General features: G+C 37.8%; 1 protein-coding gene across 1 annotated transcript; it reads right to left on the bottom strand.

Annotated features, from left to right (window-relative positions):
• Positions 1 to 42,735: 42,735 nt before the first annotated feature.
• Positions 42,736 to 45,139, bottom strand: LOC131621410 (uncharacterized). Its single transcript, XM_058892453.1, has 4 exons — positions 44,410 to 45,139; positions 44,110 to 44,165; positions 43,655 to 43,734; positions 42,736 to 43,538 (listed from the first exon to the last, which is right to left on the bottom strand). The coding sequence occupies exons 1-4, from the start codon at positions 44,659 to 44,661 to the stop codon at positions 42,928 to 42,930; spliced, it is 999 nt and encodes a 332-aa protein (XP_058748436.1). The 5' UTR covers positions 44,662 to 45,139; the 3' UTR covers positions 42,736 to 42,927.
• Positions 45,140 to 72,089: the final 26,950 nt, after the last annotated feature.

The following is a 72,089-nucleotide window of genomic DNA, read 5'->3' as shown; positions in this document are numbered from 1 at the left end:
AACTGGGTGGAACCTAAAAGTCAACCATAGTCAAAGCATGTTCCAAACCTCTGATCTTTGGTCAAACATCAAGTATAGGAGTATATATCCATCATTTGATCAAAGTTTGATCATGATTTATCAATAGAAACTCAGAGATGAACAAATGCAAAAAGGTTCAAATTAGGGTTTCTTTAGGAGAAAGTCAACTCAACTTTGACTGGCCATAACTTTCACATGGAGCATCAAAAATTCCCTACTCAAAGCCTATTTGGAAGGAAATTGGATTCTCTACAACTTTGTCTCTCACAAGCCAAGGCTAGAAATGCTTCATTTAGGAGATATGATACAAAATATTACAGGTCCTTTTCAAGCATTCTTCAAAAGCAGTTTTTTGTCAAAGAGGAAATGATCGAGATAAAAGCTCCAAATGAAAAATATGTTCCAAATTGGCTTATAGAGGACATCTTGAGGTTTCCAAAAAGTCCTAGAACTCCTTCATAGCTTAAAAATTGAGTGAGATATGCTTGGTCAAAGTTGTGTGATTTTAGAGGACCAAATGTGAAATACAAGAGGTTTAAATTGGATTCCTTATAAATGGGCCTATATTTTATGATCTAAACTTGGTCCACAAGTTATTTAGGCTGCCCAAAACCATGTGCCACAAAATTAAGTATATTATTTGATTTTTTAGGATTTTTATTTCATTTTAAATGATTTAATTAAATGGAAAATCAAATATTTTGGTAAGAGATGCATTAGGATTGATTTCAATCAACATTTATGACCAAATATAATCTAATTTTCGTGCATAAGTGGATTGGAGGAGATTGATACAATGTTAGCCAAATATAGTAACTTATGAATCAAGAAATAAATCAAATTTGTGAAATTGGCAAGGGTGGATTTAATGATCATTGGGCCTCAAATTCTTGACCCAATGCAAGCCTATAAGTAGATGAAGAGGTGCACACAAATAGGGGTTGGGATTTCTGTCCAGAAGCATAGTTGCAAGAGCTCGAAAATACACCAAGGAATCCAAATTCAGTTTGCAAGAATTCAGAGGTTTTAACAAGATTCAAAGGTTGCAATAGCTTGCTCGTGGCATTCTGAAGCTACCTGGATCATCACTCTGCTTCAGCACCCCCAGAATATCCTCCATTTAACTCAAGTAAGTCGCTATGAAAACTTGGTCGATCTGAACGATATATGCACTCTCATTGAAATTTAATTGCATGTTTAGGTTTGTCTTAATGCCATGAACATTTCTGGATTATTTGTTTTGAGTTTGCGTGCCTTAATCTTGTTTTGCCATTAGAGGCCGGTTCAAGGTCTAGGGTTTTCAAATTGGGGCTTTTTATTAAGAGTAAAATTAGGGCATAATAATGACATGGTTGAGTTCGCATGGCTCAGACGAGTAGGATGGGGGGGTCGCGAAAAGTTTATGTGCAAGCATGGTTTGTTCGTTATTTTTTCAGGTCTATAGGCTACGAAGGGTTTCGTAGCAAATTCTTAGAGAATAGTTAAAGTTTTTGCAGGTCTGGGGTGGAAGATGACGGCGTGTCATCACCCGGTTGGGTGATTTGAAGTTTCGCGTGCGTTTTTTTATATGTTTGATAATTTTCTTATTTGTTTTATTCAACGCATTTCTTAAACACATCAGCGCCATAGCTGAGTTGGCGTGTGTGACCATTGAGTACCCCCAAGGGCATGGGTTCGATACCCAGCCCTTTCATATATTTTTTCTGGAATTTTCTCCCTAATACTATGCGCCCACTGCCATAGGTCCCACCATAAACCCTCAATATCTCACCCTTGATTCTCCACTCAACCTAATCCAATAGCCCAGAACTGATGCCCATAACATGAACCCTTTATCCAACCTCATTGAATCATAATCTCAATAAACTAAAAATTATTTTAATTAAATTATTTGTTTTAATTAACCTTTTTAATATATTTATTAATACAATAATAATAATTTTTTATAAATATACTTGATATATAATATTAATATTAAAAATCATAATTTGTTGTTCGTTCCGATTAAATCGATTAATCGCTATGGTCAATAATAATTTTAATTAAAATGTTATTTAATTAAAATGTAATTAATTTCTATTTGGTTAAATGGTTTCAACTATTTTATTAGTTGCGATGATTAACTTATTTATTTTCCATACCTCAATTCATTATTCTTTTTAATCGAATCAATCGATTACGAGGGGTAATGATGCAAATTAATTCATAAAAATTGTTAAAAAATACTATTATTCGTTATTAGTGACAATTAAATCAATTGATTAAAATTGGTAACGATACAACTACTATTCTGTTAACTATGGTAATTGAATCAATCGATTATTGCGGTTAATAGTACAAATTAAAATCAGGGTTGTACGCCCAAATCCTAAAACATTTCCAAAACAAACCTTTTCCAATTCCTAACTTATCATAGGCTATTTCAAAAGCCTTTGAAGCAACTTTCAACCATATCAGATCAAATTCAAATCCTAAGGCGTACAACCCTTCCCCGAACTACGTAGACTCTGATCCTCCATAAGGAGGTACGTAGGCACTTGGCAACAAGGCGAGTCCCCTCCCCCATAAATCTCTTTTTTTCCCGATTAAATTATAAACCCTAATTATGTAATTTTTCCACTTACCTTATAACTTTATGTCACCTTTCTTTATGCAACCCTATAATGTAAACCTTAGGAAAGGGTTGAGGGTGCCTAACACCTTCCCTTGACCTGAATATAGTATCTTACCCGAATCTCAATTGTGCGAGGTTTCCTATTCGCCTTGGTAGAATAGGTGGCGACTCTAAACATTAAATTTTTAGGCAGGTTGCTACAGCTGGCGACTCTGCTGGGGACAACTATAATGGTGAATACTATGCTCCTATAGTTTTAGGTTTTGGCAGGGTTTAGGTTTGGCAAAGTGTTAGGGTTTGGCTAATTTGCCATTTTTAGGGTTTGTGTTTGACTTTTTTTAATTGTTTGTTTTTCATTTTATTTGTTTAATTGTTTCTGCAAAAATATTCTATTTGCTTTGATATTTGTATTTAATTGCATAATTGTTATATTATATGCACTGCTGGGTATATATTATGTTGTGTTAAAACCTAAGTGTGGGAGTTATCCTTGAGATCAGGGGGGACTTGAATCGCCTACGAGTCTCATTGATAACTCCACTTGGAGTGGGTTGAATATTCAGAAATGTCCAAAATGAGGCTTGACTTTGTTGAGGGTAGGACTGGATAGTCAGCTGATATCTCCGAGAACCTACCCGAAAAATTCGAACCTCATTGGATAAAATGAGTTGTTCTAAAATCCAAAGAGACAAAAAGTCTCGGAGGCTACGAACGACCCCATGAGACTTGTGTCTAGGACATACCAATGGAAAGGGTAGGCTCCCTAAAGCCGCTACGTCGAACCTATGAACCTAGGGCTTTTGTGTTTATGTGATTAAATATGAAATATTATTTGTTATTATTATATTTGTTTTTGTTTTTGTTTTTTTGTTTTATTTGTGTGCATGCATCATTCATCATATGCATTTTATCATGACTTATCCACAGAAAAATAGTAAAGTAAAAAAATAAATATAAAAATGTATTCTATTTGGTGAATTTGTAGGAAGGATGAGTACAAAGAAGCACATTATCCATTTTGCTGTTTCCACCCCAGATATCAAGAAACTGAAAATAATAAAGGAAAAACTACCATCAAGTGCTTTGGATAGGTTTGTGGCCCGTTATGGAGATATTTTGGATTTGCTAAAGGTAAAATTCCAAGAGGAAGCTATCACTGCATTGGTCCAATTCTATGATCCTCCGCTTAGGTGCTTTACTTTTCAAGATTTTCAGTTGGCTCCAACTTTGGAAGAGATGGATGCTATGCTAGGATTTTCAAGAATAAAAAGGGAATTCTATACTGGTGTGGGTAAAGAAGTTGATTTCTCAGATTTGGCAAAAGCTTTGGGATTGTCCGCTACGGAGTTGAAATCTAATTATAAAATTGATGGAGATGTGCATGGGATCAAAAGATCTTACTTAGAAAATCAAGCTTTAATGTATGCTCAAAAGAAACAATGGGACATTTGTGGACATTTATTAGCTCTTTTGATTTTTGGTGTTGTCTTATTGCCAAAAAATATTGATTATATTGATCCCGCCGCCATTCATGCTTTCACCTCTTTTAGGATTTTTGATAAGGATCCAACTCCCACCATCCTTGCTGATATTTATTATGCCATCCATGCTCGGTGTATGAAGAAGAAAGGGATGCTATTTTGTTGTGTGCATTTACTATATTCTTGGTTGACTTCCCATCTCTACAAAGCTAGTTGTTTTATTAAAGAGTTGACTAGAAATGATTGGTCCCAAAAATTAAGGGCTCTCAAAGCAGATTCTATCCTTTGGTATGCAAAGAAATTAAATTCCGATAAGATTATTTATAAATGTGGAGATTTCAACAATGTGCCTTTGATGGGAACATTAGGATGCATTAATTATAATCCTATTCTAGCATTGCGCCAACTAGGCCATTCTATGGATTGTGAGCCTCCCAAACCACAATTGGAAGAATTACTTTTGCATGACAACGGAAAAGGGGAACCAAGAACTTTAAAGAAAATAATTCAAGCTTGGAGGCATGTGCAAGCAAAGAGTTTTGGGCCAAAGAATATCATTGCTAGAGAAACTTATACTAGTTGGGTTCATGAAAGAGTTGGAAAGATTTTGCTTCCTTTTGTTGTGGATCCCGCATACAAGCCTGATTCTCCTAATCCTGTTCCTCTATCCATCGAAGAGGTAGAAGGGATCAGGGCTGCCCTAGAGGCGTCCCGAAAGGAAAAAGAAAAATTAGAGCTTGATATACATCAACTTACCAACGAAAGGAGCCAACTACGCTTTGACCTTAAAGAGAAAAACCAAGAACTTCAAGCAATGAAGGAAGATAATGATAGGCAAAGAAGTAAAAGGAAACGTGCAACCGAAGGAGTCCTAAGTGCTAATTATAATCTAGAGGCATATAATGAGAAGTTGGAACAAGCAAATCTAGAAATTGCAAGGTGGAGAAGACGTTATGAAAAAGCTTCTCATGACAAAGCGGAATCCGAGAAAAATCTAGAAGCTGTGGTCTTTGAATTAACTGATAGAACTAAAGACCAAGAGGTGGAAATAAGGAATCTAAAGTTTGATCTTCAAGAAGCTCGCAATTCTGGACAAGAAGAGCGCGCAAGAAGATTAACTACGGAAGAAGCACTTTTACAGCGCACCAGTGAGTACGATAGAGCACTTCAAGCCATGGCATCACTTAGGCAAGTGTTCATAAGGCAAAGAGAGATATACGAGGCAGCCATGGACGAAAGAGATCATTGGAAAAGACTTTACACAATTGTTTCTACGGCGAATGAACATGTGAGCATGGTCCCTAAGAGGCTTGAAGACTATGAAAAATGTCGCGATAATTATGATAAGCTAGTCTTCTTGTGTAATGATTTAATACAAGACATTCCAAAGAGTTTGGCAAAGGCGGAATCATCTCCTATCATCCTTCCTAAAGAAGTCAAAGAGTTTATGGAGCTTTGTAGGGATATGGTGGACAAGTTCCGAGAAGACATCCAAAAGCGTTCTTAGTTTTATTTTATTTCCTTGTTGCTTTTATTTCAAGTATTTTAATTTCAGTTTCCCTTCTTATTTGTAAACCAACAATAAAGTGGTATTTCTTTTAATTAATAAAGTGTGTTTATTTTCGCATTTACTTATTGTTCCTATAATATTCACCAAATAATTATAAAAAAAAAAGAGGAAAGTATATGTAAAAAAAAAGAAAAAGAAGAATATAAAAAAAGAATACATATATATATATTTACTATAATAATGTGGATAAGACATGAACATAGCATAAGCATAACATTCATATCATGCATATCATATTTAATTTCAAGGCATTAAGAAAAAAAACTATCTTTATCTCCAGTCACACCATTGGAGAAGACAACCAAGCAACCATACCACCATACCAAACCCGCGCTCAGAAGAAGAAAGCCATGGAACAACTAGAGCAGAATCAAGGCGCCCTTCGCGAAGAAGTAACCCAGTTGAAAGGTACTGTGGATGAAATCAAGGGAGGAATGGCTCAAATGTTGAGTTTCATGAAGGACATTAGAGATGAACAAGAAAAGGCTAGGGAAGCTCGGAGTCAGTATGAGGCAATACCGAATGATGGCGACCCGCTGTTAGGATTTATTCGAGGCTTTGACCCTCACAAGTCAAATGCCCACTCCTCTAAGAGAGTTACCAAAACCCATGAAGAGGGAGAAGCTTCCCATGAAGGATTCATTCCCACCACTCAGAAAGAGGGGGCACCTCGCACTGTTCGCATCCCTGCTAACAATCCGCCTAAGGATGAGGACTACGTGGATTTGCAATATGGGGAGGCGGATGAAACAAATCAGGAACCCCAACATAAGCAAACCCAATCTGATTTTGTTGAAAGTGCTAGAAATAGTGGACAAATCAAGGCGCTAGAAGAAAGGCTGAAAGCAGTAGAAGGATATGACGTCTTTGATGTGGATACCTATGAAATGAGCTTAGTGCCGGATTTGACTATTCCTCATAAGTTCAAGATACCCAAATTTGAAAAATACAAAGGACTTACATGCCCAAGAAGTCATTTACGCATGTATGTCAGGAAGATGGCTGCTTATGCCAATGACCAAAAGCTAATGATGCATTTCTTCCGAGACAGTCTAAGTGGGGCATCTGTCGACTGGTACATGCAATTGGAAAAGACACATATCCGAAGCTGGAACGACCTTGCTAATACGTTCCTAAAGCAATACAAGTACAACCTAGACATGGCACCCAATCGGATGCAATTACAAAATTTGTCTCAGAAGAAGGAAGAATTGTTCAAGGAATACGCCCAGAGATGGCGAGAAATGGCGTCTCGAGTCCAACCTCCGTTATTGGAAAAGGAGCTGGTTGACATGTTTATGAGAACTTTACAAGGACCATACTACGATAAGATGATTGGAAGTGTATCTTCAGGATTCTCAGATCTGGTGGTCATCGGAGAAAGGATTGAGGACGGAATCAAAATTGGGAAAATACAAGGAGCACCATCTAACTCTTATCACTCCAAGAGGCCCACCTCAACCTTCGCTAAAAAGAAGGAAGGGGAGACCAATGCAGTAGTGCATCAAGAGGCTAGACCTCCTATGACATACCCACCTCAACAAAATAGGTTCCAAGCGCCGCAAAGGGGATTCGATCCTTTGCCCACTTCTAAAAGCGAAATACTAAAGTACTTGGTAAATGAGTCATTAGAAGAACTCAGACCTACGCCACCCCCGATCCCCGGAAAAGCTACGCCCAACTACAGAGCTAATGAAAGGTGTGAATTTCACGCCAATTCTCCTGGGCACACATTAGAAAAATGTTGGGCTTTCAGACACAAGGTTCAAGACCTAATAGAGTCAGGGGCAATTGCTTTTGACAAACCTAATGTGAAGACAAATCCCATGCCTCGTCATGATGGCACAGTCAATGCGATCGTGGTCGTCACAGAGCAAGAGTTAGTTCAACAACGGAGTTCCCCCATAGATGCCCTTAAGAGGTATCTACTCGCAAAGGGGTTCATCCTAGAACATAACGAGGCTTTTAAGGACACCCTGCAGAGACTCGTGGACCAAGGAGTAATTCAGTTGAAAGAACATCTCGAGGAGGAGTATGTGGCCATGCTAGAGAGGAATGAGCCATTGATAATACCTAGTCAAGGGGCAAGTTAGCCATTAATTATTCCTTGTTCCAAAGCACCATTACTGATACCCACACAAGGGCATACTAGGATTATCCCGGCCAGAGCTCCATACCCTATGGACAAAATGAAAGCAGTCCCTTGGGAATATAATTCTGGCGCTAATACTACGGTAACAAACATTGTTGGGCCTGGGGGTATGACTCGTAGTGGTCGCATATTCAAGACTGCACAACCTAATGAAAATCTAGCACAAGCCAGCAGTCAGACCGCTGCGATCCCAATTGAAGAGGGCATGTCCAAGGAAAAAGAGATCACTAATAAGGATGCTGAAGAGTTCTTGGCATTGATCAAGAAAAGTGATTATGGAGTGGTGGACCAATTACACCAAACTCCATCTAAAATATCGCTCCTCTCATTGTTAGTGCACTCAGAGAAACACCGAGACGCCTTAATGAAAATCCTGAATGCCGCCCACGTAACTAAGGACATCACTGTAAACCAATTCGATGGAATGATGGCTAATCTCACTGCTGGGGCATGCCTAAGTTTCAATGATCATGAGCTACCCCCGCAAGGGAAGGAACATAACAAAGCCTTGCATATCTCCATACAATGTGGTAAAGCTCATCTATCTAGAGTTCTGATTGACACAGGGTCATCATTAAATGTGATGCCTAAAGCTACTCTTGATAAAATAACTTTGGAAGGTCTGGTAGTTAGACCAAGTCGTCTGGTGGTCAAAGCCTTCGATGGATCACAAAGTCCGGTGTTTGGAGAGGTAGACCTCCCTGTCGTGGTCGGTCCTCATACCTTTTGCATCAATTTCCAGGTGATGGAGATTGAACCAGCTTACACTTGCTTATTGGGACGTCCTTGGATTCATGCCGCTGGGGCAGTTACCTCCACACTCCATCAAAAAGTAAAATTTGTGGACGGAAACTCTAAAGTAACCGTCAATGGGGAGGAGGACATATTTGTTAGTAACCTGGATTCGTACTGATACATCGAGGCTGGAGAAGGGGCATTAGAAACCTCATTCCAAGCGCTAGAGATCGCGACTGCCGTCACACTACCGGTAGAGAAGATACGAAGGGCGGTAACATCCTAGAGAGACCTGCAAGACATGAAAATGGAAGGCAGGGGAAAGATTCCAGAAGTGCAAGAGAAGAAGGATCGTCTGGGGTTAGGATATCAACCAACAAGGAAGGCTACAAAGGAAGAGCAATGATTCCCTCCGATCGCGCAAACTTTTGTCATAGGCGGACACAAACATGTATCCATGATATCTAGCATGGAGGGTACATCCAACTTCATCCGAATGATCAGACCAGGAGAACAACTTCAAAATTGGACAAGCCTGGAGATACCAGAGATAGTTTCTATTTCAAAGTAATTTGTTTTTGTCGTGTGTTTTATTTCCCTTTTCAGTCAATCATTAAAGAAAAAACAATGTCGCTCATGCCTCGCCCGAAGCATAGAGTTGGTTTGTAAGGGCCCCATTTACTTTCAAAGTTGAGTTTATTAATAAAATTGTCATTTGCATTTGGTATTGAAAACATTGTCTCGTTCTTGCATTTACTTTCTCAAAATGACAAATAACTTTCTTGCATAAAACAAAAGCACAAACACAACTGCATACTAAAAACAAAACATAAAACATGTGCAGATCTCTTCTTAACACTGCCGATAATAATACTGCTGAAACTCAATATAAACTCGAGGCTCTCGCTAATCAATCTGAGGAAGGGGATGAGGAAGACGACGAACTTCCGAAGAATTGTCGAGGCTAATGGACAGAGAATCCAAAAGCATGCTCCCTCCTCAAGAAGCAATTGAAATCATAAACTTGGGCACAGACAAAGAACCTAAGGAAATCAAGATTGGGGCAGCACTGAACAAGGATATAAAAGCAACATTGATCAAGCATCTCCACGACTATGTAGAGATATTCGCCTGGTCGTACCGTGACATGCCTGGATTGGATGCAAACATAGTCATGCATAGGTTACTGCTCAAAGAGGGTTGTACACCTGTCAGACAAAGGCGGAGAAAAGTTCGACCCGACATGGACAATAAAATCCGAGAAGAGGTACTCAAGCAGTTCGACGCGGGGTTCCTCTCCGTAGTTGAATATCCACCGTGGATCGCCAATATAGTGCCAGTCCCTAAAAAGGGTGGGAAAGTGCACATGTGCGTAGATTACAGGGATCTGAATAAGGCGAGCCCAAAAGAAGACTTTCCATTGCCACACATAGACATACTAGTGGACAATACAGCGCAAGCTTCGGTGTTCTCATTCATGGATGGGTTCTCCGGGTATAATCAGATCAAAATGGCTCCCGAAGACATGGAGAAAACCACCTTCATGACGTCTTGGGGCACGTTCTGTTACAAGATAATGCCTTTTGGATTACGAAACGCTGGGGCAACGTATCAACGAGCCATGGTCACGCTGTTCTATGACATGATCCACAAGGAAGTTGAGGTATATGTGGATGACATGATCGCCAAGTCCTGTACTGAAGAGGAACATATTACACACTTACAAAAGTTGTTCCAACGCTTAAAGAAGTTCAAGCTAAGGTTGAACCCGAACAAGTGTACATTTGGCGTGAGGTCAGGAAAGCCGTTGGGATTCATCGTAAGCCAATGAGGCATAGAGGTAGATCCCGACAAAGTAAAAGCTATACAAGAAATGCCTGTTCCAAAAACAGAAAAAGAGGTTCGTGGTTTCTTAGGTCGTTTGAACTACATCTCAAGGTTCATCTCGCATTTAACTGCTACATGTGAACCCATATTCAAATTACTAAGGAAAGACCAACCGATCAAGTGGAACGATGGTTGTCAGGTGGCTTTCGAAACCATAAAAAGTTACTTGCAAGAACCACTGATACTCGTACCACCCGTGTCAGGAAGACCATTGATCATGTACCTCACAGTCCTCGAAAGGTCCATGGGATGCGTATTGGGGCAGCAAGACGAAACAGGCAGAAAAGAGCACGCTATTTACTATCTTAGTAAGAAATTCACGGATTGCGAATCTCGATACTCACCGTTGGAAAAGACATGTTGCGCCCTAGCATGGGCCTCCAAACGTCTAAGGCAATATATGCTGAACCATTCCACATGGTTAATATCGAGAATGGATCCCTTGAAATATATGTTCGAAAAACAGGCTATCACCGGAAGAATCGCTAGATGGCAAATGTTGTTGTCAGAATACGACATCCAATACGTCACTCAAAAGGCGATAAAAGGAAGTGTACTTGCAGAACATCAAGCTCATCAGCCCATCGAAGAATATCAGTCTATGAAGTTCGACTTCCCTGATGAGGACATTATGCTAGTAAGAGACTATGAAATACCTGACCCAATGAAGGACCTGAACCAGGTTTGGTATGGACGCTTATGTTCGATGGAGCCTCAAACGCAATGGGACATGGCATAGGGGCAGTACTGACATCTCCTGACAATCGACACATACCCTTCACTACGAGATTATGTTTCGACTGTACCAACAATATTGCAAAATACGAAGCGTGCATATTGGGGTTAGAAGCTGCGATCGATCTAAGGATTAAGTTACTTGAGGTATATGGGGATTCGGCGTTGGTAATCCACCAAGTCAATAAAGAATGGGATACTCGAGATGCGAAGCTAATCCCGTATCGAGACCTCATACTAGAGTTAATGGCCGAGTTTGAGACCATCACTTTTAATCATATCCCGAGGGAGGAAAATCAAATGGCCGATGCGTTGGCAACACTTTCCTCTATGTTTAAAGTAACATGGCCAAATCACGAACCTCGAATAACGGTCAGACACTTTGACGAACCGGCCTATTGCCTTGCGATCGAGGAACAACCTGATGACAAACCCTGGTACCATGATATTAAGAAATACTTGGAGAAACAAGAATATCCAGAGAACGCCTCCGCGATTGACAAAAAGACGCTAAGGAGGTTGGCATCTAGGTTCTTCCTAAACGGTAATGTCCTATACAAGCGAAACTATGATTCGGTATTACTAAGATGTGTGGACAAGGATGAGGCCAAGGAGATTATTAAGGAAGTCCATGAAGGAACCTCTGGAACTCACGCAAATGGACATTCAATGGCAAGAAAAATATTAAGAGCAGGGTACTACTGGTTAACAATGGAGGCTGATTGTTTCCAATACGCAAGGACATGTCACAAATGCCAAATATATGCTGACTAAGTACACGTACCGCCAAATCCACTGAATGTACTAAGCTCACCATGGCCGTTTGCAATGTGGGGGATTGATATGATAGGAATGATCGAACCCAAAGCCTCTAATGGACACCGATTCATATTGGTCGCCATCGACTATTTCACCAAGTGGGTCGAAGCTGCTTCCTACACTAATGTAACAAGACAAGTGGTTACCCGGTTCATCAAACATAACCTCATATGCCGATACGGGATTCCAAATAGAATCATCACTGACAATGGGTCGAACCTGAACAATAACATGATGAAGGAGCTGTGCGAAGAGTTCAAAATTGAACACCTTAATTCTTCACCATATAGGCCTAAAATGAATGGCGCCGTCGAAGCTGCAAATAAGAACATCAAAAAGATAATACAAAAGATGGTGAAGACGTACAAGGACTGGCATGAAATGCTTCCCTTTGCCTTACACGGTTACAGAACTTCAGTGCGCACATCCACAGGGGCAACCCCTTTCTCTTTGGTTTATGGCATGGAAGCAGTTCTTCCCATCGAAGTGGAGATCCCCTCTTTAAGAGTCCTAGCTGACACAAAGTTAGAAGAATCGGAATGGGTAAAAACCCGTTTTGAATAGCTTAATCTCATTGAAGAGAAGCGACTGACAGCTTTGTGTCACAGACAACTCTATTAGAAAAGAATGAAAAAGGCGTTCGATAAAAAGGTCCGCCCTGGAACTTACAAAGAAAGAGATCTCGTCCTCAAGAAGATCTTACTACCCCAACTCGATGCCCGAGGAAAATGGACACCTAACTACGAAGGTCCATATGTCGTAAAAACAGTATTCTCAGGAGGAGCACTTGTCCTCACCACCATGGATGGGGATGAACTGCCGCATCCAATCAATTCAGATGCTGTCAAGAAGTACTACGCCTAGCAAAGGCAAGATTCCGAGTCATGAATCCAAGACAATTCTTAAAGGATAAGAAGTCGTGCAATCATCAACTTCCGAAGTCAAAGGATTACTGGGGCCCTCGATGGCAAAAGAGCAATAGCAGTATTAATATCATTTCTATTTGTCATTTCCTTTCTTTCATACTTTTTGTACATTCGCCAATTCAAGGCAATATCAATAAAAGTTTTTCCCATTCATACTGTGTCTTTTCATCATTTCAATACCAAGTGCAAAGAATAATTTATTTCTCATAAACTTTAAACTTTGAACTTAAAACAAGAAACTTACAAATCCTTAGACAAAATAAAGGGAATGAGACCACGACATCTTCGGCAGTCAATATACGCCTTGTGATACGATCATCCCGAAACACCACAATATCCCAATAAACTAACCTCGGACGATCTGAGCTAAGACTCGCAAAACTGCTCAAAAGGGTTTAAACAAATCCAATAGGTGACAAAGATATAAAACATCAAAGTCATCATACATACATATTCACGTGCATAAACACTCACACACACGACACCTGCATAAACATTCATGCGCTTACAACAAATCATAAACATGCGCATCTACAAAGCAATATTCTACAGGTAAAGTTATCCGAAGGATGCGAAGATTCCACCAGCTTGATAGAATGATAGCAAATGGCCCTCTGGGAATTCAAGCGAACTCGACAACAGGGAGGTGGTCCTTACCACAAAACTTGTTTCCCAACTCCTATTTTCCAAATCCTATTTCAAATCCTATTTCAAATCCTATTCCAAATCCTATTTCAAATCCTATTTCAAATCCTATTTCAAATCCTATTTCAAATCCTATTTCAAATCCTATTCCAATTCCTATTTCAAATCCTATTCCAATTCCTATTTCAAATCTTATTTCAAATCCTATTCCAATTCCTATTCAAACTATAACTTATTGTGTTAGTCCCTGAGCAGCAATAAGTTATGTCTTATCACGTTAGTCCCTTGGCAGTGATATGACGCTGAGTCTCTTTGGTATGTTAGTCCCTTGGCAGTAACCGAGACTCAATCCTATTTCAAATCCTATTCCAATTCAAATCATGACTTATTGCGTTAGTCTCTGAGCAGCAATAAGTTATGTCTTATCACGTTAGTCCCTCGGCAGTGATTTTCTTCAAAAATCCCATCAACCACAGACAAGTTCGCCACATCATGCATGCATCAGGACAAGGTGTAAAATACAGGTTGCCCTGTAGGGCTGTACTATAACCAAATACAGTGGACCCTTCCAGTAAAGCATCTACTCCACATTCTACAACGCCAGCAAATTTTAGGGCATTTTTGGTGTTCAATAATCTTCCACCTTCAGATCGCGACAAGCAAACATGCCTATCTGATTCTTCAGGTTTAAGAAGATTGAACAGGGGCAGCTGTCATACCCCAAAATTTGCCTCCTTCATTTCATCTATAATGACTCAAAGATTAGGGTTCTATCCAAACAACACTCCCTTAGTCAAGAGCCTCCTGAAGCTAGGGTTTGAGGTTCTCTTGAGGAAATCAACAGGGTAAGATTCTTAATCAAGCCCTCCATGGTCCATGATGATCTAAGACAACTCCATGGCAAAAGTCAAGACCCAATGCAAAAAGCTACCTACTCAAGCAACTCAAAGATTCCCAGTCAACTGGGTTGAACCTAAAAGTCAACCATAGTCAAAGCATGTTCCAAACCTCTGATCTTTGGTCAAACATCAAGTATAGGAGTATATATCCATCATTTGATCAAATTTTGATCATGATTTATCAATAGAAACTCAGAGATGAACAAATGCAAAAAGGTTCAAATTAGGGTTTCTTTAGGAGAAAGTCAACTCAACTTTGACTGGCCATAACTTTCACATGGAGCATCAAAAACTCCCCACTCAAAGCCTGTTTGGAAGGAAATTGGATTCTCTACAACTTTGTCTCTCACAAGCCAAGGCTAGAAATGCTTCATTTAAGAGATATGATACAAAAGATTACAGGTCCTTTTCAAGCATTCTTCAAAAGCAGTTTTTTGTCAAAGAGGATATGATCAAGGTAAAAGCTCCAAATGAAAAATATGTTCCAAAGTGGCTTATAGAGGACATCTTGAGGTTTCCAAAAAGTCCTAGAACTCCTTCATAGCTTAAAAATTGAGTGAGATATGCTTGGTCAAAGTTGTGTGATTTTAGAGGACCAAATGTGAAATACAAGAGGTTTAAATTGGATTCCTTATAAATGGGCCTATATTTTATGATCTAAACTTGGTCCACAAGTTATTTAGGCTGCCCAAAACCACGTGCCACGAAATTAAGTATATTATTTGATTTTTTAGGATTTTTATTTCATTTTAAATGATTTAATTAAATGGAAAATCAAATATTTTGGTAAGAGATGCATTAGGATTGATTTCAATCAACATTTATGACCAAATATAATCTAATTTTCGTGCATAAGTGGATTAGAGGAGATTGATACAATATTAGCCAAATATAGTAACTTATGAATCAAGAAATAAATCAAATTTATGAAATTGGCAAGGGTGGATTTAATGATCATTGGGCCTCAAATTCTTGACCTAATGCAAGCCTATAAGTAGATGAAGAGGTGCACACGAATAGGGGTTGGGATTTTTGTCCAGAAGCATAGTTGCAATAGCTCGAAAATACACCAAGGAATCCAAATTCAGTTTGCAAGAATTCAGAGGTTTTAACAAGATTACAAGGTTGCAATAGCTTGCTCGTGGCATTCTGAAGCTACATGGATCATCACTCTGCTTCAACACCCCCAGAATATCCTACATTTAACTCAAGTAAGTCGCTCTGAAAAATTGGTCGATCTGAACGATATATGCACTCTCATTGAAATTTAATTGCATGTTTAGGTTTGTCTTAATGCCATGAACGTTTCTGGATTATTTGTTTTGAGTTTGCGTGCCTTAATCTTGTTTTGCCATTAGAGGCCGGTTCAAGGTCTAGGGTTTTCAAATTGGGGCTTTTTATTAAGAGTAAAATTAGGGCATAATAATGACATGGTTGAGTTCGCATGGCTCAGACGAGTAGGATGGGGGGGTCGCGAAAAGTTTATGTGCAAGCATGGTCTGTTCGCTATTTTTTCAGGTCTATAGGCTACGAAGGGTTTCGTAGCAAATTCGTAGCAAATAGTTAAAGTTTTTGCAGGTCTGGGGTGGAAGATGATGGCGTGTCATCACCCGGTTGGGTGATTTGAAGTTTCGCGTGCGTTTTTTTATATGTTTGATAATTTTCTTATTTGTTTTATTCAACGCATTTCTTAAACACATCAGCGCCATAGCTGAGTTGGCGTGTGTGACCATTGAGTACCCCCAAGGGCATGGGTTCGATACCCAGCCCTTTCATATATTTTTTCTGGAATTTTCTCCCTAATTCTATGCGCCCACTGCCATAGGTCCCACCATAAACCCTCAATATCTCACCCTTGATTCTCCACTCAACCTAATCCAATAGCCCAGAACTGATGCCCATAACATGAACCCTTTATCCAACCTCATTGAATCATAATCTCAATAAACTAAAAATTATTTTAATTAAATTATTTGTTTTAATTAACCTTTTTAATATATTTATTAATACAATAATAATTATTTTTTATAAATAAACTTAATATATAATATTAATATTAAAAATCATAATTTGTTGTTCGTTCCGATTAAATCGATTAATCGCTATGGTCAATAATAATTTTAATTAAAATGTTATTTAATTAAAATGTAATTAATTTCTATTTGGTTAAATGGTTTCAACTATTTTATTAGTTGCGATGATTAACTTATTTATTTTCCATACCTCAATTCATTATTCTTTTTAATCGAATCAATCGATTACGAGGGGTAATGATGCAAATTAATTCATAAAAATTGTTAAAAATACTATTATTCGTTATTAGTGACAATTAAATCAATTGATTAAAATTGGTAACGATACAACTACTAATCTGTTAACTATGGTAATTGAATCAATCGATTATTGCGATTAATAGTACAAATTAAAATCAGGGTTGTACGCCCAAAGCCTAAAACGTTTCCAAAACAAACCTTTTCTAATTCCTAACTTATCATAGGCTATTTCAAAAGCCTTTGAAGCAACTTTCAACCATATCAGATCAAATTCAAATCCTAAGGCGTACAACCCTTCCCCGAACTACGTAGACTCTGATCCTCCATAAGGAGGTACGTAGGCACTTGGCAACAAGGCGAGTCCCCTCCCCCATAAATCTCATTTTTCCCGATTAAATTATAAACCCTAATTATGTAATTTTGCCACTTACCTTATAACTTTATGTCACCTTTCTTTATGCAACCCTATAATGTAAACCTTAGGAAAGGGTTGAGGGTGCCTAACACCTTCCCTCGACCTAAATATAGTATCTTACCCGAATCTCAATTGCGCGAGGTTTCTTATTCGCCTTGGTAGAATAGGTGGCGACTCTAAACATTAAATTTTTAGGCAGGTTGCTACACGTATGAGGGACAATCCCCAGGGGATATACGCGTATGATACGCAGCTGCCCTGTCCCAAATACTATGTACTGGTGATTTGCATATGAGGAGCATATGAGGATGCTCATACGCGTATGGGAAATTTTGAAGGGGAAATTGGTCCTGGTGATACGCGTATGGAAAGGATGATACGCGTATGAGATGGTTTTTAGGCCATTTTGGATTCTGGTGATACGCGTATGGTACGCGTATGGGCAAAGGGTGATACGCATATGAGATTGGTGATACGCGTATGGCTTCTGTATGTGAAAATTCTGTTTTGTGATTTTTTTGGAAAGTTCAATGATGCGTAACTTTCGATCTGTAAGCCTATTTTGTGTGCTGTTTGAGAATGAGTAAACCTTGTGATGTAATTTTGTGGTTTACTGATGATTTTATTTTATTGAATGATGTTAATGTATATATGAACTTGCTTAATAATGATGATGATGATGATGATGATGATGATGATGATGATGATGAAATGAGTATAGATGATGCTACTCATAGAATGGTAATGATGAAAGTATGTTATATATATGTTTGCATGCATTCATAAACATTGATGAGGGCTGAATCCTAGATGATGAGAGGATTCAGTGAAGGGCAGAATTCCCATTGTGTGGAATTTGTGCTGGCAGGGCCGTATCTGGATGATGATAGATCGGTCGGTGGATGATTTCCACTAGTGATGTTTGGTACCACATGCATAGAGTCAGTTGCATTCATATGCATGAATTTGATAACATGATTGAATGTATTTCTCTTGTATTGTTTCTGGTGGTATGTGTTTATATGATGATGGACGATCTGGATATAGATGAGTTGGGTGAATAATATAACTGTTGATGTATTGTTATTTATATTGCAATAATATTTGTTAAATGCGAATGAGACTCACCCTTACACTATATTTTTCAGATTGAGGATAGCGGCTTCGACTCGGTGAGGATTAGCTCATGAGTCTACGTGTCAATTAGCGTCGGGTCATGCTCTGATAGGTGTAACACTGGGGGAACGTTGTTTTTAATTTATGGCATTATCTCTGTTTTGTTTACTTTATTTTGAAGATTAAAAGCATTAATGATGTAATGCTAGTTGGTGATTTATTCCGCTGTGTAAACATGAGTTATTGATTTATGAGTTATGTTAAGATGTTTTCTTCAGTAAATGCATGAAGTACGACTGATGATGTTTATTTTAATTATTATGAATTGTGACGCCCTTGTGCATGTTACTCTGATCTTAAATTGTTTAATTGCCGCGGGTTATTAGAGGGGTGTTACACGAGGTAGTTGACAAAAGAGTGAAACATTAAATGCAGTAGTGTATTATTCACGTAAAGCATTAAATGCTACTCAACGGTCACTTTTCTCACTGCCTATATAAGTGAAGCTCTGGATGCTGAAGAACTATAGATGACACATGCTAAGTAACCTTATGCTGCCAAATTGATTCTCAACGTTATCACACAAACAGCAAAAACCTTCATCTTCAACCTCACAAATATTGTAATATCTTAGTGAGTGTTAGAAGTTAATCTTGAGAGAAAATCACTTGGTGATTATAGCTTATTAAGAAGTAAGTTAAACTCTTGTAATATTATTTACTATTTTGTAAAAGGAATTCCTATAGTGATCAAGTTGTGATCAGCATACTCTAGAAGACTTAGAAGTTGTCTAAGTGGAAAACCATTGTAATAAAGATTGATTAGTGGATTAAATCCTTGGTGGAGGTAAATCACTCTGTCAGGGGTGGACTGGAGTAGTTTGATTAGCAACGAACCATGATAAAAATAACTGTGTGATTATTTTTTATCTGCCATTTTTAGAAACAACCCTTATTCAAATCCCCCCTTTCTAATTGTTTTTCACTCCTTCAATTGGCATCAGAGCGCCGATTCTAGGTGCAAACGCTTAACAGTGTTAGAAAAAAGATTCAGGAGAAAAACACGAAAATGGTAGATCCAGTACCACCTCCTACTGATCAGAACAACAATGGTAACAATGGAAGTAACAGTTTCAATGGATATAATAGACCACCAGTCTTTGATGGTGAGAACTTTGAATACTAGAAAGATAGGCTTGAAAGTTATTTTCTATGTCAAGATGGTGATCTATGGGATTTAGTGTTGGATGGTTACACACGTCCTATAACTACTCGAGGAGTCAAGATTACTAGACAAGCTATGAGTGATGATCAAAAGAAAGAGTTCAAAAATCATCACAAAGCAAGAACTATATTGTTAAATGCCATTTCACATGTTGAGTATGAGAAGATCACAAACAGAGAAACTTCTCATGACATTTTTGAATCTCTAAAGATGACTCATGAAGGAAATGCACAAGCCAAGGAGACAAAAGCTCTGGCTCTCATCCAGAAGTATGAAGCCTTCAGAATGGAAGATGGTGAAAATATTGAAGCAATGTTTTTCAGATTCCAGACTCTGACTGCTGGACTGAGAGTTCTTGACAAGGGATACACAAAAGCTGATCACGTTAAGAAGATAATCAGAAGTTTACACAGCATTCAAGATTGCAAAGAATTTGAATGAAGTATCTCTTGAGGATTGAGCTTGATGCAAATGAGCCTCAGAAGAAAGGTAATTCTATTGCTTTAAAATCTAAAAATAAACATTGTGCTAACGCTTTTCAGGAAGAAGAAGGATCTGACGAATCAGAGTCAGAAGAAGAAGATGAATTGTCTCTCATATCCAGAAAGGTGAATCAACCTTAGAAAAGCAAGCAGAGAAGATTCAAGAACTTCAAGAAATCTAAAAAGGGAGAATCTTCTGAACATAGAAGGTCTGGCAAGAAAAAGGTAGTGTGCTATGAATGTAAAGAACCTGGACACTACAAGAATGAATGTCCTAAGCTTCAGAGGGAAAAGCCCAGAAAGAATTTTGAAAAGAAGAAAGGCATGATGGCTACATGGGATGACCCTGATTCATCTGATCAAGAGTCAGGCTCTGAAGATGAGCAAGCCAACATAGCACTCATGGCAACAGTTGATGCTGAAGAAGAATCTACTTTTGATTCAGACTCTGAAGAGGTATTTTCTGAACTCACTAGAGAAGAGTTAGTTTCTAGTTTATCAGAACTTCTGGAAGTCAAGAGTCAACTTAGTCTTAAATACAAAAAGCTCAAAAAGATTTTTGCATCTGAAACTAAGAAACTTGAAATAGAAAACTCTGAACTAAAAGAAAAGGTTTTAAAATTAACTAAAGATGTTGCATCTTTGGAAACATCTTCAAGTTCAAACATGTCTATTCTAAGCACTAACAATATTCTGAAAGAATATGACTTGAGCTTTAGAAAGTTCTTATCTAGAGGCATAGGCAGAAGTCAGTTAGCCTCTATGATTTATGGTGTTAGTGGAAACAAAAGGGTAGGTATAGGTTTTGTGGGAGAAATCCCATATAAACTAGAACCTGTTGATAAAATGATCATTGAATATAAACCTTTGTATGAATAGTTTAAGTATGGTCATTCTCATGATATCAAACACACATCACACTCTAATAGTTTCCATCTCACACACACAAAGAAACATGCTGTTGCACATTCTAGAAAAATTTATGTAAAATCTCAGTTCAATCAGAACGTGAGAAGGACTAACCCCAAAGGACCCAAAAGAATGCGGGTACCTAAGGAAAAGATAATTCCTATTGCATATCTCTTTCAAAGCACAAAAGACAAACATGTCATGGTACCTGGACTCTGGGTGCTCACGTCACATGACGGGAAGAAGGTCTATGTTCCAAAGTCTGGAACTTAAATCTGCTGGAGAAGTGAAGTTTGGAGGAAACCAGAAGGGCAAAATCATAGGCTCTGGAACCATATGTATTCGTAATTCTCCCTCTATAACTAATGTTCTTTTAGTAGATGGATTAGCTCATAATTTATTGTCTATAAGTCAATTAAGTGACAATGGTTATGACATAATCTTTAATCAAAAGTCTTGTAGAGCTGTTAGTCAAAAGGATGGCTCAATCCTATTTACAGGCAAAAGAAAGAACAACATTTATAAGATTGATCTTTCAGATCTTAAGAACCAACAAGTTACTTGCCTTCTGTCTGTTAACGAAGAGTAGTGGGTCTGGCACAGAAGATTGGGTCAAGTTAGTATGAGAAATATTTCTCAGATTAACCAACTCAATCTGGTCAGAGGACTCCCTAATCTGAAATATAAATCAGATGCTCTTTGTGAAGCATGTCAGAAAGGGAAGTTTTCAAAACCTGCGTTTAAATCTAAAAATGTTGTTTCTTCTTCTAGGCCTTTAGAACTTCTGCACATTGATCTGTTTGGCCCAGTCAAAACAGCATCAATTAGAGGCAAGAAATATGGATTGGTCATTGTAGATGACTACAACAGATGGACATGGGTAAAGTTCTTAAAACACAAGGATGAGTCACATTCTGTGTTCGTTGACTTCTGTAATCAAATTCAATCTGAAAAGGAATGTAAAATCATAAAAGTCAGAAGTGATCATAGTGGTGAATTTGAGAACAGATTCTTTAAAATTTACTTCAAAGAAAATGGTATTGCTCATGATTTCTCTTGTCCTAGAACTCCACAACAAAATGGGGTTGTAGAACGAAAGAATAGGACTCTCCAAGAAATGGCCAGAACCATGACCAATGAGACTAATATGGCTAAGCATTTCTAGGCAGAAGCAATTAACACATCATGTTATATTCAGAATAGAATCTCAATTAAGCCTATTCTAAGTAAGACTCTTTATGAATTATGGAAGAACAAAAAACCCAACATTTCTTATTTCCATCCATTTGGATGTGTTTGTTATATTATGAATACTAAGGATCATCTAAACAAGTTTGATTTCAAAGCTCAGAAGTGTTTCCTTTTTGGATATTCTGAACGCTCTAAGGGCTACAGAGTATACAATACTGAAACTTTGATAGTTGAGGAATCAATCAATATCAGATTTGATGATAAGCTTGGCATTGAAAAGCAAAGCAGAATGAGAATTTTGCAGATATAGATATTTCTGATCCAGATCTTGAAGAATCCAGAGGAAAGAAAGATTCAAAAGATCAAGTTGCTGCTTCCTTAGAAAATCTCAGAATATCTGAAGCGCCAACAATCAGAAGATCTTCAAGAATCAACTCTGTCCATTTAGAAGATGTTATAATTGGAAAGAAAGATGATCCCATCAGAACAAGATCATTTCTAAAGAACAATGCAGAATGTCAATTTGGTTTAGTATCTTTAATTGAGCCAACTTCTAATGATAAAGCTCTGGAAGATGCTGACTGGATTATTGCTATGCAAGAAGAGTTAAATCAATTTACAAGGAATGATGTTTGGGATCTGGTTCCAAGACCAAGAGGATTCAATATTATTGGAACAAAATGGGTATTTAGAAACAAGCTAAATGAACAAGGTGAAGTTATCAGAAACAAAGCCAGACTGGTTGCTCAGGGCTATAGTCAACAAGAAGGTATTGACTACACTGAAACCTTTGCACCAGTGGCCAGGTTAGAATCTATTAGATTGTTAATTTCCTTTTCCACTCAGAATAACATCACTCTTTATCAGATGGATGTTAAGAGTGCCTTTTTAAATGGTTATATAGATGAAGAAGTTTATGTTCACCAACCTCCTGGTTTTGAAGACTCTAAGTCTCCAGAACATGTTTTTAAACTAAAGAAATCATTATACGGTTTGAAGCAAGCTCCCAGAGCTTGGTATGAAAGATTAAGTTCTTTCCTTCTGGATAATGGTTTCACAAGAGGAAAAGTAGACACAACTCTCTTCTATAAAACTTATAAAAAGGATATGCTAATTTGTCAAATTTATGTAGATGATATTATTTTTGGAACATCTAATGCTACACTTGGAAAGGAGTTTGCTAAGTCTATGCAGGAAGAGTTTGAGATGAGTATGACGTGAGAACTCAAATATTTCCTAGGCATTCAGATTAATCAAACCTCTGAAGGAACCTATGTTCATCAGACTAAGTATGTCAAAGAACTTCTGAAGAAGTTCAGACTATCTGAAAGCAAAGAAGCAAAAACTCCAATTATCCAACTTGCATTTTAGGTAAGGTTGAGGTAAGCAAGAAGGTAGATCAGAAGATCTACAGAGGTATGATAGGATATCTTCTTTATCTAACTGCTTCTAGACCTGATATTTTATTCAGTGTATGCTTGTGTGCTAGATTCTAATCAGATCCTAGAGAATCTCACTTAACTGCTGTTAAGAGAATTCTTAGGTATCTGAAAGGTACTACTAATGTTGGTTTAGTCTACAGAAGATCTGAAGAATACAACTTAGTAGGATATTGTGATGCTGATTACGCTGGAGATAGAGTAGAAAGAAAAAGTACTTCTGGAAGTTGTCAGTTTCTGGGAAGTAACCTGATCTCCTGGTACAACAAGAAGCAAGCAACAATTGCACTCTCAACAACAGAAGCATAATATGTAGCTGCTGTTGGATGTAGTACACAGATGCTCTGGATGAAAAGTCAACTAGAAGACTATCAGATATATTAGAGTAACATTCCTATATTCTGTGATAATACCTCTATTATTTGTTTATCTAAAAATCCTATTTTACATTCTAAGGCTAAACATATAGAGATTAAACATCACTTTATTAGGGACTATGTTCAGGAGGGTGTTCTTTCTTTAAACTTTGTTTATACAGGCCATCAATGGGCTGATATCTTTACAAAACCCCTTGCTGAAGATAGGTTTAAGTTCATTCTGAAGAACATCAGAATGGATTGATGCCCAGAATGAAGTTATGAGATGGTCTTGTTAGAACAAGATTTGTTCTGATCAATATTCTTAGTTTTGATGATAACAATGTATATGAATTTTGCTTGAGACAATGTGGTACTCTAATCCTATGCAATTTCCATTTCAGGAAATATATAAAGAGTATACACAAATTCAGCGCAAGAAGCACTGACTCGGAAGGTTCAAGTATGCAACATCAGAACATGCTCTCGCAAGACATCAGAAGATGGTCAAGCAGAATCAGAACATGGTATATTGAAGCATCAGAAGAACTTGAGATCAGAAGCAGAAGCACTGAAGTTCTCATGGTATCACGCTAGAAGCACTTCAAGGTCAGAAGACAAGAAGATGCTCTGCACCAAGCTGTTAGACTCTGATGATATTCAAACGTTGTTTACACAAACATCAGATCAGAAGCAAGTACAAGTTGGCAGGCTACGCTGACTGACAAAAGGAACGTTAGAAGCTATTAAAGGCAACGTCAGTAGACACAGCAAAAGCAAGGCTCGAGGTAGTTGACAAAAGAGTGAAACATTAAATGCAATGTTGTACGGATCACGCAACGCATTAAATGCTCCCAACGGTCATCTTCTCAAACGCCTATAAATAGAAGTTCTGATTAGAAGCTGAATATAACACTTTGCGCAAACATACAGAAACGCTGTCAAATTCTAAAAGCTCTCAAACTTCATCTTCAACCTCACTTCATTACTGTTGTAATATCTTAGTGAGATTAAGCTTAAACTTAAGAGAAAAATCACAGTTGTGATAATAGCTTATTAAGAAGCATTGTAACTCTTATAAGAATTTGGTTACATTAATTTGTAAGAACTAGAGGAGATCAAGTTGTGATCGGATTCTCTAGAAAGTCTTAGAGGGTATCTAAGCATTGTGTTCCTAGAGTGATCAGGTTGTGATCAGAATACTTTAGAAGACTTAGAGGTTATCTAAGTGGAAAACCATTCTAATCTTGTGTGATTAGTGGATTAAATCCTCAGGTGAGGTAAATCACTCCAAGGGGGTGGACTGGAGTAGTTTAGTTAACAACGAACCAGGATAAAAATCATTGTGCAAATTGTTTTTATCTTAAGAGTTTTAAAACTACACTTATTCAACCCCCCCCCCCTTTCTAAGTGTTTTTCTATCCTTCAATTGGCATCAGAGCGCCGGTTCTAAGGTGCAAGCACTTAACCGTGTTTAGAAAAGATTCAGGAAGAGAAAAACGCTTAAGTCAAGATGGCTGGTGAAGATCCAACACCTACATCTACATCTGGCTCTACTGAGCAATACAATGGAAATGGTTACAATGGTTACACTAGACCACCAGTATTCGATGGTGAAAACTTTGAATATTGGAAAGATAGACTTGAAAGTTACTTTCTTGGTCTAGATGGTGACTTATGGGATCTTCTGGTGGATGGTTACAAACATCCAGTGAAAGCTAGAGGAGTAAAGCTGACAAGACAAGAAATGAGTGATGATCAAAAGAAAGAATTCAAAAATCATCACAAGTGTAGGACTATTCTGCTGAATGCTATTTCTCATGCTGAATATGAGAAGATATCAAACAAAGAAACTGCCTATGACATATATGAATCATTGAAAATGACTCATGAAGGAAATGCCCAAGTCAAGGAGACCAAAGCTCTTGCCTTGATCCAGAAATATGAAGCCTTCAAGATGGAGGATGATGAAAACATTGAGAAAATGTTTTCAAGATTTCAAATGCTAACTGCTGGATTAAGAGTTCTTGACAAGGGATACACCAAGGCTGATCATGTCAAGAAGATCATCAGAAGCTTGCCAAGAAGATGGGGTCCTATGGTGACCGCTTTCAAAATTGCCAAGAATCTGAATGAGGTTTCTCTTGAAGAATTGATCAGTGCTCTAAGGAGTCATGAAATTAAGCTGGATGCTAATGAACCTCAGAAGAAAGGTAAGTCTATTGCATTAAAATCTAACTATAAAAAATGCACTAACGCTTTTCAGGCTGAAGAAGAAGATTATGAAGAATCAGAATCAGAAGAAGAAGATGAACTGTCCATGATCTCCAGAAGGGTAAACCAACTCTGGAAGAGCAAGCATAGGAAGTTCAAGAACTTAAAAAGTTCTAAGAAGCCTGAACGTGGAGAATCTTTTGGAAGCAGAAGATCTGACAAGAAGAAGGTCACATGCTATGAATACAATGAGCCTGGTCACTATAAGAATGAGTGTCCAAAACTTCAGAAGGAGAATCCTAAGAAGAAGTTTCATAAGAAGAAAGGTCTTATGGCATTATGGGATGATTCAGATTCAGAATCAGACTCTGAAGGCGAGCAGGCAAATATTGTACTGATGGCCACAGTTGATGATGGATCAGAATCTACATTAGAATCATATTCTGAAGAGGTATTTTCTGAACTATCTAGAGAAGAGTTAGTTTCCAGTTTAATAGAACTTCTGGAACTCAAGGCTCATCTTAGTATCAAATACAAAAAGCTGAAAAAGCTATTTAATTCTGAAACTAAGAAGGTGGAAGTGGAAAATTCTGAACTGAAGGAAAAAGTTTTAAAATTATCCAAAGATATTGGATCTCCTTTTGAATCAGAAAAATCCATTCCTAGTCTCAATCATATTCTGAAAGAATATGACTCGAGCTTCAGAAAGTTCTTATATAGAAGTATTGGCAGAAGTCATCTTGCTTCTATGATATATGGTGTGTCTGGAAACAAAAGGATTGGCGTTGGCTATGAGGGTGATACCCCACACAAATTTGAACTTGTAGATGATATGAAAATCACATACAAGCCATTGTATGATCAGTTCAAATATGGCCACTCACATGATATTAGGCTCACTTCACATGCCAAAAGCTTTCATGTTACACACACTAAGAAGCATGTGACACAACCTAGAAAATTTCATGCTGCTAAACCTAAGGAATATCATGCTGTACCTCCTGTTGTTTATTATGCTAAACCCAAGTTCAATCAGAACTTGAGGAAAACTAACAAGAAAGGACCCAAGAAGTTGTGGGTACCTAAGGAGGAGATAATTTCTGTTGCAGATATCCTTGGCAGCAAAGAAGACAAAGCACAACATGTCATGGTACCTGGACTCTGGGTGCTCGCGACACATGACGGGAAGAAGGTATATGTTCCAAGACCTGGTGCTTAAGTCTGGTGGAGAAGTCAAGTTTGGAGGAGATCGGAAGGGCAAGATAATTGGCTCTGGAACCATAAATATTGGTAACTCTCCTTCCATATCTAATGTACTTCTTGTAGAAGGATTAGCGCATAACTTATTATCCATAAGTCAATTAAGTGACAATGGTTATGACATAATCTTCAATCAAAAGTCTTGCAAGGCTGTAAGTCCGAAGGATGTCTCAATCTTATTTACATGCAAGAGAAAGAACAACATTTATAAGATTGATCTTTCTGATCTTGAGAAGCAGAAGGTAACTTGCCTTATGTCTGTTTCCGAAGAGCAATGGTTCTGGCACAGAAGATTAGGACATGCTAGTTTGAGAAAGATTTCTCAGATTAACAAACTATATCTGGTCAGAGGACTCCCTAATCTGAAATACAAATCAGATGCTCTTTGTGAAGCATGTCAGAAGGGCAAGTTCTCCAAACCTGCATTCAAGTCTAAAAATGTTGTCTCTTCCTCTAGGCCGTTAGAACTTCTTCCCATTGATCTGTTTGGCCCAGTCAAAACAGCATCTGTCAGAGGGAAGAAATATGGATTAATCATCGTAGATGATTATATCCGCTGGACATGGGTAAAGTTCTTAAAACACAAGGATGAGTCTCATTCAATGTTCTTTGAATTCTGCACTCAAATTCAATCTGAGAAGGAGTGCAAAATCATAAAGGTCAGAAGTGATCATGGTGGTGAATTTGAGAACAGATTCTTTGAGGAGTTCTTCAAAGAAAATGGTATTGCCCATGATTTCTCTTGTCCTAGAACTCCACAGCAAAATGGAGTTGTAGAGCGAAAGAATAGGACTCTACAAGAAATGGCCAGAACCATGATCAATGAAACCAATAAGGCTAAGCACTTCTGGGCAAAAGCAATAAATACTGCATGTTATATTCAGAATAGAATCTCTATAAGACCCGTTCTAAATAAGACTCCTTATGAATTGTGGAAGAACAGAAAGCCCAACATTTCATATTTTCATCCTTTTGGATGTGTTTGTTTCATTCTGAATACTAAAGATCATCTTGGTAAGTTTGATTTTGAGGCACAAAAATGTTTCCTTCTTGGATATTCTGAACGCTCTAAAGGCTACAGAGTATACAATATTGAAACATTGGTTGTAGAAGAATCAATCAATATCAGATTTGATGATAAGCTTGGTCTTGAAAAACCAAAGCAGTTTGAGAATTTTGCAGATATAGATATTGATATATCAGAAGCTAAAGAACCAAGAAGCAAAGTTTCAGAAGCTGAAAATCTCAGAAGCAAAGGATCAGAAGATCAAGTTGCTGCGTCTTTAGAGAATCTCAGAATTTCTGAAGAGCCAACAGTCAGAAGATCTTCTAGACTCACCTCTGCTCACTCAGAAGATGTCATTCTTGGAAAGATGGATGATCCTATCAGAACAAAAGCATTCCTTAAGAACAATGCAGAATGTCAGTTAGGTCTTGTTTCTTTGATCGTGCCAACTTCTGTTGATCAAGCTCTAGAAGATGCAAACTGGATAATTACCATGCAAGAGGAACTAAATCAGTTTACAAGGAATGATGTATGGGATCTTGTTCCTAGAACAAAAGGATTTAACATCATTGGTACAAAGTGGGTTTTCAGAAACAAGCTAAGTGAGAAGGGAGAAGTGGTAAGAAACAAAGCCAGACTGGTGGCTCAGGGCTATAGTCAGCAAGAAGGTATTGACTATACAGAAACCTTTGCACCAGTGGCCAGGTTAGAATCTATTCGCTTATTGATTTCTTTTGCCACTCAACACAACATCACTCTATATCAGATGGGTGTTAAGAGTGCCTTCTTAATTGGTTATATAGATGAGGAAGTCTATGTCCACCAACCTCCTGGTTTTGAAGACTCTAAGTCTCCAGAACATATTTTCAAATTAAAGAAATCATTGTATGGATTGAAGTAAGCTCCTAGAGCTTGGTATGAAAGATTAAGTTCTTTTCTTCTGAACAATGGTTTCACTAGAGGACAAATGGATACTACTCTCTTCTGTAAAACATTTAAGAAAGATATTTTAATTTGTCAAATTTATGTTGATGATATTATCTTTGGAACATATAATGCTACACTTGGAAAGGAATTTGCTAAGTCTATCCAGGCTGAGTTCGAGATGAGTATGATGGGAGAACTCAAGCACTTCCTTGGGATTCAAATCAATCAAACTTCTGATGGAACATATGTTCATCAAACGAAGTATGTGAAAGAACTTCTGAAGAAGTTTAATCTTTCTGAAAGCAAAGAAGCCAAAACTCCTATGCATCCAATGTGTGTCCTAGGTAAGGATGAGGTAAGTAAGAAGGTAGATCAGAAGTTGTACAGAGGTATGATTGGATCTCTTCTATATTTAACTGCTTCTAGACCTGACATTTTATTTAGTGTTTGTTTGTGTGCAAGATTCCAATCAGATCCTAGAGAATCTCACTTAACAGCTGTTAAGAGAATTCTGAGGTATCTGAAAGGTACTACTAATGTTGGTTTAGTCTACAGAAGATCTAAAGAGTACAACTTAGTAGGATTTTGTGATGCTGACTATGCTAGAGATAGAGTTGAAAGGAAAAGCACTTCTGGAAGTTGTCAATTTCTTGGAAGTCACCTGATCTCCTGGTACAGCAAGAAGCAAGCTACCATTGCCCTCTCAACAACAGAAGTAGAATATGTTGTTGCTGCTGGTTGTAGCACACAAATGCTCTGGATGAAGAGTCAGTTAGAAGATTATCATATATATGGGAGTAACACTCCTATCTTCTGTGATAATACTTCTGCTATATGTTTATCTAAGAATCCTATCTTACATTCCAAAGCTAAACATATTGAGATTAAACATCATTTCATTAGGGACTATGTTCATAAGGGTGTTCTTTCTTTAAACTTTGTGGATACAGACCATCAATGGGATGATATCTTTACAAAACCCCTTGCTGAAGATAGGTTTAAGTTCATTCTGAAGAATATCAGTATGGATTTATGCCCAGAATGAGAAGATGAGAACTTCTGATGTATGGATTAGTTCTGAAATGACCTTGTGTTATCTTCTTATAAGAAGTTCTGATGGTGATCAATTAGAAGTTCTGATTCAGTCATCTCTAACGTTTCATTATCTAAGTTGATTCAGAAGTTCCTTTAAAGCAAAACAGCTGTCACCAGCTTTCCAGAAAATGAACACGTGTTCACTCTTTTTGGACAAGCGTGCGTACAGTTGAGGAGACGCCGCCCTAGGTAACTGTGCAAATCATTTCAATTTTCATTTTATCTCTCCTAACGTCATCTCTCATTAAATGCATTTGATTCCATGTTTTCTGTAATCATATTCATTCAAACACTATTGCATTTCATTTCAAATCCGTCCCTTTATATACTCATCTCACATTCATTTCAGTCTTTTTACATTATCTATCTTCATTTATCTTCCTCTTTCTTTTTCTGCATAAACCCTAGTTCGTAACCGAATCTCCAGTATATTTCCATGCTTTCTTCATCAAGTTCCGCTAGCAAAGAAGAAATGTCTTCTGCTCATCTTGTTCATCGTAAGTATGGTTATGCTCCATTGAAGACATGTTCCATTCCTTCAGATTAACTGGAAGTGCTGTATGAATCTTCGGTAGATTTTGAAAATCTAAGATTACATGGTTTCAACACTGATGCTGAGAAAATGGCACAAGGCTGGTCAAACTACCTTGATAGATTGGTTGGACCAATTTATCCTGCATTAGTAAAAGATTTCTGGGCTCATGCAACGGTTACCCCAACTGCAATCATCTCCTTCGTGTTAGGGCGTGAAGTTGTGATAACTGAGATGCTAATCAGAAAGTTATACAATCTGGATGATGAAGAAGGATGTACAGGTGCTCTTTTTGGTAGAGTTTGTTGGATAACAGTTGAGAGGCAAATATCTAATGCTTCTGGTATTGCATCTCATCAAACTGGTTTGTTGAAGCCGTTCTACAAAGTTTGGGCTGAGATTATTCTAGGATCTCTCTATCATAGAAAGAGATCTTTTACCTCAACTTACATCAATCCGGATCACAAGTATGCTCTCTTCTGCATTGGAAGAGGTATTGAAGTTAACATCTCCAACATTCTTTTTCAGAATTTGAAAACAAGTATTGAAGAATCACGAGATGAAGAACGCAAGAAGTTTCCAGACTTCAAGAGGAATGCTATTCCTTTCTCCAGAATGATTTCAGACTTTCTGATAGAAAGTGACTTGTTGGATCCTCTAAGAACTATTGGAACATCCAGGTTCTTTGGTGTCATTCAAGGTCATGTTATGAATGGTTTTGATCTTCAAAGGATGCGTCTTATTGAGAAGGTAACTTCTGTTCCAAGAATATTTCCAGATATTCTGACCAGAAGGGTTCCTGTTGAAGGCTTTGCCTCCTTATTCAAAGAAGAGCTTAACAAGGCTGTTAAGCGTTATTTGGAAGCTTCTGTAAAAGCTCAAACTTCTGTTGATCCTGCATGGATTCGAGGAAGAGTTCTTCCTTCTTTGGCTGAGCTACAGCAGAAGGAACAGAAGAAGAAATAAGCAAGGCTGAAGAGAAAAGCTTTAGAAGAAGAAGCTAAGCAAGCTAAGAAGCAGAAGATTACTTATGATCCTGTCAAAGTAAATTCCAAGGAATATCGAGAAAAGCGCATCAGGGATACTTTCCGTGCTTTAAGAGCTGGCAATTCCTCTAGGCATATATACTCACCTCCTTCTCGTGAACCTCAAAATACACTCACCATCCCAGATATTATCCAACCACCTCCTTCTCCTGTTATTCTTAACCCCCAACCACTAAACGTTTGTCCCCCAACACCTTCTGATATCCCCTCTTCATCCACCCTCACCACAGAATCTCCACCTTCTGATACTCTTTCCTTACCTGACAGAGAATCCAACCCCTATTCTCTTCTTTACCCTGACTTTTGCTTTACTTTTAACCCTCCTGAACCCACCATTTCTATTGACTTTGCGTTGTTCAATTTAAAGTTCAGAAATAGAATGGAAGTTCTGAGAGCTGCTTATGACTCCAAGCTGGATCATGTTGCTACTCGGAGGCTATGGAATCGCTTCAGAAGAGAGTCCTGGAATGATGCACTGAAAATTCATAGAAGATGTGTTGTTGAAGCATCTGGATCTTCTGGTTACTACTTGGATCTCGATGATGGCAAGTACTATCATCCCATCAGAAACTGTAGAGCTCTTGAGGAGAATAAGTTCACTGATGAGTTGGAAGATGAACCATGTCTGACTATGGTTGTTTGGAAGCCTCAATATCCGGTTCTGACTGGAGACTTCCAATGGTTATTCAACTGGTTAAGGATGAATCCTTCTAAGGAAGCACCAAATATGGTCATTCCTGAAGTTGTCTACCCTTCAGAAGTTGCTGCTCCCATTCCTCCAAAGAATCTTGCTGAGATTCTTCAAGCCTTGGAGAATGAAGATTCTGAGATCCCTGATCCCGAATATGCTGAAGTTGTTTCTGAGTCAGACTCAGATGTTAAAATGGAAGATGCAGAGATTCATCCTACTGAAGATGATATTCTCATTGTAGATGCTGTTGCTGGTAATGCTATCCTTCTGAATGATAGCTGTGAATCTTCTTCTGTTGGACCCTCTGCTCTGGTGAACGCTATCAAGGCTCTTCAACAGAATCAAGAAGTTCTTGCTTCTCGCCTGGATAAGCATGATCAAGCACATGAAGAATTTAGAGACTTCATGAAGAAGCATAATGTAAGCACTGCTGGGATTCATGACATGCTGGCCAAGATTATGTCTAAGCTAGGCTAGTCGTAGTCTTTTTGTGTCTTAGTAGTCTCCTTTTTCTTGCATTTGTCTTCTTGCATCTCCTTTTGTATCTTCTGATTAATTCTGATGAATGAAAATCTTTTATCTTCTCTCATATTGTTTGTCTTTTTTATCTGAATCTTTTATGCTTTTTGATGTTATGACAAAAAGGGGGAGAAAATGTGATAAATGATCTAATTTATATTATCAGTTGCTGGGAGTAAGTCTCCACATTTCTAACAGAATTTGCAAGTTCTATGTCTTTGAGTGTTTTGCAGGATTGAAGACATTCTAAAAAGCTCAACATGAGAAGCAAAGACATGAGGAAAAGCAATTCTATATAGAAACAAGCTCATGGAAATTAAAGCAAGCTGAGTGCTGTGAAGCTTCAAGATCAGAAGCAAGAAGGAAGAATATTCTGATATTCTTGTGATAGAATATGCTCTAACACATTCTTACTCTTTATATGTTCTGATACATTTTTTCTATGTGCTCTGATACATATTTTATGTTCTGATGCATTTTATGTGTTCTGATACAATTTGTTGTATGCTCTGACACATACTATATGCTCTGTTACATATTTTATGTTCTGATTCATTCATTCTCTGACTTCTGTCGTTTAGTTTGTTCTGAAACATTTTAGGATGTAGAAGATGCTTTGATGATGCTCTGGTACATTCAAAAATGTTCTGATAGAATCTAGCATGCAATGATTCATGAAGAAATTCAAAGCTCTGAAGCTGTCCTATGGAAGCAAGAAGCAGAAGCTCTGAATGTTCTGAAGATCTAAGCATATGCGATCGTCTCAACTGAAATGGAAAATACTCAGGGAAGTACTTTATTTATAAATTTCTTCCAGTATTTATTTCAGGGGGAGATTATTTATCTCAGGGGGGGATTTTTAATCTCAGGGGGAGACATATTCACACACTATGTTTATATGCTTATGCTATAACTGTGTAATTGTCTTTAGCCGTCTGATATTCTGATTGCAAATTCATATCATTTATATATGTTTTTGTCATCATAAAAAAGGGGGAGATTGTTAGAACAAGATTTGTTCTGATCAATATTCTTAGTTTTGATGATAACAATGTATATGAATTTCGCTTGAGATAATGTGGTACTCTAATCCTATGCAATTTCCATTTCAGGAAATATATAAAGAGTATACACAAATTCAGCGCAAGAAGCACTAACTCAGAAGGTTCAAGTATGCAACATCAGAACATGCTCTCGCAAGACATCAGAAGATGGTCAAGCAGAATCAGAACATGGTCTATTGAAGCATCAGAAGAACTTGAGATCAGAAGCAGAAGCACTAAAGTTCTCATGGTATCACGCTAGAAGCACTTCATGGTCAGAAGACAAGAAGATGCTCTGCACTAAGCTGTTTGACTCTGATGATATTCAAACGTTGTTTACATAAACATCAGATCAGAAGCAAGTACAAGATGGCAGGCTACACTGACTGACAAAAGGAACGTTAGAAGCTATTAAAGGCAACGTCAGTAGACACAGCAAATGCAAGGCTCGAGGTAGTTGACAAAAGAGTGAAACATTAAATGCAATGCTGTACGGATCACGCAACGCATTAAATGCTCCCAACGGTCATCTTCTCAAACGCCTATAAATAGAAGTTCTGATGAGAAGCTGAATATAACACTTTGCGCAAACATACAGAAACGCTGTCAAATTCAAAAAGCTCTCAAACTTCATCTTCAACCTCACTTCATTACTATTGTACTATCTTAGTGAGATTAAGCTTAAACTTAAGAGAAAAATCACAGTTGTGATAATAGCTTATTAAGAAGCATTGTAACTCTTATAAGAATTTGTTTACATTAATTTGTAAGAACTAGAGGAGATCAAGTTGTGATCGGATTCTCTAGAAAGTCTTAGAGGGTATCTAAGCATTGTGTTCCTAGAGTGATCAGGTTGTGATCAGAATACTCTAGAAGACTTAGAGGTTATCTAAGTGGAAAACCATTGTAATCTTGTGTGATTAGTGGATTAAATCCTCAGGTGAGGTAAATCACTCCAAGGGGGTGGACTGGAGTAGTTTAGTTAACAACGAACCAGGATAAAAATCATTGTGCAAATTGTTTTTATCTTAAGAGTTTTAAAACTACACTTATTCAAACCCCCCCCCTTTCTAAGTGTTTTTCTATCCTTCAGATCTGATATGTGGATTAGTGTGAAGATTATGTTATATTTATTTTCTTATTTTACCTATCAGATGTTCTGATTATGTATGTTCATATGGATACTCTGAAACTGTTATTACTAACGTTTCATGTGCCTAAGTATGACTCAGAACTTCTGTTAAAGCAAAACAGCTGTCACCAGCTACTCCAGATGATGACCACGTGTTCATCAGATGGGACAAGCATGCGTGCAGTTGATGAGACGTCGCCCTAGGTAACTGTGCAAATCTTTTGAAATCACACGCTAACCTCCACTAACGTCTTTCAGCATTTATGATAAGTGGTTCAGATTCTGTAACCGTCTCATTCATAACTCCATTGCATTCTCAGTTCAAATCAGTCTCTATATATTGCATTTCAATTTCATTTTTTCCCTCTTTCCATCATCTTTCTTTGTGTTTATGCATTTCTGTCTTCTCTTTTGCTTTCACCTAAACCCTAAACGAAAGAAACTCAGAAAACAAAACTATTCATCAATGGCTTCCTCAATTCAACAAACTACTTCGTCTTCTCAACAACAATAACAACAACAAATTGTCTTTTCTCCATTAAAAACCTGTCTAATTCCGATTGCTGAATTGGAAGTTCTCAGTGAAACAATGGTAGACTTTGATAATATTCAAGAACATGGCTTCAACTTGAAGAACAACATGCTATTTCAAGGCTGGGAACCCATCTTCAATCGTCTTATTGGACCAGTTTGCCCAGAATTGGTAAAGGAGTTTTGGTTCATGCAAAGTTAATGCCAAAAGCAATTCTCTCTTTCGTCTGTGGTCAAGAGATCTCTATCACTGAAAACCTAATCAGAAGATTACTGGGTCTAGAAGGTTGTTTTGGTGCTGCTTGAGCTATTGTAGGTAGAACAGATTGGGATGTTGTTTATGGTGAAATCTTCACCTCTAGAAAAGGTTCTACTTGTATCAAGGATCTGAAGGATCCCTACAGAATCTGGGCCAAGATTCTTCTGGGTTGTATCTACCATAGAAAGGCTTTTGTCTCTCCAAACTACATCAACCAAGATCAACAACACATTCTGTATTATATTAGGAAAGGCGAGAGAGTGGATCTTCCTTACATTCTGTTCATCCACATGTGGAATCATGTGGGGGATTCTAGAGAACAAGCTAGACTGAAGACTCCAAAGATCAGAAGGAACATCATTCCTTTGGGAAGACTAATTTCTGACATTCTGATTGAAACTGGATTGGTGCAAGATCTACTAGATGCTGGAACGGTCAAAGACCTGCAAGCAACGTGTGGGAGCACTATGAATGCTCACACTCCGAAGGATTCCTGCTCTGGCTGACTTTGAGCTCTTCTTCAAGAATGAGCATCCCAGCATCGTCCTCTTCTATCTGGAATCTTATTTGAATGAAGGCTCTGAGTTTGATCCAGCATGGCTGAGCGACGGAGTGCTTCCAACTATAGATGATCCAGATCCATCTAAGAAGAAAAAGGAAAATAAAGAAAAGAAAGAAACGAAGGAGAAGAAGGAGAAGAAGGAGAAGAAAGAAAAGAAGGAAAAGAAAGAAGAAAAAGAAGAGAAGGAAAAGAAAGAACAGAATGAGAAGAAGAGAAAGTCCAATTGAGCTGGACCATATAGGCCTCTGAAGAAGAAGAAGAAATCTTCAGGTATTTCTATAACCGAGTCTGTACCTATTCCTGTTGTTAATTCTGAACATGTATCCACAGAACATCATCCAGAAAACCAACCTAACTCTGATCAATCTAATAACTCCCTCAAGGTACCCAGATCATCTGAAGCTATTGGGAAACTAATAGATGACATAGAGAACATAAATACCTCTATTCTTCATGACGACTCTGAACTAGAACAATCACCAGAAAATCATCCTCAAACCACCAAACAATCCTCTAAATCTCAACCTTCTGCTTCCACCAAATCTAACAGCCAATCTCTACCTCTGAACCCATTCTCAATCCAAAACCTCTGAACACCATCTTTCCACCTCTACCAAATGAAAAAAATTTCTCCTCTGCTCAACCGCAACCCACCTCTCCATTATCTAACCCCCAACCAGAAGTTGACACTCCTGTTTTCTGCAACTTTTCTAACCTATCACCAGCTTCATCATCATCTTGTGATTCAGTCTTTCGCAAACCTCGCCCCTCTGTAACTTCCCCTTAAAAACCTCAATTTGAACCAGTTGTTGTAGTCTTAGACTCTGACAAGGAAGCAGAATCCTCACCTCACCCATCCTCTTCAAACACTTCTCTTCTGTTTGAAAGAGCCCCTGAACCATATCTCATCTCTCACCCAGATGACAATATTTCTGTCATCAGAACCAACCCTACCCCACCTTCTGTTGATATGCGTTTTGAATTATTAAAACACAAGGTACGGACAGGGTTAGATTATCTGAAGGTTGCCCATGACTCCAAGCTGGATCATGTGGCTGCTGGAAAGCTCTGGAAGGCTTTCTTTGAAGATGTGCAAATGGATCTTCTAGATCTCCAGAATGAATGTCTTTCTGCTGCTCCTGGTACTGCTGGACTGGCTCTGGAGTATGGTGATGGCAAGTACTTTCATCCCATCTTGGACTGGAAGCCTCTGGAAGAAGCACCATTTATTGATGAGATGGAAGTTGATGAGCCTCTGCCCATGGTAGTCTGGACTCCAAAGAAGCCTCTGGTTGCTTCTAAGTTTAAAGTTCTGACTGGAGACTTTGAGACGCTGTTTGAATGGTTCAAGGAGAATCCTCTTGAGGAGAATCCTGTTGCTGATAGCCAAATAGTTCCAGCCTCTGCTGTCCCTACTGCTCTTGAGGAAAATCATGTTGCTCCTACTGCTGTCCCTTCAACCTCTGTAGTGTTGGAAACTCTGAAGGAGCTTCAGCAAAATCAAACAATTGTGTTTAGCCGTCTGGAAAAGCAGGATGGAACAAATGCTGAATTCAAGACCTGGATGCAAAGATCTGAGGAAGCTTCTAAGAAGCAGGTAGAAGATACTGCTTTAGATCAAGAATCTGCTAGCAGCCTTAGCCTCTAAGCTTACCCAATCTTAGTCTGCGGTTTGAGTCTTTTTTTAGGGTCTTATTTGTTTCTTGCATCTGTTTTCCTTTATCGATTGCATCTGCTTGTAATCATTCAGACTAATCTATGAAAATTTCTTCCTTCATCTTTTATGTCTTTCATTTGAATCTTTTATTTATATGCTTTTTGATGTTATGACAAAAAGAGGGAGAAACATATGACTTGAATTGATTTATTATATCAGTTGCTGGGCTTAAGTCTCAACATTCCTAACAAATATTGCAAAGTTTTGTTCTCTGATAGTTTTGCAGGAATGTGATAATCTGAAAGAGCTCAAAAAGGGGAGAAAAGTATCTTGTGAAAATCTTCCAAAGATTTGAAGCAAACAAAGCTTAATGCTCTGATACAGGAATTTGCAAAGATCTCAAGAAAACTACTTTGATGCTCTGATAAGCTAAGTGCTCTAAAGAAAATTCAAATCTTTGAAGATGTCCAATAGAAGCTCTGAAAGGAAGCTCTGAATCATCTGAAGATAAAGTTCAACGTGAAAGTCTCTTCTGAAATGTAATATTGGTGTAAGCATAAATGATCATTGCTGGTCATAAACAATTATTTTTAATATGTAAGTATGTTTTTGAAAGTATGAAGTGGCATAAATAACAATTGGAACGTAATTAATTTTCAAACACAATATTAGTGGTTTGACTCTAAAGTTTTGTTCCTTTTATGTATTTTCAAAATTAATTTGTATAAAGGATAATAATTATGCCATATTAAATTAATCAATAAAGATAAATTAAAATTGAAATTTTAAATTATGGATTTATTGATTACCAAAGTAGTCAAATGTATTAAAGTTTATAATTTTAAATTATACTAATTCAATTGTGCAATTTCCAATTATAATTATATTGCTTAATGGATATGGATTTTGTTAATCACCAAAGTGGTCAAATTCATAAAAGTTTACAATTGAATATTGATTATGAACTTCAATTTATTATTGGTTTTTTAAGTGAAAAGTATACCGTTTAATTTGGAATTATTTGGGTTAGAAATTTGTTAATCACCAAAGTGGTCAAATTAATTAAAGTTATGATTCCAAATTACGTAGTTGAACTTGATTCGGATGTTACGAGAATAATATATTTTGTTCAAAAAAATTTATTATAAGACATAAAGATCATCCAAAGATGGATCATGACTTATAATAATAAAATTAATGTATTCGTTGTCATACTTGATACTTGTATATCCAAAGATAGACATGCATATCGTTTTGCGTATGAATAACTTTTATTGAAATGATGTATTTAAGTTTTACTCAAAGGTGAACTTTGATACATGTTTAAAGATGATTAGTTTGAATCCATGAAATTCAATCAAAGCCTTAACGTATGAGTGTGCTTTAAATCTTCGTGGTTAATAGTATGGTGTTATGGACTTTGTCTAAGTCCATTTACAAAGATTTTCAAAAGTTGTGGTAAATATGAACAATATTCTTTGCCTGATGCACCACAACAATATGGTGTTGCTGAAAAGCATAATATACTCTCATGGATGATTAGGTCAATGTTAAATTATAGTAATGTATTATTATTGTCGACGTACACATTAAGGACCACTGCGTATTTGCTTTAATATGATTCCTAGCAAGACAGTTCCTAAAACTTCTTATGAACTGTGGACATGATGGAAACCAGATATCAAGCAAAAATAAAGGTGTATAATAATCCACATGAAAAGGTATAAATTTTATTGTCCTAATAATAGTACGAGAAAATCGAGTTTGGTTATGCTTCTTTTGTTGAATATGGCTAGTTCAGTGGGAGTGAGAAATAACATAAAATAAATATTCGTTCGCATAAGCCATGGAAAGCTGCAAAGAAAATTCTTAGGTACTTACAAGGCACCAAAGATTAAACACTCACATATAAAAGGTCAGATCACCTTGGAATGATTGACTATTCGGATTTAAACTTTGGAATGTGTGGACTCAAAGAAATCCATATTTGAGTATGTTTCCTTCTGACTGAAGGATCAATATCATGGAAGAATGGAGAATATTCTATAATTGCTTCTTTTTCTATAGAGGCATAATTTGTGGAATGTTTTGACCACTATGCAATCATTGTGGTTTCATAATTCTACCTTAGGGCTTGGTATTGTCGATGGTATAGTTATGCCTCTAAGGATTTTTGTGATAATTCTGCATATGTCTTCTTCTCTAAGAATGATAAGTATTAAAATGGTGATAAACACATGAAATTGAAGTGCTTATTATTGAAAGAAGAAGTGCAGAAACAAAAGCGTCGTTAGAACATATTGGTAAAGATTTTAATGATAGCGGATCCGTTAACTAAAGGTTTACCGCCCAAGACATTTGTTGGCCAGGTTTAAAGAATGGGCATTATATAAAAGTCCTTGTTAACATTATAGTTTGAATGGTGTATATATATATATATATATATATATATATATATATATATATATATATATATATATATATATATATATATATATATATATATATATATATATATATATGTGTGTGTGTGTGTGTGTGTGTGTGTGTGAGTGTGTGTGTGTGTGTGTGTGTGTGTGTGTGAAGAGCTTAATGTTCGTATTGTATGACACTTATGAATTCAATTAAAGTTATGTTTCTGCTTAGTTTTGTTATCCATATCATATTGTATACATTATTGTTAATATGTGATAACAAATGTGTTTTTATTAAAAAGACATGAAAAACACATTACTGTATCCCTTAAAGTTATTTGAATTGGATTGATTTGTGATACATGGAAGGAATCAAGTTGATGAATAACTTGAGACCGCCATGATCCAATCATTTTAGTTCATTAAAGATAATGCTTTGGTGATTTCAATGAATGGTGCACAATTATGGTATAAGATTGAAACATCAAGTTGTCACATGAGTCAAGTGGGAGACTGTTGAATTATTTTATTAATCCATTAAATATGACTCATGTAATTAAAAATTTGGCTTTAAATAAAAGATACCTTAATGTGATGATTATTTAGGTTGATGGATAATTAAGCCAATCGGGTGTTTATTTTGAAATTCACAATAAAATTTAAATCTCTCTTCTCTCTCTTCATGACTATAGGGACATAACTTTTGAAAATGAGTTGCAACTGCTAGAATAAAATGCCTATAAAAAGACACCATTAGGCAAGCAACATCAACTTTTCTCATTTTCCTTCTCATTTCTGACAAATACACAAAGGTATCTTCATCATCAAAGATACAAATTATAGGAAGAAGGAAGAGAGAAGAGAACAATTCTATTCCAGAATCAAGAACGGAACAAGAATCATCAATATGGATCCAGGTACGTGCTTACTGTTTATTATAGAAAATAGAACACCGTAAAAATCATGATATCAAGATCAAAAAACATAAAATTTTCCTAACATAACAATCATCCACATAAAACGAAGTTAATGCAAGATAGTCAATAATTTACCGGAACATACTATTCAGAATAAGCACCTCGTGCATAGACAAAAAGAGATTGTTCATGGAAACAATATATAAATATAATGTCTATTTATCAAATATATCAAGAAATATCAAATTTGATGAATATTTGACACAATAATACACATTGAGAGAAATATCATATGGAGTCACTATAAGCATGTTAAATGATTACATATTACATAATCAATGAGATTTTTGAAAGTGAACAAGCATATATCATCATCAAGCATCAGCTTCTATCATATATTCAAAACAATCTATTCATTCAATAATAAAGAGAAATTGGGAGCTAAGAGTTAGAAACGATATTTCCTCCAAATTTTGAATGTAGATAACACTCACATATAACTTACACTTTTTTAAACAAAAGTTAAGAAATATATATGTATATGATGCAATTTAAAATACAAATCAATATTATTATTTCGTCGTCAATTTATTTGCTTCTGAAAACTCATTTAAAACTCAATTTGACCTTAGCATGTATCATTTAAAAATCGTTAAGACCAATCTGTGCAGTGAGAGTTGGCTACTAATTAATTCCTAAAATAACCACCTAAATCTTATAACTTGATGAATTGTCATTCTCATAATCGAAAAACTTAAGTAATAAACAATTGTTTCTTTCCCAACCTATGCTGCTGGTAACAATGTATATCACGTGGTATAGAGTGCATTTGTTTTGTTAGTCAAAGAAGACACCTCATCACAATCAAGTCAACTCATGTATAAAGTCCTATATATAATATAATCAAGTAGTTCTATAAATATTACATTCCACAGACTTAACCAAAAAAAATTGCATTCCATAGAAAAAATCACACAGTGCGATCATATATAATAATAATCTCCAGGAAAATTACATCACAAGTAAAAGGTTCACAAAATATGAACAAAGAAAACGATAATTAAGATTAAAGACTCATGCAGATAACTAAGAAGTTGAACTTGCACTCACGAAGTCACGATAAGTAATTGTCAACTATTAGATAGCTCTCACAATCTTAAGTACATTAAATGAAATAATAACAATTTCTTCATCACTAGTATAATATTCAGATTTTTTTTTTCTTGAATGCTCTTACTTGTTATTCTCAGCTATGGCAAGATCAATGTTTGTTTGTCCCAGCAAACTACTCATCGATCGTGCTTTAACCATTCCAAGCTTCATCCTCTTCTTTGTGATCACCAATGGCTTTCTCTCATCATCATCATCATCATCATTGTCTGCACCATCAAACTTTGTTTTCATTTCAATTGATTGAGATATTGACATGTCTTGAACATTATTATTCTTTGCAGCAACAAGAGACCTTTTTCTTACACTTGCCATGCTTCTCAACCTTCCTTTCCCTAAATGATGCTCACAAAGAGAATAACCAACTAGTGTTGGTTGACAACATCTCCATCCTCTTCCATTAACACGACTGCACCGCGAACCTTCCATGAGCGCACCACCTCTTACCTTCTTCTGTTTTGTCTCTCTAATAACCACTACCTCTTCTTCATCACTGTCTCCATTATTATCATAACGGTTATTATTCATCTTGTTCTTCATCTTCATCGTCATCTTCTTCTTTGTATTATTATTGTCTTTGTTGCTGTTGTCGGTGTTGCGGTTGCTATTCGTCGCAAAACTTTCTCTCCGTTTCTTTAGAGGAAAGGCTTTCTCTCCATCTTTCCATCTCCAATCTACCGTATATATATAATAGTAGTACTCTCTCAATAACAAACTCAATCAACATACATATATATTCATGCATTATTATTCCAAATATATAAACAACACAATAAAATATATATGTGACCTTTTTTATAACTAGAACAAGAAGGGCTTGAGGATGCGAAAAGCTCAGTTGATATTGGTGCACTTGAGATACTTCCTTTCCTACAAGGAACAAAGGAGCCAGAAAGACCTCAAAAAGAACCACAGCCACAAACACATATATTCCACTTTTACACTTAAAATTCAAGGTGAAAAGAGAAAAGATGAAAAGAGAAAGAATGTAAAAATGCTATGAAAGAAGATATGATGTAAACGGGGGACCAGCATTTGGTTCTATACTAGTATAGTAGTAGTATGTGCAGCTCAAGGGCAAATTGGTAGGTAGCTAGTTTTGAGAAAAAAATGATAGGTTTAGAGGGAATTTTCCTATATTTAAAACACTTTCAACTCTATTTCCGCTAACAGTAGTATTTCTTTTTAGCAATTATTGTTTTATAAAATATAAAAATTTAATTAATTAAAAAAAAAAAGTTTTACCTGTTATCATTAACCTTCTGTCCCTCTTCCCCAACTTGCCCTCTCCCATCTTCTACCTGCAATTCAAAAGCACTCAATTAAAAAACAACTAACATAGGATCCACTAAATGGTTGGTTGCATATGTTACCCCTATGTGAATGTGAAAAAAAATAAAAATTAAAAAAATTATTGCACCAATCCGACCATTTGTAAAAGGTTGGACAAAAGTGCACTAATTTACAATCGATTTTCCTATAAAAAAAATTTTAAAAAAATTGAATTATTCGAGTCATATATATAATATTATTTTTCACACTAACCAAAATCGGTTGCTTCTTGTGCTGTCTCTCGTCAGTTAAGGAATCATCACAGCCGTTGATTGGTTTCCCGATCGGTGGGACTGGTTGAACGGACGGTTGTGGATGATCCAAGGCTTGAATGCAAGAATGTTTTGGTGAAGTGGTTGTTGCATCGTTGAGTTGCACCACCTCCGGTGACCCGTTGATAAAGTTGGGATCTGAGAAAGTCACGGGCGAAAGAGAGAAAGGTAGTTGCCTCTTTCGGATCCTCATAAGTGCAAAAGATATTTAGCTCACAAAACTTTTAAACATGAAAAATGAAAAATGAAAAATCACCCAACATAGAAAATCTAGATTAGATTTTGAGGAAAATAATGATAGTAAAAAAAACAGTAAGAACCCAAACTATTTCATGAACTCATTGACCAAGAAAAAAATCTATAGAATTTTATGAATTTATAAACTATATATTTTCTCTAAGCAAAGCTTGATTTTGTATCTGGCTTTTTTGTTGCACCATCACAAAAGGGTGTTGTTTTTAGTTAAACTGTATGGGTGAGGGATGGCTCGTGTGAGGGTGGTTTAGGAGTGAAAGCACGTGTGAGGAGGGTGACTGGGTGGAACGGTAACCGGTGGGAGAGGAAAAGACAGAGTACGGACGAGGATGCCAGAGTGGAGAGGGAGAATTGGCAAATAGAAAAGTTAGAAATAAAAGCAATAAGATAAGAGAAAGGTGGGAAGAGAGAAGGAGTGGATGGTTCTATCGTTTATACTTTTAAGAAGGGGAGCTATGGGCCCCATAACCGTGACCCTCCTTAACAAGGACCCTCTTTATATTCTATTTTCCATGATATATGTTCAATTGATAATTCCAAATTACTTTTTTTCAATAAGCAATGATATAAGATGTCGTATTAGGGGTGCAACCCTTACAACGAAAACTCTTTTGCATCCTTACAACGAAAATTCTATAAAGAGTTGAAGAAATTTAAAGGTAACTTGTACCAATCATAAAAACTAGTTCTAGGAGAAAAGCTACTACTACTTAACCATCTCCAAGAAAAGAACAAGATGTTGGATATAACGACATCAAAACTAAAAGTAGCATTGTCAAAAACAATAGTATTCTTCATTAGCCAAATGCACCAAATTAGAGCAATCCATATTGAATTTAGAATAACTCTAGTGTTGGCTTTCCTCACCTGTTCTTGAATGCAACCAAAACTTTTGAACTCTTCCATGTTCAACTCGAAGTCATTCCCCAACCAAGCATAGATTCTTTCCTACACCGCTTTCGTAACTTGACATTGAAAGAAAAAATGGTCCAAAGTTTCCGAGTGGTGAGAACAAAATAAGCAATCAAGAGAATTGAGATTAGGAACTCCTCTATTTGCCAAAAGATCCTTTAGAGGTAGTCTATTGATGAAAAATCTCCAAAAAAAATTTGAACCTTTTTCGGGATGATAGCTTTTCAAATGACTTCCAACAATTTGATGGTGTTGATTGGCCAAGCTATGTCTTTAGCATTAGACACTAAATGGGACACGCTAGCAACCGAGAACACACCGGTAGGATTTAGATTCCAATGGAAATCATCATGTTCGAAAATGTTCGAAAAAATGTCATCCAACAACGCTTTTAAGTCTCTCAATTGGGTGTCGAAAGCCGAAACCAATCCATTCGCGGCGGGGAGGTGAAGCAACTGGAAAACTCATCGAAACAAATACAATGAAGTCGCCATCGAACATCTATTTATCCTACCACAAGGAATGGGAAATATCGAAGAAAACCAAATAATAGCACAGGTCTCAGAGAAAGGGGTAAGGGTGTCTGTTACGTGAGGGGAAGGTATTAGCACCCCTCACGGCTGTGGTACTCCACAGGATCCATTCTTGCTGATTTTCTAATCTAAGGGTGTGTGTGTGTGAATCATGCTAGGTGCTAAGGGAAACATACAATGGAAGATATACAAATAAGGGGAAACATGCAATGGGAGGAATAAGCAAATAAGCAAGAAAGTCGAATAAAAATAAGAAAAGAAAAAGCCCGCTCGCTAGGGTGTTCGTACCCTATGCCTACGTACCTCCAATGTGCAATGGAGAAATCAGAGCGCCGTAGTTCGGCCCAAAAGTTTCTGTTTCTATCTCGATTCGCGTCTCCTAAAGAAACGGAACCGAGCACCCTAAGGGAGCATGCAAACAAGGAGCGTCACAAAGATCCTAGCAAACATGGCATGTGAACAGGCATCACAGATAAGAACAGGCGAACAGGCATCGCAAAGATATCATACGAACAGGCATCGCAGATAGAAATACAATCATGTAACAGGCATACACGAATGTGAGTGTGTGAACAAGCATCACAAGTGATAACGCGAACAGGCATCGCAAACAACACGTAACAAGCATACATGTGCAAGTGTGAACAAGCATCACAAAGATATCATACGAACAGGCATCGCAGATAAGAAGATAGTGAACAAGCATCACAAAGATATCATACTAACAGGCATAGCAGATACAAAGATAGTGAACAAGCATCACAAAGATATCATACTAACAGGCATAGCAGATACAAAGATAGTGAACAAGCATCACAACCACAAGGCATACATTCGAGCTCCGCTCGAGAAACAAACAAACTACCGAAGTAGTAAACAATGCAAATGCAACACACAAACGAGCTCAGCTCGTAAAGCAAGCAAACTACCGAAGTAGTGACCTGGGAACTAGGGAGACGTTCTAGCTAACGGGGAAAGTCCTCCGAAGCCACCGTCCACGGGGAAAGTCCTCCGAGACGGTTGAACAAGAAAATAACGGGAAATAAATGTTCTAGCTAACGGGGAAAGTCCTCCGAAGCTCCCATCCACGGGGAAAGTCCTCCGAGACGGGTGAACAAGACAATAACTGGAAACAAACGTTCTAGCTAACGGGGAAAGTCCTCCGAAGCTACCGTCCACGGGGAAAGTCCTCCGAGACGGGTGAACAAGACAATAACTAGAAATAAATGTTCTAGCTAACGGGGAAAGTCCTCCGAAGCCACCATCCACGGGGAAAGTCCTCCGAGATGGTTGAACAAGCAAATAACTGGAAATAAACTGAAAACGGTAAACAAACAAAAACAGAGCCTCTTTCGAGGGCTTGGCCAGATGAATGTCTACCCTACTTCTCATGTTAAGAATGATGCTGCATGCCTACCCTACTTCTCATGGCAAGGTATGGTGCGCGAAAGAGTAAAAAAGGACAAAGGGGATACCAAGCGGATAGCAAATCCGCAGTGAGCTAGCAACGCAAGCAGAACTAAGAAACTTCACGTAATCTAACATCCAGAAGAGCCAGGAGTCTAGCATAAGCGTCAAAGCGATGCAGTGTGAAAATAAATCACAACCGCTATGTGGTGCGTATCAAACACAACCACACAAGCAACCTGCAAGAAATACAATCCAGACAATACAGGAATACATCTCAATGGACGAGAGATCAGGAATAAGTTCGTGTCCCACAAATAAAGTGGAACACAACACAAGTCAAGTCGCATCGGAAGCGAGTTCGTGTCCCACAAATAAAGTGGAACATGAAGCAAGTCGAATCGCAATCGAAGGCTCTCTCGAAGTACCTCGCATATCTCAGCAAACAAATCAGTAGTAACAAGGAAGCACGCTATAGAAAATACTAGCAACTAGATTCTAATTAAATCCTAAACAAAAATCTAACAAGATTAAATTGTTTTTTATGATATTTTTATCTAAGAACAAGAGAACAAATTATGTAACAAAATATCAAATTCTAGCAAAGAAATATTACATGTTTTTATTCATTTTGATCATGTAAAAGTCTAACAAAACAATTGATTTCATGTGATTTTTATTACTACTAAAAGAAATGAAAAGAAACTAAAATTAACTAGAGGAAAATGAGCACAAAAGGGGGTAAGTGATGAAATAGGTGGTGCTGCAAGAGGTAAGGGCGCAGGGCCCAGCCAGAGTTGGCCCAGGGTTGTTTTTGTTATAGTTTTCTTTTTGGATTTTTACTAGAACAAACAAAAAAAAGAAAAGGAAATACGATTGGGCTTAGGGAGGTGTAGTGCAGCGTTTTCGTGATAAGGCCCAAAGGATTGCTCAGTTTTGATCCAGATTCATTCAATTCTAATCTCCATTATTCCCAATAATCCACATTAAACCAATTAATCCAATTAATGTCATAAGATTAAATGAAATAAAAAAGAAGATTAGGATTTAACGTACAATCGTGACGATTAGAGTTCTTGAACTCTCTTCTCCCTTAGACTCAAATGCGGCGGCAGGCTCTCTTCTCCGATCGGAGCTCTAACGGCGCCACCGTGAACGTACCGGCCGTCACTTCAACGTCCCACTCTCCTTCGACTCCCATCTCTCCGCTCATCTCCCGTGGATCTCGTCTCATCTCTGATCCCTCGCGGTTTCTTACGAATCTCTCGCTCGATCCCCTTCATCTTTTCCGATTCTCCGCGTTTATGTTGTTGGTAGATGATTATGAAGGCGATTCAACATGGAGATTGAAGTTGTTGTTTGTTGAAGTTTTTGTTCTCGCTTCCGATGTCGCGTCGGAGTTGCGATTCTGTGATGAAGGCGTGATGTTGTTTGAAGTTGGAGATGAGTGTGCTCTTGGAGATTGCTTGGAATTGATGAACAAAGTTGTTGTTGAACCGAAATTGGAGACTGAGAAATGATGTACCGTGAAAACTGATTTGCGATTCAGAGAAGATGATGTTCTTGTGCTATTCTGATTGAGGATGATGAACGTGAGATTGAAGATGATGAGATTCAAGAAGGGAGAGTTATCAGTTTGGTTACGTCTTTGTTCAATGATTCTTGGATGAAGGACTTTGGTTTTTTTTGGATCTGAATTTTGAGTGTGATTTTTCAGGTTGAAGGAGAGGATTGAAGCTTGATTTTCTGATCTTTTCCTGGTTGAAGATTGAAAGTGCAGAGGTGAGTTTTGTTCAGAGAATTTGGTGATTGAAGATATGATGAAGATTGAAGTGCGACTCCGAGAGAGGTGAAGATGAAGACGCGACGAAGATGAAGGTGAAATAGTTATTGAAGATTGAAGAAGTGGTTATGGCGATGTAGTGGAGAAGAAGACTGGTTATGGTTCTGCAGATTTTCAATGAAGGTTATGGTGGTTTTCTGTTGAATATTCTGCTGAGCTTTTGTGAATTACAGGGAGAAGATGATGAAAGTGATGAAGATTGATGGAAGAATCTTGAAGATGATCAATGAATCTGGGAGGGAAGAGTGATAGATTCTCCGTCGAGAAAGCGAGAGAGAAGTTTGTTACCTTTGTTACCGGTGAGTTCCCCTTCTCAAATTCTGTTCTCTCCCCCCCCTCTGTTAATAATTCTCCCTGACTTCTATATCTTTACTCTTGTCAACTATTTCATGAACCGGTTTTTCTTTTGATTTCAGGTTTCCGGTTTCCGATTCGGTTTACGTTTGAGTGCCAAACCGGACTTTTCTGCTACGAGTTTTTGGTTCAGTTTGATACAAATTATGCAGGGAAATTTTTGGAGCAAGTGGTCAGATTTTGAATGGAATTTTTGGTGTATTTTTGAATAATCATTGTAATGGACTTGGACCTTTTTTACTAGAGTTTGTAATGACAATGGACTTTGCATCAACAATGAATTTTGATAGAAATTTAAATGGGCTTGACAAATGGTTTTTTATCTTGTATTGAATATATGAATGTAACTTGTAATGAGCTTTCTTTGTGTAATTCAATTTTGCAATGAATTGTATAGATTTTTTCTTGAATTTGAATGATGATGAATCTTGCAAGCAACTTGAATGAATAAGGGATGAGTGAAACTCGGATGACGTTTGAACGGTATCAAATGAACTTGATGAATATTCGGACATGACATGAATATGATGAATTGTTCTAATCTCATAACTTTACATACTAAGAACTCTCACACAAATGCTTAAGAACTTTATTTCACCTTGATTATTCTTGAACTTAAATCCACCTAAAGTCTAATGAACAACTTCCAATCAACTCGCATTTTCAATAAAACTCTCTCAATTTTCTTGGTTTCAAGTGATGAAATAAACGTCTTTAATAACTTATGGCACATAAAAGAGGGCAAATTTTGGGGTGCAACAGCTGCCCCTATTCAAACTTCTTGAACCTGACGAGCGAGAAACGAAAGTTTTGAACCGTCGAGGTGGAAGGAGATTGAATACCAGAATGAACTCGAAAATTTGCGCTCTTGATCAATAGAAGATTCCATCTTGTAATAAGAAGGAATGTACCACCCCGCAAGCAGGGAGAAAAAACCTCATTTGACCTGGATAATTAAGTAGCTCCAACTTGCGATAAGAAGGAACAGATAACCCCACAGGCAGGGGAAAAGACTTCAATTGATCTGGGCATCAAGAGAAGTAACATCTCGACTGATCTGGGCATCAGGCGTAGCAGATGTCTTCCGAACAGGAATCGGGGATAGATGTCTAAGTCGATCTGGGCATCGAAATGAGATATTCCGGTTGATCTGGGCATCAACGGGTAGTAAGTATCTCTGGTCTGGGCACCAAGGCGACATCTCCATCTGATGCAATTAAATCATCAGGCAGATATTCCAACTGATCTGGGTATCAGCGGCTTGCTCCTTCGTAAGATCGACGAGATCCGGAGGCGGTTCCCTCAACTGAAAGTCTGGTTTATCAGGAATAGGAACAATATCTCTTCCGAACTGTGTACGCCGGGAAAGGAAGTCTTTGAACTGATCTAGGCTCGATGCTAGAAAATAAGTAGAACAATCCTCTTCTGACTGACAAAGTCAATCAGGCAGATATCTCCATCTGATCTGGGCATCAGTGGCTTGCTCCTTCGTAAGATCGACGAGATCCGGAGGCGGCTCCCTCAACTGAAAGTCTGATTTATCAGGAATAGGAACGGATATCTCTTCCGAACTGTGTGCGCCGGGAAAAGAAAACATCTTCAACTGATAGTAAGCATCAGGACTGGGCAGACGAGTTCTTCTTCTGAACGAAAATAAATCGTCAGGACGTAGATATTTCCAACTGATCTGAGGCATCAGCAGGCTTGCTCCTTAGGAAGATCTTGGGAGATCCGGAGGCGGTTCCTTCAACTGAACTGGAATCAGGATAGGAACAAATATCTTCAACCGATCTAAGGGCATCGGGAATGAGTAATCCTTTAACTGATCTGACAGTGTCAAGATAGGGGGACAAACTTCTTCTGATTTAGACATCAGGATAAGCACTTATAATGATTAGGCGAGTTGCTCTCTGGGAGGCATTTTGACAACTTTCCTGCAGAAGGAAACATATATGATATGATTTATGCATGATGCATGTATGAATGTTGAATGGATTAGTATTCCGATGATGGAAATGTTAAACGCTTAGGGAATGCAATGCGACTGATGCATGATTCGAACGTTGCTTAGGGAGACAATGGATGAGCACTGAATTGCTGAAGTAGTGCTGGAGAGAGTATGGAACTCTGCGGGGAGGACAAGAAGAGTGACCAAAGGTCACAAACTGCAAGCTGACAAAGATGGATCAAAAATCTGCTGGAGACGATCAAATTTGGATGCGAGCTCTGGCTGGGGAATAAATCCTGCTTGGGGATACCCGGGCAACTTCATTGGAGAAGCAAATTCTCGACACACTGGGGATGTAAAGATAAGGGCAAGTCATGGAGACAACTCTGATGGGGAGTGACCAACTTGCCGGTGCATGAAGTATTCCGCTGGGGAAATCCTTGAAGGACACAGATTCTGCTGAGGATGCAAGTGAAACTCTGCTGAGGAGAGACTCAGTGGAGAAAATGAATACTTCTGCATAGTGGTCCACTGGGGAGATGAGAGATCCTCTGGGGATAAGGAACTTAGCATAAGAATATTTTGTTAAGATCACTCCACTGGGGAATAAGATGACTCTCTTGGGGAAAACAGTTCTATCTGTTGGAGAGAGATGCTCTACTGGGGAAAATGAGGAACTCTGGCAAGGAACCTCATTAAGAGTTTGCTGGTGAATCAGATACCATTCAATCGTGATTCAACTGGGGAGAACACACTTCACTGGGGAATGAGGCTTCTGAAGCACGAAGATTGCATTGAGATGTGCTTTGCTGAGGAGATGAGAATCTTGGAACAAAGAAAACCTCATCTGAATGTACTCAGCCGGGGAATGAGAATCTCTCACTTAGCTAGATCCGCTGACGTGCTGACATGGTGTACTCGAAAGGATGTACCCACAATGGGCAAATGCAAGATCAACAGATTGTCAGACATCTGAGCTTGAAACTTTCTAAACAGGCAATGGATTCATTGAGTTGGCAAGCGAGCAGTGATTAGAATACCAAACAAGTATCGGCCGGGGTATACAACAGGCATTGACTTTCCGAGAGAGTGCCACCAGGAAGTGGGCTTAAGAGATCAAGCAAGTGTTGACTTCAAAGGGACCAAACAGAAATTGGCTTTCATAATGTTCTGCATATTCGTATGGTTGTGAGGATGCCAACAAGTATTGGACTTTCAATCTCAGATCAATGTTAAGGATGACGATCCTGACTTTCAACAGCCTTCGAGTTCATAAGTTGTTTAGCTAACACCTGAACTTTAAACTGAACATCTTCTGATGAGGATAGAATGCCAATGCATATTGTCTCGCCCCAGACTGTAAGGAGTTTGAAGAAATTCATCTCGTAAGGACCTTCTGTAAATATCAAACTGACTTGCCCCAGTATCAAGTATTTTGGCACCATGCCCCTGCTTGACCTGTGTTGGAGGTAGCTTCGACTGTGTTTGGGTGAATGCCCCTGATTGTTTAGCACCTTGAGAGATTTTTTATCTTAACCTGATTGCCTCAGATTGATTGAAAACTTGCGCGATAAAGTAATCAAACGCTTTTGTGCCCCTGAGGGTGATCAGACTTTGAAATATTGCTGCCTCTGCTCAACGGAGTTCTAAAGACAACATGTCCTTCGGGAGGATAAAACTTTTCAGCTGAAGTTCATGATGGAAACTTTCTTGATGTCAAGCACTCGTTCATATGCAAAGAATGTTTATTATGAGAGATATAATTCTAATGCAAAGAGTATGTTTGTCTTGAAGTTTAAAAGACACTTTTTGAAAGGATGTCGTAACATCGATTTTTTATGAAAGAAAGAAAAGATGGTGTGATACCAACTCAAGCGTTTAGCGGATCTCCTAGGAGTCAGCTTACCGTATTCTCTTGTACAGTCTGCTTTCAAATCAACCCTGCTTCAGTTAGGACTTTCAAGGGTTGTAACGTGGCCAGGTTCACGGTTTTTTAGAAAAAAGGATTTTTAGGCTCAAATTATTTGGTGCCCACCCCCTTCATGATGTTCTCCAGTCCTAAGTTCAGTTAACTCGACACGAGCATTCATCTTTCAAGAGGAGTTTGGAAATGATTGAGGAGTCAATGAGGTCTTCTGAACACGGCTGTCACTTTACCTTTTGTTTTTGGTGTCTGATCACACGACTTTCTTCTTTTGATGAGGATTCTTATTTTGTAATCCTTTTTCCGCTTTTGCTTTGTTTGTTTCCCTAATTTTTTCCTGGACAAATTCTTTTGAATTTTGATTTGGATGTCCAGCGGGATGCCCTAATTTTTGCCTAAGTCACATGTTCTCAAGTTGTTGACTTAGCGGGCTTTCTTTCTTTTTTCATTTTTTTCATTCTTTTTTCCTTTTTTTTTGAACAAGTCGTGTGGTCCTGAATCTCTGATTTGTTGGAAGTGCATAGCGACTGCCTGAGTCATTGATTGATGAAGAATTACCATTGTGGTATCGTCATATTTCGACCTCCTGAGGTGAGGGATAAACCACAACGGCTTTAATGTTGGTTTCAACCTCCTGATGTGAGGGATAATCATGATGTCTCAACCTCCTGAGGTGAGGAATAACCGTTGTGGATTTGACTTTCCTCAACCTTTTGAAAGATAGCCATTGTTGTATCCTTAGATGTGTGCTCCTGATGAATTTTGAATGCTCGATCATGTTAACTGAATACTACCCGCCCCTGGGTTAAATGTGAGGGGTTTTTTTTTTTGAAAAGAAACTCCTACTTCGAAGGCTCAGAGGGGTTAACGAGGGTTTCACTCCCTTATATCTCCAGTGTTTGGGGATTTGAAACAATGCCTGTACATCCTCAACAGGGTTTTACTCAAAAGCATACCATTTGAGGTTATTGGTATTATGTTCATCATTCTCCCTACGGAGTTATCATGCTTTATGTAGCAAGAGTTAAGTATCACAAAAAGCATATAAAAACATATAAGAGCAAAAGCGAATGGATTTTTTCAAGACAAACATATTCAGTGCATTATGATTATAGTTCAAAAACAAACAAGTTTTGCATACAAACAGTATTGCACAACATAAGAAAGCTTAAACATGAATATGCATGATGATTTAGGAATTGCCAATGTTGAGGAGATCCTCTCCGTATGGACTTATTGCTTCAGAAGATCCAGTGAGTCAAAGGAGAACTTCCATTATGGCCTTCAGGAGTGCATGTGATAGCCTCAGTGTCAATCAGGTCTTGAACCTTGTCTTTGAATGGATGACAATCCTCAATTAGATAACCAAGTGCCCCCAGGGTGGAAAGCACACCAAGCACTACGTCAGAACACTTTAGATCACTTCGTGGAAGAAGATTTCAGCAAAGTCATACAGAAGTTGCAAGTGTCTAGCTTTTAGGGATTTGAGCCATGCAAGTTGTGCACAAACTCAAGATACAAGGCATCTTGCTTATCCCTCGGTCGGGAGCCCCAAATAAAGTGATTGGATTTTGTGAATGCTTTAGGGATTTGAGCTGCCAATGATGCAAACTCAAGAACACAGAGTCTTGCTTATCCCTCGGTCGGGAGCCCTAAATATAGATGCCGAAACAGAAAACACCCTCATGAATGGAGGAAACTTGTATTACTATCAGCGAACAACAGTAACCTCCGACGCTTGGCTATCAAAGTCATTACTTGGAACACACAATAGTTGTTGTGAAGGAAACCTCTGGCAGTACCAATTGCAGGTGATTCTCATGAGTTACTTCCTTGAGGAAGAACAAGCCTTCTACTAGCAGCAGATGAAATGGGATTGACCAGTAGAAACCAATATGAATAAACTCAAACATCTCTGTATCGAGCAAGTCCTGGACTCTTTGTACCTCAACACCTTGTAAGGCTTGACATTATGATCAGGTGCCCCAGATTAGAACACACCGACTATTGTCATTGGAATCAGGAGAGCTATCTGTGGTGGGAAAGATCCAAAGCAACCAACTTAAGTTCCAACAAGCAAGGAAGTAACTCGGATACAAGGCACTGGGAGTACATCCACTTGTTTCTCTTCCGTCTCTGTTGACAAGAAAATGCTAGCGACAAGGAAATCCAGGAGGAGGAGGTGACTCATAATATGAAGCTGAACCTTGAGAATGAGAGGTGCCTCTGCATATCACTCTCAATTACTTCCTGGAGGAAGATTCTGGCGAAGTCACAAGGAATTTATAAGTGCTTTAGGGATTCGAGCAATGCGAATGGTGCAATGCTCAAGATAGACAATGTCTTGCTTATCCCTCGTGCGGGAGCCCCAAGCAATTTCAAAGACTTGTAGATCTTAACATCATGACTAGGCCCCATAATAGAATTCACACCTAGTGTCATCATCATCAAGCAGGGAATCTGTAGACATCAACACCGTACAGAGCTTAACCAGTTTCAAATAAAGCAAGCATGGAAGCAAATGATCATAGGACATGAGAATCAGATAGACTCATCTTTCGGTCCTCTTCTGTCGGGAACATACCCTTTGAATTCATAAGAGAAAGGAGATTAGTCGCTGACGAGGAACTTCAGAAACCGCACAATTGCGGAAGAGATCCACGAAGTTCTCCCAGAGTCTTTTTTTTCTAAGAGTCCTTGAGAACGTGTCAAAACTTGCATGTCTTCATAAACAACCCCAACTGAGTTTGTTTCTCGGTCAACTCCCCACAAAGTTGTTCCATGATTGATCTATGAGCACACAACAGTAACAAGCCAAGTCGGTGAGTCTAGTGAGAGTACCAAGTCTGAATAAGAGATCCTCAACTCTGAACACCTGTTATGCATGAAATGCATGAGATGAATGCAATGCCATGTTCATTCAATTTCCAAGGAATCCTCGTGTTTTGATTTTTGGCAAGCAAAAGATGGAAAAGCTCGACATGAGGCTTAAAGATATGATTCCTTGGAAATGGAAGGAACATGTATGCTAGTTATTTTTTGTACATCATTTTTTCAAAAGTAAATATGCAATGATGCAAAATGATGGGAACCAATGTCTCCACAATACTGAATATAGTTGCACATGTTCAAAGGTGCGGCGTAGCTTCAGGATACCAAGAACCAACTAACTTCCAATAGAACCACTCATGTTGTACCACGTCTGAATAGAACCAAAAGTAACAGGATCAAAGCTCCGCCGTCGTTTCAGAATACCAAAATATCGGGCACAATGATAACAGATCAAATAAAGGTCCGACCTCAACTCTGAAGAAGCAAATGGTATGTAGGAGCCAAGGTTTCCTGTCCCATCCCAAATCTCGCAGGTAGGAATCCTAAACACACACAGGATGTCCCTAATGGTCGCCAGGAATTTCGAACAAACAATGAGAGCGCCTGCCTACGGCAATAAGCATGCCGGACAGAGATCGCCTCACCGAGTTCTCTCCTGGTTGTGGTATGCTATGCTAACTCTACGTGCCATGCGCCACGAGAGCCAACATAACTATCCACGCTAATCTAAGTGTATACTTGGTCTGTGTAATGGACCTTTTACCTCATAGTAACATCCCGCCCGCCAAAAAACAACCAGCCAGCACAGCAGTATATCCAGAATATGGAAAGCGGTAAACACATAGATGCAAATGCATGCAAGCAGTATATACAAATGATGCGAGTAATAAACACACAAACAACCACAGAAGAGAAAGCGGTAAACACATAAATGCAAATGCATGCAAGCAGTATATACAATGATGATAACCGTAAACACACAAACACCCACAGAAAGGAAATCAAGCAAGAACTAGGAACGACACTCGGATAGTCCCCAGTGAAGTCGCCAGCTGAAGCAACTGGAAAACTCATCGAAACAAATACAATGAAGTCGCCATCGAACATCTATTTATCCTACCACAAGGAATGGGAAATATCGAAGAAAACCAAATAATAGCACAGGTCTCAGAGAAAGGGGTAAGGGTGTCTGTTACGTGAGGGGAAGGTATTAGCACCCCTCACGTCTGTGGTACTCCACAGGATCCATTCTTGCTGATTTTCTAATCTAAGGGTGTGTGTGTGTGTGAATCATGCTAGGTGCTAGGGGAAACATACAATGGAAGGTATACAAATAAGGGGAAACATGCAATGGGAGGAATAAGCAAATAAGCAAGAAAGTCGAATAAAAATAAGAAAAGAAAAAGCCCGCTCGCTAGGGTGTTCGTACCCTATGCCTACGTACCTCCAGTGTGCAATGGAGAAATCAGAGCGCCGTAGTTCGGCCCAAAAGTTTCTGTTTCTATCTCGATTCGCGTCTCCTAAAGAAACGGAACCGAGCACCCTAAGGGAGCATGCAAACAAGGAGCGTCACAAAGATCCTAGCAAACATGGCATGTGAACAGGCATCACAGATAAGAACAGGCGAACAGGCATCGCAAAGATATCATACGAACAGGCATCGCAGATAGAAATACAATCATGTAACAGGCATACACGAATGTGAGTGTGTGAACAAGCATCACAAGTGATAACGCGAACAGGCATCGCAAACAACACGTAACAAGCATACATGTGCAAGTGTGAACAAGCATCACAAAGATATCATACGAACAGGCATCGCAGATAAGAAGATAGTGAACAAGCATCACAAAGATATCATACTAACAGGCATAGCAGATACAAAGATAGTGAACAAGCATCACAAAGATATCATACTAATAGGCATAGCAGATACAAAGATAGTGAACAAGCATCACAACCACAAGGCATACATTCGAGCTCCGCTCGAGAAACAAACAAACTACCGAAGTAGTAAACAATGCAAATGCAACACACAAACGAGCTCAGCTCGTAAAGCAAGCAAACTACCGAAGTAGTGACCTGGGAACTAGGGAGACGTTCTAGCTAACGGGGAAAGTCCTCCGAAGCCACCGTCCACGGGGAAAGTCCTCCGAGACGGTTGAACAAGAAAATAACGGGAAATAAATGTTCTAGCTAACGGGGAAAGTCCTCCGAAGCTCCCATCCACGGGGAAAGTCCTCCGAGACGGGTGAACAAGACAATAACTGGAAACAAACGTTCTAGCTAACGGGGAAAGTCCTCCGAAGCTACCGTCCACGGGGAAAGTCCTCCGAGACGGGTGAACAAGACAATAACTAGAAATAAATGTTCTAGCTAACGGGGAAAGTCCTCCGAAGCCACCATCCACGGGGAAAGTCCTCCGAGATGGTTGAACAAGCAAATAACTGGAAATAAACTGAAAACGGTAAACAAACAAAAACAGAGCCTCTTTCGAGGGCTTGGCCAGATGAATGTCTACCCTACTTCTCATGTTAAGAATGATGCTGCATGCCTACCCTACTTCTCATGGCAAGGTATGGTGCGCGAAAGAGTAAAAAAGGACAAAGGGGATACCAAGCGGATAGCAAATCCGCAGTGAGCTAGCAACGCAAGCAGAACTAAGAAACTTCACGTAATCTAACATCCAGAAGAGCCAGGAGTCTAGCATAAGCGTCAAAGCGATGCAGTGTGAAAATAAATCACAACCGCTATGTGGTGCGTATCAAACACAACCACACAAGCAACCTGCAAGAAATACAATCCAGACAATACAGGAATACATCTCAATGGACGAGAGATCAGGAATAAGTTCGTGTCCCACAAATAAAGTGGAACACAACACAAGTCAAGTCGCATCGGAAGCGAGTTCGTGTCCCACAAATAAAGTGGAACACGAAGCAAGTCGAATCGCAATCGAAGGCTCTCTCGAAGTACCTCGCATATCTCAGCAAACAAATCAGTAGTAACAAGGAAGCACGCTATAGAAAATACTAGCAACTAGATTCTAATTAAATCCTAAACAAAAATCTAACAAGATTAAATTGTTTTTTATGATATTTTTATCTAAGAACAAGAGAACAAATTATGTAACAAAATATCAAATTCTAACAAAGAAATATTACATGTTTTTATTCATTTTGATCATGTAAAAGTCTAACAAAACAATTGATTTCATGTGATTTTTATTACTACTAAAAGAAATGAAAAGAAACTAAAATTAACTAGAGGAAAATGAGCACAAAAGGGGGTAAGTGATGAAATAGGTGGTGCTGCAAGAGGTAAGGGCGCAGGGCCCAGCCAGAGTTGGCCCAGGGTTGTTTTTGTTATAGTTTTCTTTTTGGATTTTTACTAGCACAAACAAAAAAAAGAAAAGGAAATACGATTGGGCTTAGGGAGGTGTAGTGCAGCGTTTTCGTGATAAGGCCCAAAGGATTGCTCAGTTTTGATCCAGATTCATTCAATTCTAATCTCCATTATTCCCAATAATCCACATTAGACCAATTAATCCAATTAATGTCATAAGATTAAATGAAATAAAAAAGAAGATTAGGATTTAACGTACAATCGTGACGATTAGAGTTCTTGAACTCTCTTCTCCCTTAGACTCAAATGCGGCGGCAGGCTCTCTTCTCCGATCGGAGCTCTAACGGCGCCACCGTGAACGTACCGGCCGTCACTTCAACGTCCCACTCTCCTTCGACTCCCATCTCTCCGCTCATCTCCCGTGGATCTCGTCTCATCTCTGATCCCTCGCGGTTTCTTACGAATCTCTCGCTCGATCCCCTTCATCTTTTCCGATTCTCCGCGTTTATGTTGTTGGTAGATGATTATGAAGGCGATTCAACATGGAGATTGAAGTTGTTGTTTGTTGAAGTTTTTGTTCTCGCTTCCGATGTCGCGTCGGAGTTGCGATTCTGTGATGAAGGCGTGATGTTGTTTGAAGTTGGAGATGAGTGTGCTCTTGGAGATTGCTTGGAATTGATGAACAAAGTTGTTGTTGAACCGAAATTGGAGACTGAGAAATGATGTACCGTGAAAACTGATTTGCGATTCAGAGAAGATGATGTTCTTGTGCTATTCTGATTGAGGATGATGAACGTGAGATTGAAGATGATGAGATTCAAGAAGGGAGAGTTATCAGTTTGGTTACGTCTTTGTTCAATGATTCTTGGATGAAGGACTTTGGTTTTTTTTGGATCTGAATTTTGAGTATGATTTTTCAGGTTGAAGGAGAGGATTGAAGCTTGATTTTCTGATCTTTTCCTGGTTGAAGATTGAAAGTGCAGAGGTGAGTTTTGTTCAGAGAATTTGGTGATTGAAGATATGATGAAGATTGAAGTGCGACTCCGAGAGAGGTGAAGATGAAGACGCGACGAAGATGAAGGTGAAATAGTGATTGAAGATTGAAGAAGTGGTTATGGCGATGTAGTGGAGAAGAAGACTGGTTATGGTTCTGCAGATTTTCAATGAAGGTTATGGTGGTTTTCTGTTGAATATTCTGCTGAGTTTTTGTGAATTACAGGGAGAAGATGATGAAAGTGATGAAGATTGATGGAAGAATCTTGAAGATGATCAATGAATCGTGGGAGGGAAGAGTGATAGATTCTCCGTCGAGAAAGCGAGAGAGAAGTTTGTTACCTTTGTTACCGGTGAGTTCCCCTTCTCAAATTCTGTTCTCTCCCCCCCCCCTCTGTTAATAATTCTCCCTGACTTCTATATCTTTACTCTTGTCAACTATTTCATGAACCGGTTTTTCTTTTGATTTCAGGTTTCCGGTTTCCGATTCGGTTTACGTTTGAGTGCCAAACCGGACTTTTCTGCTACGAGTTTTTGGTTCAGTTTGATACAAATTATGCAGGGAAATTTTTGGAGCAAGTGGTCAGATTTTGAATGGAATTTTTGGTGTATTTTTGTATAATTATTGTAATGGACTTGGACCTTTTTTACTAGAGTTTGTAATGACAATGGACTTTGCATCAACAATGAATTTTGATAGAAATTTAAATGGGCTTGACAAATGGTTTTTTATCTTGTATTGAATATGTGAATGTAACTTGTAATGAGCTTTCTTTGTGTAATTCAATTTTGCAATGAATTGTATAGATTTTTTCTTGAATTTGAATGATGATGAATCTTGCAAGCAACTTGAATGAATAAGAGATGAGTGAAACTCGGATGACGTTTGAACGGTATCAAATGAACTTGATGAATATTCGGACATGACATGAATATGATGAATTGTTCTAATCTCATAACTTTACATACTAAGAACTCTCACACAAATGCTTAAGAACTTTATTTCACCTTGATTATTCTTGAACTTAAATCCACCTAAAGTCTAATGAACAACTTCCAATCAACTCGCATTTTCAATAAAACTCTCTCAATTTTCTTGGTTTCAAGTGATGAAATAAACGTCTTTAATAACTTATGGCACATAAAAGAGGGCAAATTTTGGGGTGCAACAGGAGGTTACCTAAAAGAACATCAAAATTCCAAGAATGTGCACCATTGCTCCAAGAGATGACATCGCTCACTTTGCAAAGTTTATTGTTTGAAAGATCAAACAAATAAGGGAAGGAAACACAAAGAGGTTGATCACCCAACCAACAACTATGCCAAAAAAGAATAGTGTTACCTTACTTGAAGTCACAATTGACCCAACCAATGAAGCCTTCAACGGAGTCCTCCTCTTTAAAGTCGTTTATAACAATGTCTCTCCACCAACTAGAATCGTCCCGATTTAGAACTTCCACACAAGAAGCTAACACTTTAAATTTTGGATTTTTATATCTCAAGAGTAGAAATTTACTCCAAATGGATTTGTCCTCCTTCAAGATTCTCCACTTCCATTTGAGAAGAATAGATTTGTTCATTTCGCCAATATCTCTAATGCATAGCCCACCTTTCTCCTTTGTTTTACAAACATTATCCCACTTCACCCAATGGATACATCTTTTGTTCACATTCCCATTCCACAAAAAAACTACTAAGTAGACCTCTAATTTCTTGAATGATTTTACCCGGAGCTTTGAAGAAGGATAAAGTGTATATTGGAATAGCGTTAAGCACCGAACTAATTAGAGTCACCCTTCCGCCGATGGAGATATTTCTACCCTTCCACGTTGATAATCTTGATTTGATATTAGAAACCACATCCATCCAAACTCTCCTCTTTCTAGAACCTTATCCGACCCATATGCCAAGAAATTTGAACGGAAAAGTCCCTCTTTTACAAGCAAGGAACAAAGTAGCCGAGGTGGAAAGCCACTCACCAATATGAACACTGAATATATTACTTTTATGGAAATTAATCTTCAATCCGGATACAAGTTCAAAGCCTCTCAACAAAACTTTCATACTCCAAAGATTATCACTTGTAGGTTCTCCTATGATTACCGTGTCATCCGCAAATTGTAGAATATCCACATATTCTTCTTCACCGAAATTAAAAGGTTTAAAATCCCCCACCTCCACCGACCTTTTCATGAGAGCACTAAGACCTTCCATGTCAATGACAAAGAGAAAAGGAGAAATTGGATCGCCTTGTCGTAATCCTCTTTGAACACTAAACTCCTTAGTAGCACTACCGTTGACCAAAACGGACATATGACTAGTGAAGAAGCAAGATTCCATCCATTTCATCCATCTCTTCCCAAACCTCATTCTTCCCATAATCCATCTAAGATAGTTCCAAGAAACGGAATCAAAAGCCTTTTCGAAATCCACTTTGAGTAAAAGGCACCCCCTCTTCTTTCGTTTTGCCCAATCAAGAATCTCATTAACCGTTAACGCACCATCCATTATACTCCTTCCAGGAACAAAAGCGGTTTGATTAGGCGAAACCAAATTTCCCACTACACCTCTCAATCTAGCCGCCAAAATCTTCGCAAGAATCTTGTAGACACTCCCCACTAGGCAAATAGGACGATACTCGAACAAATCTTGAGGATTTTTTGTTTTAGGAATAAGCACAAGGAATGAAGATGTTATGGCTTTGACAAGCGTACCTCTAGAAAAGAAATCATTGCATAATTTCATCAAATCGTCTTTAAGAAGGAACCAAAACCTTTTAAAGAATTCCAAAGTGTAACCATCCAGACCCGAGCTTTTGTTCCCGTCACAAGACCAAATCGCCTCCTTGACCTCTTCTTTGGAGAAAGGTTTTTCAAGATCCTTTGATTATTCAATCGACAAAGAATTCAAAGTAATACCATGTAGCACCGGTCTAAAGCAAGATTCTTCTTTAAAGAGTCCTTCAAAGTGTTTAAAAATGTGATCTTTTATCTCCATAACCTCTTCCAATATTCCCCTCGTAGAATTGATGGAGCATAAGGAGTTTCTTCTTCTTCTATCTTTTAGAGAATTGTGTAAAAAGTGTGTGTTATCATCCCCTTCGGTAAGCCAAAGTTGTCTCGATTTGATTCTAAGAAGCCCTTCTTTTTTGTTTAAATTATCCCAAAAATCCTCCGTCACTTTCAACCTTTTCTTAACCAACTCTTCAGGAAAATTACCTGCAAAAATGAACAAACAAGTTATCTAATAAGTGCAACTCTTTCCCATCATTGTCAATATTGAGGTCTATCCAACCATAGACCGTTTTGTTCCACCAAGAGATCCGATTTTTAAGAGTTTTCAACTTTTCAACCAAGCAATAATCTCCTCTTCCTTTAATAGCCATTTTGCTCCACTCCTCTTTTACAAAGCTATCAAACTCATCATGCTTGAACCACAAGTTGTTAAACTTAAATGGCTTTGGCCCCCAATCCTTCCTACTATATTTTAACCAAATAGGAGCATGATCGGATATATCCCTCTCGCCTATATGTTGCCCTTCCACCTTCCACTCTTCTATGAAACTATCCGAAAGGAGAAATCTATCAATCCTACTCATAGTCTTCCCGTTAATTTTGAGCCACGTAAATTTGCCACCAATAGTTGGAAGATCCACCAAATCCATTTCCGCAATAAACTCATTGAAGAATCTAATCTCCCTACTATAACCACCGTTAGATACTCCAATTATTTCATCTAAAGACGAAATAGAGTTAAAATCTCTGCCAATGCACCAAGACCCTTCCACATTATTGTTCTTGAAATCACAAATTTTATTCCAAGTTCTCCTTCTTATAACTTTGTCACACGAAGCATAAACATTCACAAAGTAAATAAGTTTACCTTCCTTCTCCAAACATAGCCCAAGAAATCCTTCTCCTCTAAATCTATAGATAAGAGAGAAGAAATCATTTTTCCACATGGTGAGAATACCTCCCGAAGCACCGACAACATCCAAGCAAGACCACTCTACATCCACATCTCCCTACATATCTTTGACTAGATTCAAACTTATTCCGCTGAGTTTTGTTTCTTGGATGAAACAAATATCAACATCACCTTTTTGAATTAGATAACCTACTTTCTTCCTCTTTGCTCTATTCCCGCCGCCTCGGATATTGTAAGAAAGAATTATCATGGGATTATTCTGTTTTGAGTCTCCTTTGATACCTTCTCCCTTTTATTATCCCTCAACTCCATATCGTTTAGTCTTTTAATCGGGTCAAAGTTGTCAGAGGTACTGATGATCCCCAACCTTGACATTGAATTCCATAGCCCCTGCGCTACATTATTGATTCCTCTTCTGTTGCAATTCCTAATATCATTACTAGAAATAGACTCACAAGTTAAAGGAAGACCTCCTGAGAGATGATTCTTTTTGGCAAAGAGACTCTTTTGGTTAGAAGGATGTATCTGGTGTGCTTCCGACCCTTGATGTATCCTACTCTGGTATGGATGATAGAACTCCAAAACTTTCTTCCCTAGGTCCAGCACCTCCCTCATCTTTTTCCTGTTTTTTTTTAGAATTTTTCACGTTTAAACATTGTTCATCAAAACTGAGCTTATGGAGCATCATTTATATCATTTGGAATGCTTTTTTAAAAGGGAAATGCTAACCAGTACCCTTATGACTGATTAAAGTGGTAAGTTTTTTTAAAAATGTATGCATTCAATGCAATGAAAATGCATTGGAAATTGAAATCATGACTTTTATAAAAAAAATGTTTTCTTTATTTAATATGCTTAAAGAGTGTCCTGAGGGCACTCGTTAGCAAAACTCTTTTTTAAATTATTAATTGTTATAGGATCTTTTTGATTTATGTTAATATATCATGATAGAATTAGGAAAGTGGATTTTTTTTAATGTTATTAATTTATAAATGAGAAATGCTTAATATGACGGAAAAGCATTTCACGAATTTCTCGCGAATGTACTATATGCCTTCAACACTTGTATTATTTTTAATTAAGTAACACCTGTTTTCAAAATGATTTTTGATCTCTCCTATCCATTCTTATAAGACTGAATGCATATCAAAACAAACATTTGAAGAACAAGTGTGACTTACAAATGCACCAATATTTAAAATGCTCATTAGAGATGAGTTAAAGTGATATAGTTTTTAGTACTTCATAGCCTAGCAAATAGAGTGAGGTGGATTTCATCTTTATAAAAGATGTATTCCTTTCTTATTCTTTCTATTCTATCTAAATTTAATCATAGTTATATTAAAAAGCATCTAACAAAAAAATTATTAAAATATAAGTGTCATACCCCAAAATTTGCCCACCACATTTTTATACTCAATCTCATCTAAATACCAGAAGCTCAAGACTTGAATGACTGTACACTCTCCTAAACAACGACTCTCCAACTAGGGTTTTGATCTTTTTAAGTAAGATCAGCTTCTGATGCCTCAAGTGGACTCCATGGCCTCTCATATGATTCAAAGGATCCTCACCTCAATTTTCAAGCTCTGATTCCTAAGATTACTCAATCAATAACTCAAATGGTCAACAGTCGACTATTTTGACCTAAAAGTCAGTTGTGGTCAAAGTACAGTCAAAATTCCTGATTTTTGGTCAACATCAACATTTTAATGTTATATTCATCATTTTATCAAAGATTCATCATGATTCATCAAGGAAAGCTCTAAAATCATAAAAACTCAAACTTTCTAAATTAGGGTTTTGGACCTAAAGTCAACTGAACTTTGACCAACCATAACTTTCACATGGAACATCAGAAATTTTCCATCCAAAGCTCAATTTGAAGGAAATTGAATTCTCTACAACTTTGTCTCTCACATGCCAAGGCTAAAAATGGACCATTTAAGAGATATGGATCAAGACATTATAGTTTAAATAGCCACGGACGCGAAACAAAATGCAATGAGATTCTGAGAATGAACAGTTACAGAATGCAGAGAATCAATCATATTTAATGATAAATGAAATTAGGAGAGATAACATGAAATTTGAAATGATTTGCACAGTTACCTAGGGCGGTGTCTCATCACTGCACGCATGCTTGTCCCTTCAGAATGAACACGTGGTCATCATTTGGAATAGCTGGTGATAGTTGTTTTGCTCTAACAGAAATTCAGGATCAACTTAGACATATGAAACGTTAGCAATAACAGAATCAGAGTATCTAACTGATCAACAAATCCAGAACATCTGATAAGAAAATAAATACACATTTCAAATCTAATCCATATATCAGATCTTCTCATCCTTTCATTCTAGGCATAAATCCATACTGATATTCTTCAGAATGAACTTAAACCTATCTTCAGCAAGGGGTTTTGTGAAGATATCATCCCACTGATGTTCTATATCCATAAAGTTTAAAGAAAGAACACCCTTCTGAACATAGTCCCTAATAAAGTGATGTTTAATCTCAATATGTTTAGCTTTAGAATGTAATATAGGATTCTTAGATAAACGAATAGCAGAAGTATTATCACAGAACATAGGAATGTTACTCTCATGTATCTGATAATCTTCTAGCTGACTTTACATCCAGAGCATTTGTGTACTACATTCAGCAGCAGCAACATATTCTGCTTCTGTAGTTGAGAGTGCAATGGTAGCTTATTTCTTGCTGTACCAGGAGATCAGGTGACTACCCAGAAACTGACAGCTTCCAAAAGTGCTTTTCCTTTCAACTCTATCTCCAGCGTAATCAGCATCGCAATATCCTACTAAGTTGTTGTCATACCCCAAAATTTGCCTTCCATATTCCATTCACAATGACTCAAAGTTCAAGATTCAGTCCCAAAGATTACTCATTCAAAAGTCCAGATGATCCACAGTCAACTAGTTTAACCTAAAAGTCAACCATAATCAGAGCATAGTCAAAGCCTCCCAATTTTGGTCAACATCAAGTATGTAAAGCATAACCATCATTTGATCAAAGATTGATCATGATTCCATTAATAGAAACTCAGAGATGAACAAATACAAAAAGGTTCAAATTAGGGTTTCTTAGGAGAAAGTCAACCCAACTTTGACTGGGCATAACTTTCACATGGAACATAAAAAATCCCTCACTCAAGGCCTATTTTGAAGGAAATTGGATTCCCTACAACTTTGTCTCTCACAAGCCAGGGCTAGAAATGATTCATTTGAGAGATACAATGCAAAGGATTACAGGTCATTTTCAGGCATCCTTCAAAAGCAGTTTTTTCCCAAAAAGGATATGATCAAGATAAAAGCTCCAAATGGAAAATATATTCCAAAGTGGCTTATAGAGGACCTCTTGAGGTTTCCAAAAAGTATTAGAACTCCCTCATAGCTTAAAAATTGAGTGAGATATGCTTAATCAAAGTGGGGTGATTTTGGAGGACCAAATGTGAAAAAAGAAGGTTCAAATTGAGAAATTTTGCAAATGGGCCTATGGTTTTATGATCTAAACTTGGTCCACAAGATATTTATGCTACCCAAAGTCATATGCCACGAAATTAGATATATTACTTGATTTTTTAGAATTTTATTTCATTTTTATGTTTTAATTAAGATAGAAAATCAAATATTTTGGCAAAAGATGCATTTTGATTGTTTCCAATCAATATTTATGATCAAATATCATCTAATTTTCGTGCACTATTGATTGAGGAAAGAATTGGTACAAATATGGCCAAAATAGAAAGTTATTATTCAAGAATAAAGTCAATTTTCTCAAACTTACAAGATTGGATTCAAAGAGGTTTTGGACTATTTTTCCTAACCTAATCCAGTGCCTATAAGTACCTAATGCAAACCACGTGAATAGGGGTTGGAAAATCGGATCAGGGCTAGACTTGCAAAAAATGCAAATTTCTTCAAGAAACTCTAATTCGGTTTCAAGGATCTAGAGCTTTTCCAAGGGATTTGAAGATTGCAAACGCTTCCTTGGAGAATTCTGATCGTGTTGGGATCATTACGCGTCATCAACAACCCCAGAACACTCTCCAAATCGTCAAGGTACGTGCTTCTGAAAACTGAGTCGATTGGCTCGTGTCTTGCATTCTCATGGACTTATGATTGCATATTGTGACTGTACTTGATGTCGTGAACGTGTATGCATAAGTAATTGGGTTTCTGGGCGTGTTTCGTACGAATCACCATTGTTGAACAAACTAGGGTTCGTGAGTTTAATTTGGGGATTTCTGATAAGGATAAAATTAGGACAAGATAATAATGTGGTTGGAATCGCATGATGAAAATAGAGGGATTAAGGGGGTTGCGAAATATTTATATGCTAGGGTGATCTAATCGCTATTTTCCAAACATTTGCTTGCTACGAAAAATTCCAAGCAGATTCGTAGCAAATCTGCAGAAATTTACAGGTCTTCTTGGGGAAGACGATGAGGTGGCATCCCACCACTGGCCCATTTAAAAACTGGCGCGCGTTTCATAGGATTCAGATCTTGACTTTGTATTTCATATGTCTGGAGTGTTTGTTTAACGCGTGTGTACGCGTGGTGTGTTGGTGACGAAGGACGCTGGTGAGGGGGAGGTCATGGGTTCGAGCCTCCCCTTCGCCTATTTATTTTTCTGGATTTTCTCATGTGATTCTGTGTGCCTGCTCCCCTATGGTGCATCATGCGCCCCACAAATCGGACCATAGGATCATAAACCCTTAGATCCAACGTGCCTAGCCTTGGTCCTTATACCATACACTCTAGTCACAGCCACACTGGATTCAAACCTCAATAAAACTTAATTAATTTTAATTATTTATTTTGTTTGTTTTAATTGAAATATTTTTTTAATATATTAATTATATAATAATTTTTTTTATAAAATTAGTATATAATATTTATATTAAAAATTTTAATTTGTTGTTCGTGCCGATTAAATCGATTAATCGCTATGGTCAACGATAATTTTAATTAAAATTCTATTTAAATAAAATACAAATCAAATTATATTCGATTAAATGGTTGCAATTATCTTATTGATTGTGATGATTAATCCTCCCTTGTTCTAAATTTAATTTGTTATTATTTGTAATCGTATTAATCGGTTATGAGGGGTAACAATACAAAATAAAATTCACAAAAATAATAAAACACATTAATTCATTATTAGTGATAATCGAATCAATCGATTTGAATTGGTAATGGTGCAAAACCCCTAATCTCTTAACTATGGTGATCAAACCTATTGATCATTGCGGTTAATTGTGCCAAATCAGGGTTGTACGCCCGAATCTTAAAATATTTCTTAAATCCATTCAAAACTACAAAATCATCAAACTACGAAAGGCCATTCAAAAAGCCTCTAAAAAACATTTCTAATCAAATTCAATTCTAATGGCGTACAACCCTCCCCGAACTACGTAGACTCTGATCCTCCCTAAGGAGGTACGTAGGCACTTGGCAACAAGGCGAGTCCCCCTCTTTAAATTTCTAATCATATCAATACAATTCTGTTTGCCACCTTTCTTTATGAACCCTGCCATGAAACCCTGATCTTTGAAATATTAGCCTTTAGGAAAGGGTTGAGGGTGCCTAACACCTTCCCTCAACCTGATTATAATAACTTACCCCGATCTCTAAACTGCGTAGGGTTTCCTATTCGCCCTTCAGAATAGGTGGCGACTCTAAAAGCTAAATTTTTAGGCAGGTTGCTACAGTTGTACTCTTCAGATCTTCTGTAGACTAAACCAACATTAGTAGTACCTTTCAGATACCTCGGAATTCTCTTAACAACAGTTGAGTGAGATTCTCTAGGATCTGATTGGAATCTAAAGCACAAGCATACACTGAATAAAATATCAGGTCTAGAAGCAATAAGATATAGAAGAGATCCAATCATACCTCTATAGAGTTTCTGATCAACCTTCCTTCTTACCTCATCCTTACCTAATACACACGTTGGATGCATTGGAGTCTTTTCTTCTTTACTTTTAGACAGATTAAACTTCTTCAGAAGTTCTTTCACATACTTGGTTTGATGAACATAAGTTCCTTCAGAAGTTTGATTAATCTGAATGCTTAGGAAGTACTTGAGTTCTCCCATCATGCTCATTTCAAACTCTGCCTGCATAGACTTAGCAAACTCCTTTCCAAGTGTAGTATTAGATGTTTCAAATATGATATCATCAACATAAAATTGGCAAATTAAAATATCCTTTTTAAAGGTTTTACAAAAGAGAGTTGTATCCACTTTTCCTCTAGTGAAACCATTATCCAGAAGGAAAGAACTTAATCTTTCGTACCAAGTGTCATACCCCAAAATTTTCCCTCTAATATTCAATCGAAGGTTCCTCAATTGCCCAAGAGCACTCATGGTTCTATCAGACAAATCTCCTCCTAATCCAGGATCCCCATAACTAGGGTTTGCACTTCATCAAAAGAGTTTGAATCTCTAAGGCCTCAAATGGATCTCAAGGTGCCTCATATGTCTCAAAGCATCTCCATGTCAAAAGTCAAGCTTCGATTTCAAGGACTGTTCACTCAATGGCTCAGACGATCAATAGTTGACTATATTGACTTAAAAGTCAACTATAGTCAAACTTCAAGACTTTTGGTCGACATCAAGTATTTGAGGTTATATCCATCATTTGATCAAAGGTTGATCATGATCCGTTAATAAAGACTCAGAAATGAACAAAGTCAAAAGGTTCAAATTAAGGGTTTTTTATAGGAAAAGTCAACTCAACTTTGACTGGTCATAACTTCTACATGGAGTATCAAAAATTCATTACTCATATCCCATTTTGAAGGAAATTGAATCCTCTACAACTTTGTCTCTCACAAGCCAAGGCCAGAAATGCACCATTTGAGAGATATAGTACAAAAGATTAAAGGTCCTTTTTAAAGGTCAACCGAAAGAAGTTTTTTGTCAAAGGGCATATCATCAAGATAAAATCTCCGAATGGAAAATACGTCCCAAAGTGGCTTGTAGAGGACATCCTGAGGTTTTCAAAAAGTCCTAGAACTCTCTCATATCTTAAACATTGAGGGAGATGTGCCTCGTCAAAGTTGGTCGATGTTGGAGGGAAAATGTGAAGCAAATAAGGGTTAAACTTGGATTTTTCCCAAATGGGCCTATCCTTTTATGATCCAAACTTGGTTATGAGGTTACTAAGAAGCCCCAAACTCAATCCCATGACCATTTGACTTTTATTTTAATTTTAGTGAATTTTTATTCATTTTAAACATAATTTAAATCAAAATAAATAAAGGAAATGTGCAAGATTTGTTTTAGTTTTGATTTCTAATCAAATTCAATCACTTAAATG

The sequence above is a fragment of the Vicia villosa genome, linkage group LG1, assembly GCF_029867415.1.
Source record: "Vicia villosa cultivar HV-30 ecotype Madison, WI linkage group LG1, Vvil1.0, whole genome shotgun sequence".
NCBI lineage: Eukaryota > Viridiplantae > Streptophyta > Magnoliopsida > Fabales > Fabaceae > Vicia > Vicia villosa.
Note: the sequence above shows the minus strand (reverse complement) of the source record. Positions and strands in the feature narration are given on the sequence as shown.

Bases quoted from the DNA above. Each gene is read 5' to 3' on its own strand.
- LOC131621410 (XM_058892453.1), bottom strand. From the start codon at position 44,661: ATGAGGATCCGAAAGAGGCAACTACCTTTCTCTCTTTCGCCCGTGACT. The intron at 44,166-44,409 runs GTTAGTGTGAAA...TTTGAATTGCAG, and splicing joins ACAAGAAGCAACCGATTTTG to GTAGAAGATGGGAGAGGGCA. The intron at 43,735-44,109 runs GTAAAACTTTTT...TGTTCCTTGTAG, and splicing joins CAGAAGGTTAATGATAACAG to GAAAGGAAGTATCTCAAGTG.